Source organism: Euwallacea fornicatus, chromosome 28 (assembly GCF_040115645.1).
Source record: "Euwallacea fornicatus isolate EFF26 chromosome 28, ASM4011564v1, whole genome shotgun sequence".
NCBI lineage: Eukaryota > Metazoa > Arthropoda > Insecta > Coleoptera > Curculionidae > Euwallacea > Euwallacea fornicatus.
This window is the reverse complement of record NC_089568.1, coordinates 398379-470467: the sequence shown is the minus strand read 5'-3', so window position 1 is coordinate 470467 and position 72089 is coordinate 398379. Positions and strand designations below refer to the sequence as shown.

Genomic DNA, 72089 nt, shown 5'->3' with positions numbered 1-72089 from the left:
TTAAAGTTACACGACTTAAGAGTTTTCCACAAATTTTCAATTGGGTTCATGTCCGGGGACTGAGATGGCCAAGGTAAAATGTCAATATTTTGGAAATTCAACCACGCTTTAACAACTTTGGCGGTACGTTTAGGGTCGTTGTCATGTTGGTAGATCCATTTCAAAGGCAGATTTTCTTCGGCATAAGATAACAACATTTTGCAAATTATCCAAGTAAATTTCTTTTGTCATGTTTTTTCTTTCATTAAATAAATCGGACCAACTGCTTCATACGGCAACGAGCCCCAAACTTCAATATTGCCTCCACCATGTTTAATAGTGCAAATTGTATTTTTTAGGTTTAGTTGTTCATTTATCCGACGTCTCACAGTTACTCCCCCATCATTTCTGAACAAATTAATTTTGGTTTCGTCCGAAAAAAGAATGTTTTTCCAATGCATACTATTTCAATTATTTTCTGCAAATTCAATGCGACGTTTCAGATGTATTTTATTCAAATAGGGCACTTTTCTCGCAATTCTACCGTTATAACCGAACTGCTGCATTCGTCTTCGGATAATTCTAGCACTTGTCGGGATTTCAAGGGTTTGCGTATACCGATCGGATATGGGGGTAATGCAACGCGCAGTCGGTGCCAACGGAGTAATATATGATTCCGTTACTGAGTGAATGCGTAGGGAAGGGCCAGTATTCAAACCCGACAAGGAAACTGGCCTTAGGTACTGAGTACAAGATGATACTGTTTAACTGATTTATTTGTATTGCTGTTCTGTGGTTGCACAGCCTGTACTCTCCCATCGCGAGCCACCAACCTCCTTTTATCGTGAACCCCAGTCGTAAATCTCTTAGGGTTCCTCTTTTTCTTTTCCAAGCTAACGGCTTTTTGATATTTCCACCCCCGTCAATTGCCACACGTGTGTCACTTGTCGGTGCGGATTCTCGGAGTGGACGGCTCTCGAGCGTGTCGGGGTCTGATGCGCGTGGGGCTTTCACTACCCGACTTGAGGTTGTTTACAGAGTGTAGAGGGTTATCGGTTTTATGAACATATATTACGCACTACACAATAAACTTATATCTAATTGTATACAATTCCTTTGTTCACCGAGTCGAGACGAAGAAGTGTCGCAGATGTAAGAGGGTGCGTTGTTGCGCAACCCTGCCTTTTATACCCCTCCCGGCCGAACCTTCTGGAACGTCCCGCCGGCTATTTGAATCGACTCGGGAATCGACAGGTTGCTCTGGTGCAAGATAAAACTGTCATAGTCTGACAGTTGACAGCTTGACGTTCAGCTGGCACCGCCACAATACTCCCCTCCCAGATACGGAGTACAAAACTTATTTTAACATGGTACCTGTGCTAAAAATTGTTACCAGACGATCTAAAGCTACTAAAAGTTACAATTAGAATTATGCCATACGCTTTAGCATCGATCTCTGGCGCTAAGCAAACCGTACCCGCTTCTTGCCTGTGTCGTGAAGGGGTTTTGGATTGGTATAGGTGTGATCATGGATGGTAGGATCTTGGGCTAGGATAAAAGCCGGTTTGAGACGATCCTTCGAGATGTTGACTTCTCTGTGATTGATCAGGATGGTGAAGTATTTATCAGCCCGGCTTTTTACAGGGAAGGGACCTTCGTAAAGAGGTTGGAGTGGTTTCCTCACTGCGTCGTTGCGTACGAAGACGTGCGTACAGGTATCCATTTCCAGCGCAATGAAGATCTTCCTTGTACTGTGGTTGCTTGGGGGGACAGGTTGCAGGAGTTGTATCTTTTGTCTCAATTGAGCGACAAAAGAGATGGGGTTCACATTGGATTGTACAGATTCGAAGAATTCTCCGGGCAGACGTAAGGGAGCTCCGTAAAGCATCTCTGCTGATGAGACACCAATTTCATCTCTCAATGTAGCGGGTAAGCCCAGCAAGATCGTAGGCAAAACCTTCGTCCAACGCTCTGTTGCATAGGCTATTATTGCTGTCTTGAGAGTTCGGTGCCACCTTTCCACTTTGCCGTTAGTCATGGGGTGGTATGGGGTGGAACGTGCTCGTGCACAGCCCAGTAGTACTGCTAGAGATGCGAAAAGGGAGCTTTCAAACTGTGGCCCTTGGTCTGTGACGATTTTTTGGGGAGGACCGAATCTGCAAATCCAATTGCTATAGAAGGTCTTGGAAACTTTGTCAGTCGTCATGTCCTTCATGGGGAATGCCTCAGCCCAGCACGAAAATCGATCAATACATGTTAGACAATATACAAACCCATTAGAAGAGGGCAGTGGACCAACTATGTCTATATTTACGACTTGAAACCTAGCGTCTGGAATTTGGAACTGCTTGAATGGAGTTAAGGTGTGTTGGTGGACTTTAGCCTTCTGGAAATTAATGCAGGCTTTAGTCCAGTTGCGTATATTTCTATTCATAGCAGGCCCAAACAAAGCGAGAAGAAATTAGTTTGGTTGTGCTCCTAATGCCTGGGTGCGAGAGATTGTGAAATTTGTTGAAGATCATTCTTCTGAGATTCTGTGTGATGAAGGGTCTGATCTTGGGGCCGTTGTCATCACAGAAGATCAGAATGTCAGAACCTGGTATGTTACACTGTTTGAAGTGTAGGGACGTTCCTTGTTGATTTTTGAGTACTTCTTGCAACTCAGGTTCAGAAGACTGGTATCGACTTAGAGCTTCGTAATCATTTGATTGGGGAGTTGAAATGGAGCTAATTCTGGTTCTCAGCCACAACATTGTTTTTTCCACTGATGTGAATGATATCCTTGGAAAATTGGGAGATGAAGTCTAGGTGTCGAATTTGCCTTGGAGAAGCTTTGTCGGACTTCCGTGAAAAGGTGAAGATGAACGACTTATGGTCTGTGAAAATGCTGAAGGATCTGTCTTCTAGAAGATATCGGAAATATTTGATTGCCGAATAAATGGCAAGTAATTCTCGATCATAAGTACTGTAGTTCCTTTGAGCGTCTAATAATTTTCGAGAGAAAAAACTTAGAGGTTTCCAAGAATTATCTTTGAATTGCTTAATGACGGCTCCCATTGCATAGTCTGTTGCATTGACTGTGAGGGAAATTGGAGCTGTGGAACTAAGGTGTACCAAAGACGTGGCGTTGGCTAGATCCAGCTTGCATTGTTTGAATACATCCATTGCTTCCTCAGTTCAGACTAATGGGGTTTTGTCACTCTTTTTGCAGTTGTTATGCATATTGTGGAGAATGCCTTGATGATGAGCGTCTGTCATCCCCTGACAAATGACAGCTCATCGCGCTGCTAGCTCCGCCACATATTCTTTCAATGTCTTATGGCTTCGTTCTAGAGCTCGATTGGTTTGTGGGTGGTATAGGCTAGACAGTATGTGTTTAATTTTGAGAAATGAGCTAAGTTCTTTAAAAATGGTTGAGCAAAAATCGGGTCCTTGATCAGTTAAAATGGTTTTTGGTATGCCAAAAATCATTATAAGTTCTAGAAGAGTGTTGGCGATCGTTGTGGCTTCATGATTTGGAATGGCTTTGGCTTGGGAGAATTTAGTCACATCATCCTGTGTGGTTAGTATAAATCGATTTCCATTTTCACTGAGTGGTAATGGACCAACGATGTGTAAGACGAGTCTTTGAAATGGGCGACTACTCGTTGTAGTTATTTCCATGGGGGTTTTACTTATTTTGTGGTGTCTGTCTTGTTTATTTCACAAAACTGACATTTTTTTATGAAGTTTTTGATATTATTCTTCATCCCTGTCCATCTATATTTTTACTTTACACGTTTATACGTGCGAATATACCCGGAATGCCCTGCAATGGGTGATGTGTGGTTATCTTCTAGTATTCGCTGAATTTCTTTCTTTGACGATAGAACAGATTTTGCTTTGTTTACGGGAATTACCTTTGTTTTCTTAAATAAGGAGTGAATCATCTCGTTTACAATGTGTTGTTTTATTTTATCGTTCGACTTGGCAGAATTTTTGACAAAAATCTTGACAATTTTAATATAATAATAATAATAACAATCTTTATTTCCTAGGAAATAGGCTATCGACCGCTAGGTCTTTCTGCCCAAGTTTACACTATTATATGTATCTATACCAACGTTTCCCTCAAGAAGAAAAAAGAAACAAAGAAACAAAAAAAGAAAAAAAGAAAAAAAGAAAAAAGAAAAAAGAAAAAAAAACTCTCAGTTTGTGTTTTGTTAGTAAGGAGTCTTGTTGATGGTCAGGTTTGTCTTAAGATTTCATATAGCGTATGGGACGGGAATAGGAATTGGAAAGTTGTTTTTTGTCTCGTCAGGCATAGTGCGTCTGGTATTGCCCTATTATTGGGGTTGTTTGCCCATTTGGGTTGTAGTTGTAGGAGTCTGTCTGTGATTTTAGTTAAGTTCGTTCGTTCGTATAGAAGTTGATTGGGCGGATTGTGCAGTGGGTTTACCGGATGTCGTATTTTTGTAATTGTCCTTATTGCGATTTGTTCCGTTATTAGTATGTGTTGTTTGGTTTTGGTCGTTGCGTTGGCTCTTAGGATGTGTCCGTATTCTAGCAGGGGTCGGGAAATGGATTTGTATATTATGGTTGCTGTTTTTGAGCTAATTCCCTTGTTTTTGTATGTCAGTGACCTAAAGTGTTTTGCTCTTCTTTTAACCTCTGTTCTAGTATTGTTCAGGTGTTTTGTAAACTTCGTCTTGTCTATAGTAATTCCTAGATATTTAATGTCGTTTGTGAGTTTTATTATTTGACCGTCCGCCATGATCTTCGGTGAGTTGGTTTTAATTTTGTGATTTGATAGTAGAAGTTGGTTTTTGTTGGCGTTCAGTGTTAGCCGCCATTTGTAGAACCACTTCATTGTGGAGTCTGTCAGAAGTTGTAGTCTATCTGTCGCTTTTTTTGTGTTTTTGTCATGTACAATGATTGCTGTGTCGTCTGCGTATTGTAGTATGTAGGCCGTTTTGTCTATTTCTTCTTTGTTTTGTAAATTGTGGTTGTATATGTCGTGGTAATATACATTATACAGTAGCGGGGAGAGTGGAGAGCCCTGTGGAAGACCTTGTTCCTGAGAAAAAAGGGAGGAGCAAGTCTGGTTTATTTTCACTTGTAATTGTCTGTTTTCTAGTAGTGTTTTGATTATGTGTAGTAGATAGTCGGGAGTTTGTATCTGGTGAAGTTTGTGTAATAGTCCCCTGCGCCAGCCACTGTCCAAGGCTTTGTTGATGTCCATGAATAGACTGGCAGTTTTCCCGCCGTCTAGATGAGTCGATTGAATGTTGTTGGTCAGTACGAAGAGTGGATGTATCGTAGAGTGTTTGGGTTTGAAGCCAAACTGGTATTTTGGTATGTGATGTCCAATTTCTTCTTGGAACCTTTTTCTTGATGATTAGTTCAAAGAGTTTTGATATCACTGGTAATAACGTAATTGGTCTGTAGTTTTTTGGTGTGTTGTGGTCCGCGCCAGTTTTTGGGATAGGTATTCAATATATTATAAAATGTCGTTATTTATTATTCAAAAAGTGGATATGCAAAGCAAATTACCTCTTTTTTTTTTTTGTACGAGGAAAATCTAAAGACACCCATGCCTGATGACGGATTGGCGGGGTAGTGTGGGATTCACTGTGTTACACTAAGTAGCGCCTACCCACTAAAAACCTCGGTTACGACGGGGGTTTCGGTATGTCTGTCTTCTTGCGCGTCGCAATATTTTTAAATTCGAATGTGGAATAAGTAGAGAAGCGTTTTTTTCCCAATTTATAAATTTTTTTTTATTATTTTTTTTTGTGAGAATCTGTAGAAAGAATTTACCCGTTTGGAAGTGGCTTTATGGATTTTCTAATTTAGTCACAGCCAACATTGCAATAACTGTTGCGCTCTCTATTTCTTAAGATTTCAGCTTTTTTTGAAATTTCAAAATTTTAAGAATCATGCCGTACGAAAGGTTCGTTCTTGACTTTCTTTCTCTCTCATCATATTGGAAATGGCTCTGCTGCATCGATCCCAATTTTCTGAATTTTTCATCATTTCCTTTATTAGATTTGCGGGAGTTAGAACGTTCACGCATGTTTTTAATTCGTCCCTTTGAGATTGAAAAATCGGGCAATGGAAAATGCAGTGCTCTGCCGAGTCTAAGATTCCGCAGTGTCTGCAGTTCGGTTCCGTCTTTCCAATTCGGTGCGTGAAAGCTCTGAAAAGCAAATGACCTCTAATGACCGCTGTTTCACGATAAGTATATTATTGTAGATAACAACGAAATACTGTATTATCTATGCCATCTCTTGTAAAACGCTACGAATTAATTCCATCTCCTAATAGTTTAGTATAATATATTATTATTTCACATCCCAGGGAATAGTTTTTTATGTAGCTTTTATTTGCTATTAGACTTATATCATAAAAAATAAATTATCATAACAAAATTGGAAAATTTAAGCATCAACCATTTTGACTGTGAGCCACTGTATACATTACTATTCTTTCTGACAAATTTGTAGTGTAAAAATATTTCCAGATATCGTTGATATGTGACTTATGCCGTATGTGATCTTTTGGACCAGGTAAAAATGGAATTAGAATTATATTTTGAAAACGCGTTCGAATATTTTTTTTTATTTGGACGAATGGTTTCTCCATTTTATTCTATCCTTTCCAAATAAAAACGACACACGGATTTTTTAATGTAGTGGAATGTTTTCTTCATTATCTTCTTCTACTGGAAAATCCTGTTCAGTATTTGTGTCATATTCTAATAATTCAGTGTGTTCGTCTGCTAAATTTGTGTCATCATCTGGTTCAGGTTTCGAATCCGTAGATAAATCATTAATGAGGCGCTGAAATCTTTTATGATCTGCTTCACAGTACATTTAAAAAAGTAATTTCTAAATATAAAGTTTAAAATTTTAAAAATATTAAAATAAAAACCAAGTTATACAAGGTGTCCCAGTTGTAAAGGTAGTAAATTCAACCACGTTTTCTACATTGAAAAATATGTGTAGTTTGTTATATAAATTATGTACCAAAAATGCTTCGTTACGAAAGTACAGGATGTTAAAGTTTGATTAAAAAATCACAAATTCTTGAATATGTCCGAAACCATTTGAGATATTTTAATGAAGTTTTGTAGAATTTGACAGTTAATAGTAACGCGTATTTGACGATAAAAATATTATTTTTAGTTCTATTAGTGACGTGCGTACAGCCAGGCCGTTTGGTATTTTTAAAGAAAAAAAATGGTACGCCACTGGTTTTTCTTAAGTTATAAATTATTTTGGAATTTCTTGTTCAATAAGAAAGGAAAAAGATCTCTTTGTACGACGTTTTCAAAACAAGAAAATAAAAGCCATTTCAATTTTTTTTTCTGCCCTCTGTGTTCTTACCTTTTCAATGTTTTAACTTTTTTTTTCATTTTTTTTTTTTTTTGGGAGGAAGTGAAAATCTTCCCAAAGACACCCGACCTGTTGTTTGGCGACCGGGTAGTGTGGGATTCGAGTTGTCACTGCAACCCGCCTACCCACTAAAACCACCTCTCCTCTCCCGCCTCCGGGACCGCCATTCAGCATAACTTCGGGAAGTCAATGTTTTAACTAGAGAACAAGGGACATTATTACAAAAGTTGTTCAATCTTGCCATCATTCTGTTCAATAGTTAAATTCAAATTGTGTCCATCACATATGTACTTAGTGAGGTTTTGAGAGTTCCGTAATAAAAACGAATAATTTTTTTCAATGAAGAACACGCAGATATTTTCATTTACAGTTATTGTAATGGTATTGCTGTAGAGGCTGTTAGAGAGTGGACTAGCGCGAATGGACTAACGCGGATATAACACACATGAGGTTTTAACAAGTCATATTTATCATTTTGTAAACTTCTGAGTTTCGGTTATAACGAATCGTTGAGACGCTCTGCTGTGAACGAGCTGTGATGATTTAAGTGAATGAGTCAAAAACAAGCACTGATTTTGAAGAAATTAATTTAATTAATGAACAAGTGGAAGTTGCTGAATTTTCTGATGATATTGACATTGTTCAAACAACTGCCAATGATCAATTTGAAAACGATGATGAGGTGGAAATTGACAGGAATGATGAAGTTTTAATCTCCACAGCTCAATAGGTCCTTTCTACTTTGAAGGTCATAGCATATAATGTACAACTGACACATTCAGAAAATGAAAACCTTCTAAATGCGATAGATCTTTTGTAAAATAAAATAACTAGTCATATCTTCGTGGAACTGAAACGGCTTAAAGAAAACCTAATCGACACTAAGATTTGAATTTTATTTAAACTTAAGGACTAACTTTACAACTTTAATATCAAGCTTCCAATCTACTTTACATACGTGCGAAAAACTATTATGATTTCTTGTGAAGTCAGCATTATGGTAATGGCGCCGCAGATTTATGGTATTGGGAGTACAAATTAATTCGGTCCGTTTTTTGGTGTTAAAAAATGCATTTATTTGTAAACAAAATTAATGAACAAATTAATTAAAGTATTGGCCATCGCTGGTTATTACTTTTTCCCATCTCTTCGGCAATTTTCAAATTCTATCTCGAAAAAAAGATTCATCTTTTCAGGCGATCCAAGTTTGAAGCCAAGTTTCGATTTCTGCGAGAGAAGTAAACCGGTAACCTGCCAAATCATGCTGCATTCTTCGAAACAACCAATAATCCGAAGGAGCAATAACCGGAGAATATGGCGGGTGCGGTAAAACATGCCATTTTAACGTTTCCAAATAATTTTTGACAACTTTAGCGACATGAGGTCGAGCGTTGTCATGAAGAAAAATAACTTTATCATGTCTTTCTTCATATTCCGGCCTTTTTTCTCGCAATGCACGGCTCAAACGAATTAATTGAAGTCGATACCGATCGCCCGTAACGGAATCGCCAGGTTGCAGTAGCTCATACTTTGATCCCACCAGATACACAGCATGATCTTCGAACCGTGGATGTTTGGTGTTGGTGTTGATGTTGAGATGGATGGCAACGATTGTCCGGGCTTCGCATAGTATTTTTTCTTTTTGGGGTTGTCTTTGGGGTTTTCTTTTGGGTGTGGAATATCCACTTTTCGTCCCCCGTTACTATCCTATGCAAGAAACCTTTTGTTCGTTGCCTTTGAAGAAGTTGTTCACAACTGAATGATCGTCTTTCAATGTCTCTCGGTTTGAGTTCATAAGGCACCCAATTCCCTTGTTTGTGAATCATGCCCATGGCCTTTAATCGTACAGAAACGGCTTGTTGGGTTACTCCCAATGATTCTGAAAGCTTCTCTTGCGTTTGACTTTGATCTTCATCAAGTAATGTCTCTAAATCTGTGTCTTCGAATTTCTTTGTCTGTCCGAAAGGGGCCTGTCTTCAACTCTAAAATCACCATCCTTGAAACGTCGAAACCATTCCCTACATGATTCATCGGTTGTAGCAGTGTCACCAAAAACTTGCACAAGCATTCGATGGGCTTCAGCTGCGCTTTTCTTCCAATTATAGCAGAAAAGTAAAACTTCCCGCAAATGCTGCTTCCTTACCATAAAATTCGACATTTTTAACACAGTAAGAATCACGGTTTTTGTATACACTTGTCGGGGGTTTGCTGTCGTGGTGCTTTCACTACCCGACTTGAGATTATGGACGGAGTATAGAAAATTTTTAGACTTATTTAACATATATTACGAACACACAATAAACTTATATTAAATCGAATGCAATGCCTTTGTTCCCCGAGTCGAGACAAAGAAGTGTCGCAGATGAAAGAGGGTGCGTTGTTGCGCAACCCTGCCTTTTATACCTCTCCCGGCCGAACCTTCTGGAACGTCCCACCGGAAGTCCTGGGAACCGTTTTCCCGCCGACTGTTTGAATCGACTCGGGAATCGAGAGGTTGCTCTGGTGCGCGTCAAACTGTCATGGTCTGACAGTTGACAGCTTGACGTTCAGCTGGCACCGCCACAATACTCCCCTCCCAGATACGGAGTACAAAACGTATTTTAACATGGTACCTGTGCTAAAAATTGTTACCAGACGATCTAAAGCTACTAAAAGTTACAATTAGAATTATGCCATACGCTTTAGCATCGATCTCTGGCGCTAAGCAAACCGTACCCGTTTCTTGCCTGTGTCGTGAAGGGGTTTTGGATTGGTATAGGTGTGGTCATGGGTGGTAGGATCTTGGGCTAGGATAAAAGCCGGTTTGAGACGATTCTTCGAGATGTTGACTTCTCTGTGATTGATCAGGATGGTGAAGTATTTATCAGCCCGGCTTTTTACAGGGAAGGGACCTTCGTAAAGAGGTTGGAGTGGTTTCCTCACTGCGTCGTTGCGTACAAAGACGTGCGTACAGGTATCCATTTCCGGCGCAATGAAGATCTTCCTTGTACTGTGGTTGCTTGGGGGGACAGGTTGCAGGAGTTGTATCTTTTGTCTCAATTGAGCGACAAAAGAGATGGGGTTCACATTGGATTGTACAGATTCGAAGAATTCTCCGGGCAGACGTAAGGGAGCTCCGTAAAGCATCTCTGCTGATGAGACACCAATTTCATCTCTCAATGTAGCGGGTAAGCCCAGCAAGATCGTAGGCAAAACCTTCGTCCAACGCTCTGTTGCATAGGCTATTATTGCTGTCTTGAGAGTTCGGTGCCACCTTTCCACTTTGCCGTTAGTCATGGGGTGGTATGGGGTGGAACGTGCTCGTGCACTACCCAGTAATACTGCTAGAGATGCAAAAAGTGAGCTCTCAAACTGTCGCCCTTGGTCTGTGACGATTTTTTGGGGAGAACCGAATCTGCAAATCCAATTGCTGTAGAAGGTCTTGGCAACTGTGTCAGTTGTCATGTCCTTCATGGGGAATGCTTCAGCCCAACACGAGAATCGATCGATGCATGTTAGACAATACACAAACCCGTTAGAAGAGGGTAGTGGACCAACTATGTCTACATTCACGACCTGAAACCTAGCATCTGGAATTTGGAACTGCTTGAAAAGAGTTAGAGTGTGCCGGTGGACTTTAGCCTTCTGGAAACTAATGCAGGCCTTAGTCCAGTTGCGGATGTCCTTGTTCATAGCAGGCCAAACGAACCGAGAAGAGATGAGTTTGGTTGTGTTCCTGATGCCTGGGTGCGAGAGATTGTGGAACTTATTGAAAATCAATCTTCTGAGATTCTGTGTAATGAAGGGTCTGATCTTGGGACCATTGTCATCACAGAAGATCAGAATGTCAGAACCTGGTACGTTACACTGTTTGAGGTGTAGGGACGTTCCTTGTTGGTTCCTGAGCATTTCTTGCAGTTCAGAATCAGAAGACTGATATCGGCCTAGAGCTTCGTAATCAATTACTTGTGGAGTGGAAATAGAAGTAATCCTTGAGAGAGTGTCAGCCACAATATTGTTTTTGCCACTGATATGTATGATATCTGTGGAAAACTGTGAGATGAAGTCTAGGTGTCGAATTTGCCTTGGGGAAGCTTTGTCGGACTTCTGTGAAAATGCGAAGGTAAGTGGCTTATGATCTGTGAAAATGTTGAAGGGTCTGCCCTCAAGAAGATATCGAAAATATTTGATTGCCGAATAAATGGCGAGTAATTCTCGATCATAAGTACTGTAGCTTTTCTGGGCGTCCGACAATTTTCGAGAGAAAAAACTTAGAGGTTTCCAAGAATTATCTTCGAATTGCTCAATGACGGCTCCCATTGCATAGTCTGATGCATCGACTGTGAGGGAAATTGGAGCTGTGGAACTAGGGTGTACCAAAGAAGCGGTGTTGGCTAAGTCCCACTTGCATTGTTTGAATGCATCCAGTGCTTCCTCAGTCCAGACCAATGGTGTCTTGTCATTCCTCTTGCAGTTATTGTGCATGTTATGAAGAATGCCTTGATGATGAGCGGCCTTGGGAATGCATTTCCTGTAGAAGTTGAGCATGCCGAGGAAAGGTCTCAACTCTGAAACTGTCTGAGGAACGGGAAAATCAGCAATAGTGGCTACCTTCTCCGGAAGAGGGGTGGAACCCTGTGCGGAAACTAGGTACCCTAAGAATTTCATTTGTTGTTCCCCCAAAACGCATTTGTCAAGGTTGATGGTTAATCCGAATTCTTGCAGACGAGCGAAAACGGACTTGAGGTGTTCCTGGTGTTGTGCCTCGTCTGTTGATGCGATGAGAATATCATCAATGTACGGGAAGCAAAAATCCAGGTTTGCAAGTACCTCGTGGATGAATCTTTGGAAGGACTGGGCTGCGTTCCTCAACCCGAATTGCATCCTCGTGAATTCGAATAGGCCGAAGGGAGTTATGATGGCCGTCTTGGGGATTGACTCTTCTGAGACCGGGATCTGATGATAAGAGCGCACCAGATCTAAGGTGGAGAAGATCGTCTTCCCGTCTAGAAAATGAGTGAAATCGTGGAGATTGGGGATTGGGTATTTATCTGGAACTGTGGCTGCATTTAGACGACGATAATCGCCCACAGGTCTCCACTCACCTGGGGTCTTTTTGGGAACCAGATGCAAGGGGCTGGCCCAAGGGCTCTTAGAAGGGCGGCAGATACCCATATCACATAGATATTGGAATTCCTGTTTGGCTATTTGGAGCTTATCAGGAGCTAGACGTCTGCCTTTAGAAGAGATGGGGGGGCCGTTAGTGTGGATCTGATGTGTTGAACTATGTTTGGTGTTAATCGGGATAGGAGAGAGTGTGGTGATTTTGGGGAATTGTTTGAGGATGTCGTAATATTTGCTGGATGAGGACAGGCTACGGATCGAGAGGACACTAAAGGCTTTAGTTGTTCCGTCTTTATGCAGGTCGGTGGTGCTGTCAATGATTCTGCTGTTACCCAGATCGACCAGGATGTTGAAACGATGTAGGAAATCAGCTCCTATTATTGCGTGATCGGTTTTTGCTATGATGAAATTCCATGTGAATTTCCTTCGCAGACCGAGACTCACAGACAACCGTTTGGTACCAAAGGTTCTGTGTGTTGTTGGCCGCGTACAAAACGCGTGATATTTCAATATATTGGTCTTTGATTGTTCTAGGCACCAGCGAGACATCAGAACTAGAGTCGATAAGAAAGCTTATGCCTGTCATATCATCCTTAACTACTACCCTACGACTGATTAAACTTACTGAAGTTGGGAGTGGCTGTATCTGGACTTTATGGCGATCTGGCGTCCCCGCGTCTCCAATCGCCGAAGACGGCGCGGGAGCTAGTTTTCCTGCTGGAAGTTGCAAGGTTTGACGCATCGCTTGGCATTGTCCTTGAATTTTTGATGATACCAGCACACTCCGGGGTTTGGCGGTGTCGGTCCGACTTCGGTCTTCCGGGGTCGCGTTCTGGACTTACTCCGACTTCTCATCTCCTTTGTCAGCTGCTCAATTGTCCTCTCCAGCCTGTTGATTTTCTCGACAATTCGAGGAGATGGTGTGTCTGGGGAGGGTACTTGGACGGTGCAGGCTTGTGGCTGTACGATCTCGGAGATCTTGTCAGCCAGGGTCGCCATTTTGTCCAAGGGATCGCTGCAGCCGGCCAGAATGGACTGTATGGATGTAGGTAGTTGTTGCATCCATAGGGTCTTCAAGACTTCTGGGGAGACCGCTAATCCCCCTAGGCTCCTCATCTCGTTCAACAAGTGTGAGGGTTTCTTATCGCCGGGCTCCATCCGCGAGAGGAGTTTCCTGAGTCTTTTCTTGTCGGACTCGGCGAACAGTGAGATTAACCTACTCTTGAGCCCTTCATACTTGTTGTCGGTAGGTGGGTTGTCTAGAAAATCCGAGACCTGATCTAGGATTTCTGGGTCCACCGCAGCGACTATGTAGTGGTACTTCGTCTGGTCGACTGTAATGTGAGCCAGCGCGAATTGAGCCTCCAGGGTCCTGAACTATATTTTGGGGTTTGCCTTCCAAAATGGTGGGGCCCGTACGGACAGTCTGCTTACCTGGGACGGTCCGCTTGTCGCCTCATCTGAGTCGGGGGATGTGGCTGGTTGGGGCATCGCCATGGCGTCTGGGTTGGACTCTGTTTTTTGTTCTTCTTTTATGGGTCACCAATTGTCGGGGGTTTGCTGTCGTGGTGCTTTCACTACCCGACTTGAGATTATGGACGGAGTATAGAAAATTTTTAGACTTATTTAACATATATTACGAACACACAATAAATTTATATTAAATCGAATGCAATGCCTTTGTTCCCCGAGTCGAGACAAAGAAGTGTCGCAGATGGAAGAGGGTGCGTTGTTGCGCAACCCTGCCTTCTATACCTCTCCCGGCCGAACCTTCTGGAACGTCCCGCCGGCTGTTTGAATCGACTCGGGAATCGAGAGGTTGCTCTGGTGCGCGTCAAACTGTCATGGTCTGACAGTTGACAGCTTGACGTTCAGCTGGCACCGCCACACACTCTTAGGCGATATAACCTGATATTATTAGCACGTGTCTAACCTTTCTAAAACCACCAAAATCACTGTGAACCATTCATAATATTTGTAGTATGTTCCATTATATAACTAATTCGATAGGTTTGAAGAACAGCAAGATACAAAGTCAAATTATGCACCTTTTTTCTACATAAATTTTGATTTTATTTAAAATGTTTAATATTTTTTTTCTCCTTTAATATGGTATAACTCTTTATTAAAATCCAAAATTGTATAATTTAACATTTGGTTAAAACAAATTTTGAATCGACAAGCTTTTTTTCTCGGTCGCCTATAGCGAACGTCCACATGTAAGGAACGACAGGCCAAGTCCTTTGAAGGTTCGTTATAGTCGAGATCTACAGAATTTAAATAGTTGTTGGGAAATTGTTACCCGGTTAGACTCTACTTAGAATGATTGTTTATTTATCGCCTAATTATGTATTTGAAGAAAATAATTGAACTCCAGTGAATAATTTATTTAAAATTAATCGAACCATCGTTACTATTATAACATAGGTATTTGGATTAGGTAGTAAAAAATACGTAATAATAATTTCTAATTCCAATGGAAATGGCAAGCCAGGTATTTAAATGTAAAAGTTAGAAAATCGTCAACTCAGAGCAGGTGAGCTCAGTGAAAACTTTGTAATATGAATTATCAAACATTTTATATTTGTTCAATTTATAAGATAGTTAACATTTTTCAGGGACCTGTGATTGTAGCCATTAAAAAATAATCCACCTGACAATAGTTTAACACTACAAAATTGTAAAAATTCACACATGTGTCGACATAGGGTTATTTTCAAGATTTATTTAGAAATCTGATCTCGCCACCTGGACGGTTGGCTCGGCGTCCCGTTGCTTGGACATTAGCTCGGGAGATCGAAGCTGTCCAGGTCTCAAGAAGCCCAAGTAATTGTGTTCGATAGTCGTTCGAGAAAGCGTTCAAAGTGAAAAGGTGGACGCCCCGGAGGTAGTCATTCCCCAGAGCGCTCGCCTGAATCACGCTGACGAGAAGTTAGTCCACCTATCTGAAGGGGGGCTCGGTTACTGTTGTGCCGACATCCTCTATGGTCCGGTTTTCTTGAAGGCCGACCACGTGGGGTGCTCCGCCTCGAGAGGACCGTCCAGTTCGTTCTTCTGGTGCAGCGGTGGTGCCAGCAACACTCGCCGGATCGTCTTCCGCCGATAGCCCGCCGGTCCTGACGATCGATCTTTGATCGTCCCTTAAGGTACCTTTACAAGTATAATCGGCCGGCCGTCCATGATCGGCTAATACACACGAACAGTTTCACTTAAGAATTATGGCCTTTAGTTCTATGCCGTTTACGATACATAACTGTTACCATTATAAAATTTGCCATACACGATCGATTTAGAACGACAGTTTTCATTCTACAAAATGTCACAAGAAGGATGTGCAGCTGCAGTAATTGTACTATTAGAAGAAAGATAAAAAAGATAAAGAAAGAAAATTTGGGTTCAGGACTAGCTATAAAAACGTAGTATCTTGTCACATATGGAATTGATACGGGAGTTTCGTTACTCAAGTGCTGCTTACTTGAAAAATTATCTTTGAGTGAGTGAGGAATGTTTTGAATTTTTATTAAATCTCGTCAAACTATACAGGGTTCGCCATTACTCCGGCCTTGGTTCCTGGTGTCTTTGGATAAATATCAATATGAAATGTTTAGTACAGTACTCATTTACTTTGGAAAGCTGCATGTTTTAATAATAGTTTTGTTTATACAGAGTGTTCCGTTTTCGCTGGGCAGCATAAAGTCATAATTTTTTAAATAGCAACCCATAATTTTTTTATGCCATTTGATGAAACCTTAATTTAGAAGGAAAATGCATTAAACATTTTTTAAATTGGTTGCGGCGTTGCCATATTAGAGAAATTTCTTTAAAAATGCAGCGTCAGAAAAAAATGATCACATAACTAGTGTTTTTTGAAATTTTGAAATTTGTTTTTGTAAAGTAGTAAATGAAAGTCAGAGGTACGTAAAAACTTTAAAACATTTTTTTAATGCACCATACTTTTTTTGTATAAGAGCGCTAATTTGCAACTTTGTCTGATTCTCAGCAAAATGGAAAATATGAAATCGATTAAATTCATGACCTTCTTTAAACATTGGTTTAAGAAGGAGCGATTCTTTTCTCTGGCGAACGCATCGAACACGTGCCTTATATTTGTAGTTGAACTATCTTGTTTTATCACTGGCCTGTGGGGCAGATAGTGGGCCTCCCTTTGGAGTTGCTGCTCTGAGACCTCTTCAATAATTTGCTCCTTCACGCACTCTCCAATCACCTGATCAGAAGACTGAAAATACTCCTCCTTGCGTGTTTTTTACACAGTATTTTCTAATCTGTTCTTAGCCAGGTTGTGATTACTGGGTAATGCCAGATAACCTTCGAGTCATGGCAGTCTGACCTCATACCTCCGAATCTACGGTGACAGTTTGCAGGAACAGCTCCTTAGCAACTAGTGCTGACTCCTCTTGCGATTTCTTATCGGTGGGATCGGTTATCCCCAAGGTATCAAATTCCCACAATTTACTGATCGTGGCATTTGTGACGAAGAGGGAAATGGATGTCATAGCTAGACAACTACCGACTTGGTTAGTAAGTATTTTACCCATTATGGTCAAGCTCAGCAAGGTTTCTATGATTATTAGCCCACAAAATAAAACATACCTTTTCCCCGTGTAGAGTTTGCCCGCGATATTTGAGTCGATTAGAATTTCGATAGGATCCGTACCGCATGAATCAGAGTTCTATGTTTAGCTCATCCAGTTCTGCCATCCAAGGCCCATCAACACGGACGCAATGTCCGTACAAATAACAGCCTGATCTAGAGCTTCAAAGACGCAACTATAATACCCGTGATGTAACTTGACGTCATAACAACTATGCCGTTGCGTCCCCCCCCCCCTAAAGAACCCGTGTATAATATTCGTTTGCGTTTAGGTACGCATCCCAAAACCTCAATTGTCGGCCCCAAAAGATAGGATTTCTGGAAACTCGTGTCTATCAGGGCGCGTGCCAATCGTGAACCCCGAGGGCCTTCTATTTTGACTCGCAAAATTTGTAAAAACACTTGGGTACTCATGTTATTACCAAGGGCGTGGTTGACGCCCAGCGGGGTATCATTTGTTTCCCTGGGTTCCGCTTGCCTCTTTGCATGCTTATTGGCGGACAGTTCAGGACACATTAAAGCTACGTGAGGTTTGGTACATACTACACATTTTAGTCGGCCTCGACACTGATGTGATTGATGTCCGGGTTTTAGGCAGCGAAAACAGGCGCCTTTATTGGCTAAAATGCTCCTTTTTTCATCGAAATTTAAAATCAGAACTTTGAGACAAATGACACTGTCATGGGAATTCTGACAAAGGATGCAATTAACACAATTGTTAACCAAACCTTGTGTCGTGGGAATGCCCTTATGAGATAGCTTAGGTTGCCGTTTCTGTATATTTCTGTCAGATCACGAACCTGTTTTCGCTGTTGTCGAGCGGAACCCAAAAGCGTCGACAGCTAGGAAAACATATTGCTCGCTATCAACCTCATTTTTCAAAAATGATATAAGGCTCCTAAGGTGAATTTTCAACAATGTGCTTCCGGTAGGGTCCAGGGGATCATTTGGCCTATTGGTTGATGCAGGTAACCGTTGCCAAATCCGTAACAGATCAGGTGAAAAGCACGATTCTATGAGCGGGAATAGCATCGCCGAGTACTTATTTGACGTAATGTTCAGGGTCTCTAATGCCCGTAATTGCGTCTCTATTTTGTCATACAAGAGAGAGAGTTCCATTTTATCATCAGACGTCGCATTAACTATGATCAATTTAAGTAACTTGCGTACGTAAGCGCTCGCGAAGAGTGTCTATCATATTGTCCTAGTTGTTACCGATTTCCGGGAAACTATCGACTAGCTGCCTAGCTCTAGTACCCGGTACAGTTGCTTGAATCAAATATTCGACCTTATAACTTGGATCTATGTCGGGGTCGTCATGCAACTTCTTAAACTGAGACCAGAAAGGCAACTAATTGCGAATGTTCCCGTCAAATTTTTTGAATTCTAAAGTAGGGAACTTAAATTTTCGCCTACCTTGTCTGCTGCCACCACTAGTATGCATCGAGTTTACCTCATCCTCTGCTTCTGACTTCGTTGAGACCATATATGTCGGTTCAAGACGTTCCTCACAGCGTATGTTTCCGTCATTGAATTTCCTGTCGTAGCCGTTGCTCTTTTTCATCTCAGCTACAAGGTCTTCTTCACTGGCGTCTTCTTCAAGCATAAAGACATAAATTTTGTCGTCAACTAGTTTCATTTCGTCGTGTTTTTGCTGCAACATCTTCAGCGATAATTTCATCAGGCGCCCTTTAGTTCCTGACCGTGCCAAGAGGTTCTATCCTCTGTTTCTTTGAATACCCTGGTAAAAGCCGTACGCAGCACTTTACGTTGTTTCTTCAGCTGTTCCATCTTCTTAGACCACTAAGAAACTTTGTTTAAAACCACTCACGTCCCGATACTAAAACGGAGTAAAAGTTTATCCAAGACCGTCCACCTTCTTCTGTGATACACCTGTTATATTCTCCCGCGTCACGGTAAAATTCTTGTACGATATCCCGGGTTCTGTCACGGTCGTTAAATTTCTTGCCCCCGAATACAACTACCTATTTATACTGGATGACAGGTCTTGACCTGCCGTCTGACCGATCGTGTGTAGTCGATAGCGATCGGCCGGCTCTAATCTCTCCGGCAACAATCGTCCGGCAAAATATACGTGTTTAGGTACCTTTAGACTAGCCAGGAACTGGCGGTGGGGTTCGCTTGACCGACGGTACTTAATTTGATCGACGATCTGATGTGTGAAGGTCTTCTTCAGGTGCACGTTAGGGTATCAACCCGAGTAAAGGACCTCCGTTTTCGCCATCCTCCACGACTCTTTCTCATCGTTGGTCGCGCCGTCTCCAGTAACTTTCCCACTTCGCTGCGCGGGCTGGTAACGTTCTTCACGTTCCTTATTCAGCTCAGTGGAGTGTGCGTGCCTCTTGTGCTGACACATTCCAATATACGTTTGAAACTGCGCCGCACAATGGGGATACTTCGTGTCCTGTTCATTAGGCGGTCTCTTGCATCAGAGCCGCCTTTTGTGTGTTCGCAGATCCTGATTGGTGTCAAAGGTCTTGCCGTATTCATACGGCGGCATCACGAAGTTTGAGATTCTGGTTGCTGGTGGTATTTGAGGGTTAGGGTACCCAGACACCTCAAGCCTTAAAATGCCATGTAGAAGCGAATACTTATCCACCAGCGTTTAACACGCCCTACTCGAAAAGCAAATATAACCTACTGCGATTAACCCCAAGAAACAAAAGCTCCTGAGTTACCGGGGTGGACCACGAGGAGGTTCACAGTAAGCAGTCCAGAGACGTTGTTGTGAAAACGACAGGTGCGAAAAACCCTTAAAACACACGAGACACAGAGTACTCAAGAGATTTTCCACTCGACAGTTTTGCCTGCCACCACTCTACATTATCGGATCGAAGTTGCATACTACGCCCTAGGGACATCTTCCACCCCTTGTTGACCCTGTTCACCTCATCAATGTTTAGTTGCGAATTGTATGGGCCAGGAGGCGCATCCGAGATATATTGCCTAACTGCTTCAGCGAGAACGCCTAAGCAGGGAATCTCTTAATAGAAATTGTGTATGAATCATCAACATCAGGTGCTGGCAACTCAATGAGTCCGTAGTAGCCAGGGATACTCCCAATGACTTGGGTGGGGAGGGGAAAGAACTCTGGGTAGAGATGTTGCTTGGTAATAGTAGTACCCGACGTTTTGCTTTTTTTTTGCGAAGAGGTGGGAATCTTCTTAAGACACCTGCCTGCGACGTGCAGCCAGGTAGTATGGGATTCGACCGACCGTTATGTCGCCCGCCTACCCACTAAAACCACCTCCCCTCTTCGTCCCGGTATCGTCTTTCGGTATTCCTTCAGAGCCCTTTCCTCTTTCCTCGCGAACTATGCGTCGCCGAGGTTGCTCGCTACTCCCGCACTCTTCCCGTTTTCCGTTCTCTCTCTCTCTCACACTCTTATCCCACATGATCTTTTCCACCATCTTTTCAAATGCCATCCACTTCCCCTCTGTCTCCATCAATTCACGCCCGATCATGTTTTGGTCCAGGTTGAGTCCCCTCTCCCTGGCCACCACACGAAACTGCAGACACTCCCACAGCGTGTGCTCCGGGGTGTCCATCACGCACTCTATTTAGTCTCCACAGAACCAGCAGTGGTCACTTCTATCCACTCAGATTCTTCGCAGGTATTTACCGAACACACCGTGCCCAGTAAACACCTGTGACAACGCATACCCCGGTCTCGTCCACTTACATTCAAACCACCACCTTACGCTGGGTACGAACACTTTCATCCTGCCATCGTATTTGGTCCACTCTTTTTCCTATTCGCTAATCACCCACTCGTTCGCTTCGCTCCTTGATTTCTTACTTCGCTCCCACACCCTTCTTCTCTCTTCCACTCGCAGTCTCACCGGCGGTATTTTAGCCAACACCAACACCGCCACGCCCGGGGCCGTCCTGTATGCACTTGCCACCCTGATTGCGAGGGATCTGTTTGCTCGTTCCAAGATTGCGTTGTATTATAAGTTCTTGTTGACTATACTTCATTTTGATTGCTCCGTCTGGGAATCCTTTCTTTAGCTCCTCTTGGGAACTACTACCCCATAATCTTGCACATGGTTCACCAGTTGTGGTACCACAGTAAAAGAATTATTAGGAAAATTTACAATTTGTTTTGGCATCCAAAAAGAAAAGGCGGTGAAGATTTAATTGTTCTACATTCGGCCAACCTGACAATGTTACGTCCTCGTAACATTAAGTCTGTTCAGCAGATAAAGGCACTTCGTCTCCATCACTGTCACTTGAGGTACTATCCGAATTTTGTCTTTTCCTCAGCCAGGGTTTCATTCGGTCGGTTGAGACATTATCGAATTTTCGTGTCAAACTACGAGTAGATGATGATAGGTCCTTTACCCGGTATATATCGTTGGGTAGTACTTCCGCCACTACCAAGGGTCACGCATATTTTACACGTAGTTTGCTGTCCCGTCCCTCGGTGTTCCGGTTCATTAATATAAGGCCCTGATCTCCGACCTTGTGGATCGTGTCCACCTTTCTTTTCCGATCAAACACCTCCTTTTGTTTCTTTTGATTCCTCTCTCAATTTTTTTGGAGACATCCCTTCGTAACGCTTCAAAGCCCCTTTCAACGATTGCCAAGCTTAATTCTAGGGACACCAGATCATTTTTTTCTTTTGGAACATATCCCATCAACAGCGGATTGGGAGATTTGCCTGTGATTTGGTGTGTGGTGTTATTGATAGCGAGTTGAACATTGTCAACACATTGATCCCATTTATCTTGGGTCTTGGTGCTTGTAGCTAGCGCACTCAAGATGATATGGTTTATTCGTTCAACTTGTCCTTTTGCTCGAGGAGTGGCGACAGCATTCTGAATGAGTTGAATATTCTGCTTCCTGCAGTAGTCCTTAAATGCTCCGGATATGAAATCCGTCCCTCTATTGGTGATGATGCGTGATGGTAAGCCAAAACTCTTTCACATCTCTTCTAATAATTTGATCACGAATCGAGTTTGAGTTGATCTGGTCGGCTTTAACGTAACGTATTTCGTGAAGGTATCAACCACCACAATTAAATGAACGTTTCCAGCGGTGATCTTATGAAAAGGTCCGAGATGATCTATGTGAACGGTATGGAACGAGATAGGTTCCTTGGCAAGGTGTAGGTACCTCTCACGACGTCCAGATGGCATCTTGTTATATAGACAAGGAATGCAATTGGAAATGTTTTTTTCTACATACTTCCTCATACGAGGAAACCAGTATTTCTCACAGTTTTTTAACCGTTTTTTCGGCAGCAAAATGTCCTGCGTTGTCGTGAGCCAATCGAACTACTTGATTCCCAAATCCATGAGGAACAATCCATTGAATCTCTAGTGCAGTAATTCTGTATACTCTGTTATTTCTTAAAGCGTAATTTCTGTAGATGTTCTGTTCATATTTTGTTTCTGGCGGCTTTGATAGTATCTCTTGAATTAATTTGACGTTTTCGTCACAGAGTTGCGCCGAAAATATCCAATCGACCTCTTCAATGTGCAGAACAAAGTTCTTCTGTGGCGGTGCTGTAGACGAACAGGGATTCCAGCTTAAGGAATCTACATGACTCATGCGATTTCCCGGACGATACTCAACAGTGGACGTATATTCTTGTAGTTGAAGCCACCAGCGAACTATCCTAGGCACTAGGTCTCGCTTGGAACACGCCGTTTTTAGAGCGTCACAGTCCGTCACAACCTTAATACACTCTAAATTTTAATAGCGACTCCACAACGGTTAGGGTCTCTATTTCATACGAGTGGTATTTACTCTCAGATTTGTTAGTGTGGCGACTGCAGTAGGTCACTGGTTTAAGTTGGGTTTCATGTTTCTTAAGTAAAATCCCTGCAACGCCATCTTGGCTGGCATCTGTGTAAACCTCGGTCTGCAACTTGGGGTCACGTAAAGGAAGAACTGATCGTTCGACTAAGGCAGTCTTCATTTCCTCAAACGCTTCTTGCTTTTTGTTTCCATGTGCAAATCATATTTCTTCTTGTTAGAGCTGTAAGGCGTTTGGCTATTGAGGCATAATCTTGCACAAATTTCTTGAAAAATTCGGTTAATCCCAGAAATTGGCGAATCTGCTTGACGTTCCTGGGTACGGGGAAATGACGTACCGCGTCAACTTTCGTTGCCCCAGGACGCACCTCTAAATGGTCGATTTTGGGGTAATTAATCGAGGGCTAAGAAATACGCATTTCTTCAGATTTAGGATTAAGCTGTCTTGTCTGAACGTTCCCAATATTTGGCGTGAGCTGTCTAAATTCTCTTTAAGATTCGCTCGGTATAATCACATCATCCAGATATACAACTGCGAGATTCCGATATGGGCCTAAAATTTTGTTCATTAACCGCTGAAAAAGAGCAGGTGCGTTGCATAGACGGAATTGCATCCTGTTGTATTGTCCATCTGAGGTCATAAAGGCAGTAAGATGTGTCGTAATAAGTACGAACAAGAAAATCTTTTATATTAAAAGATGTTGAAGACGAGAGAGTTTATTGATAACTACCTATTGTTTTTGTTCAAAAACTTAATATATCTAAATCTATGACATACACTAACTATTTTAAATATTTTAAAAATACAATAATAAATGGTGGTTTGCTAAAGCTTGATATAAAACCATCTTAGCAACTAAAGACCTATAAACAAAGTACCTGTTGACATTATTATAGATGAACCGTTTACTAGTACGGGAGAAATAGGTAATTGAATTCCATCACTGACCTTAACAAGGTATGCCACAATACTCCCCTGCTAGTAACGGAGGTTAACAAGGTAATAGTACTAGTTGATACAATTTAGAAACTATTGAAGGAGTGTACAAAGAAAAAATTATTTACACAGTAAAACGTACAGTTTTATTTTGGTCCTGTTTAGGTATAATATGCGACTGGTTGTCTAAGTTGTTATTCGGAAGAATAAAGAATGCTGGTTTAAGTCTATATTTGGAAATAATTACTTCCCTATTTCTAATAAGGATTAAAAAAAAATGTCTTCACGATTTATAACAAGAAAAGGACCTTCAAAAGGAGGTTGAAGAGGTTTTTTATAGAATCATTTCGAACAAAAACGTGCGTACAGGTGTTTAGTTCGGGAGCTATAAAAACTTTCTTGTTAGAGTGATGTTTAGAAGGGACTGGCTGAAGAGCCATCTCTTTATCAAATTTGTAAAACTTGGTTTTTCTTTCTGCATCCACCGGAAGTGAATCATTCTGCTTTGGGAATTGATCAGTTATAGAATCTAGGATCGCTCGAGCTTCTGCTTGAAAATGAGATTCCTCACTGTCATCATCAAATTGGATGTCTTCATCCCCCAGAGGATCTACAGATTCATCACCGTCTGAGTTCACATTTTGTTGTGTGGATTGATGCGGTGTGAACATTAGCTCCCTGAATTCATGTTTTTCTGACAGCAATATAGAGTTTCTGCTGGTTGTGGGTATAGAGTCAGAGTTCTCGGAATCCATAGCATCTTGTTTGAGTTTAGAGCCTAATTGCTTCAGATCCATTCTAGCAACTCTCTCATATGTATCATTTGAAAGTTTGGATAGAGACATTATTATCCGTTGAACCGTTTACTAGTACGGGAGAAATAGGTAATTGAATTCCATCACTGACCTTAACAAGGTATGCCACAGATGCTTACTGTTTTCAGCGACCGGGATTTGATGGTAACCTGAGCTTTAGTCCAGACTGGCAAATTTGATCAATTCGCGGCAACGGATATTTGTGCTTGATTGTTCTTTGGTTCAATTTTCTAGTCCACGTGCATTCTGCCCTGTTCATTCTTCTTTTTCACCAAAAGTATTGTGGATGAATAAGAAGATTCAAAGTCCCGAATAATGCCTGCTTCCAATAATTCGGCGACAATTTTCTTCACTTTTTCCTTTTCAGTTTCCGCCATCCTGTAGAGTCGATATGCAAACGGAGTGTTCCTTGTGAGTTTAGTTTCGATTTGTGTTGATTTTGCTTTACCCAAATCTTCAGATTTATCTCCAAACAGGTTTCGGAAATTGTTCAGCAAGTTCATAAGGTCAGCTCTCACTAACTTGTCCGTAGTTTCAATATTGATGTCGCTTTCTTTCAGTAAACGTATTTTTATCGAGTTCAATATTCAATATTTAGGTTCAGTCACTTGCAAATCTAATTCACATGGTAAAGCGCGTACTATCGGGTGTTTGTCGTTTAACACAAGCTGCCTCCCAGGGAGATTGATGATTGGTATGAGATGAGTGGCTTGGGGTGATAAGTTGATTATCGCTCTTGGAATTGCGTATTCTCGGCCAGGTTGTTGTCGATCATATGCCTCAATCAAAAGATCGTCTTCAAATGGCTGCTTGCAGAATATCGAAAGATTTCCAAGGTGATTTGGTGAGAAGATTATGAACTCTTTCAGAGTTCTACTTTTAACCGTTCAGAAAGCGTTCCAAGTTCACCGAATTCCAACTTCTGGCTATCCTTGTTTACTAATTCAGTCGACTCAGTAAATGGTTGTCCTATCAAAATAGGGATCTCCTGCAACTGATCGGGTCCTTTCTACGTTATCGATTTTAATTTTTATCCGAGTCTTCCCAAGTGCCTGTACGAAGTTGAAGCCATATCCTCTGATTATAATATCCGAATTTTGTTCTACTGGGACATTAAGTTTTTTGCAGTCGGAGAGGCGGATTAGATTACGACTAAATCCAAAATCTACGAAGCCTCGAAGAGTCTTCCCCTTGATGTCAATGTCCTTGAAGTATTTGGCATTAGTCTGAGTCTCTAATCATAAGACTTTTTCTTTTGTGCTCTGATCCTGCAGCCCGGTGCTCTGTGCGCTGGCACTTAAAGCATTTCTGGGCCCTGCAGTCACTGGATTTATGCCCCTTCTTGCAATTGAAATATGTAATTTTATTCTTAGTCTTAAAGGTGGTACGGTTTAGAAGACGTTTTCCTTTCGTCATCTTGTGTGTTTTAAGTGACATCGATGTGCGAAAACTTGGAGAACTAGTTTCCGAATCACAGTACGAGGAGAGGTTAAATTACGATATTGAAAATATGAGGAATATATATCTGAAGGTAATTATGCAAATAAAAAAAACCATAATTCTGTATTCTGTATTTTTTATTAAAATTTTTTTACTTAAAATTTTAATTTATGAAACAGAAAATAATTTGTATCAAAATTTAACACAAATGAGAAAACGACAATGCAGAAAATAAGTCTTAAAACTTAGGGAATAGAATAAGTGTAAAATACTGAATTGGCTTATAAATAGGGTAATTTTGAAATTATTCTTTTGCGTAATTTACACATACAGTAGCGGACAAAAGTTTAGAAATTTTTATTTATAAATGAATTAGTAATACAGGAAAAAAGAATATTAATATTTGATGCCATATCCTTTCGAATTAATCACTGCCTGACATCTCCTGGGCATCGAATCAACCAGCTTCCAACATATTTCCTCAGGAATTTTTTTCCACTCGTCCATTATTGTTTCTAAAAGTTCAACCCTATTACGAATATTTTTAAGCGAATGCGTCGATCTAGAATTTCCCACATCTGTTCTATTGGGTTTAAATCCGGAGATTGTGAAGGCCACTCAATTAAACTGATCCCATTTGAAGAAAACTACTCTTTCACTAGCTTTGAAGTGTGTTTGGGGTCGTTATCCTGTTGGAATTTCCAACGAAGGGGAACTTCATATTCCTCATATGGCAACATATTATTCGCTAATATATCCCGTTATTGAAACTTGTTCATTCTTCCCTGTACCTCAACAACTGGTCCAAGACCAAACCGACTAAAACAACCCCATACCATCACACTGCCACCTCCGTGCATAACCGTTGGTATTTGGTACTTGACTTCGTATATTTTGCCTGCTGGTCGTCTCACGTAGCGTCTACCGTCTGATCCGAATATTTTAAATTGACTTTCGTCACTCCAAAGAACCGTACGCCATTTGTCACAGGTCCAGTGTAACTTCTCCTGTGCAAAATGTAGACGGGCCTTCACATTTTTCTTTGATAAGAGTGGTTTCTTCACAGCAACCCTTCCGTACAATCTCACAGCATTCAACCGACGTCTCACAGTCCTTTCGCTCAACTGGTGATAAAATTCTTCCGCAATTTCTTGATTAATTTCGCGTGCTGTCTTACGAGGATCTTTTTCTGAGATTCTTTTTATTACTTTATCAATTGTAGAAGTCGTTTTTCGTGGAAGTCCTGTACTTTTTAGTCTTAATAGACTTTTATCGGCAACACGAGAAGCAGCTATAATTCTTGAAATAGAACTTTTACTAATTTTAAGATTTTTAGCAATATTAATTTGTTTTCGACCACTCTCATACAGTTGAATAATTTTTTCCCTTAAATCGCTTGAAATACACTTTGCTTTACCCATAACATATAATATTAATAGTAATAAATGATCCAAAAAGGTTTAAAGTTTGAACAAATTGAAGATAAACGAAAAGATTCTACATTTTTGTCTGAGCAAAAAAAGTATTTTGTCCAAATGATAAAATTATAAAAAACTTATAACATAAACAAGCCTATATGAGGTTCATACGATTTGTAAAGACACATTTTATGCATAGGAGGAGTCTATAAATTCATATACTGCGTGACAAAGAAAGGTAAACACCCATTAAAGATAAGTTTATTTTGATAATTTTTTTTGTACGTGTTCAATACCACATACTTATTCAATTATTACATTTTCAGCAAGATCAGAGGAAGAACTTCATTTTTTTTTCAATAGTGTGTTGAGCATCCACGGTTCCTTATAAACTCATTGATACGCCTGGGCTCGGATCTAATAAGATTGTCAATGTCTTTTTGAGGTATCTCATTTCAAGCAATCTGAACTTCACGAGTAAGGGCTGCTAAAGTCTGTGGAGGATGCTGTAAATTCAACAGTCTGCGGCCAATCATGTCCCAAACATGTTCAATAGGAGACAGATCCGGCGATCAAGGTGGCCAGAGTAAACGGTTGATTTGATGTTGATCTATGAACGTTATTGTTTGCCTAGCAACATGAGGTCTAGCATTCTCTTGCTGGAAAATAACGTTGTGGATAGTAGTTCGGGCTGCCTCGTTCTTTTCGAGGATAATGATGACATTACCCTCCTTGTTACTTTTTATGGACTTGATCTTGTCCTTATTGTCATTTGTGCCCAGGGTGGTGTTGAGCTTCTTAATAATGTCTGGTACACTATTGTTTTGTTTGTTTACGACAATCGCGTATGTCGTAAACCCTTTCTTTTTAGGGGGGAGGACGGGAGCTTGCTTCCCTTCAGCTTTTTCGGCGAGGGTCGTAAAGATCCGCACCCCTTTGCAGTTCCGGAAAATGAACTACACCATTTTCTGGATCTTGTCCAAGGTAAGCTCCTTCACGTGATGGAGCGCCATTTTTTCTTGGCCATATTCGACCCTCAAGACTACGAGTTTGTCGTAGATTTCCCTTTCCTCGCGGGGGAGGGAGATTTTGTCTACCTTGTAGCCCGCGGATTCCCTTCCGTTCATTTTCCGGGAACTGATTTTAACAACCTGTTCCAGGGCGTCTAAATCTTCCATTTGCGTCAGTTCCGGATGACGCTTTTTGAACTGAGATTGGATGCTAGCACCCATCTCTTTGTCATCGTACTCTACCAGGACAACCTTCGTTTCCCCCCTGAGGGAGTCCTCTAAGGCGTATCCGACGATCGTCCTGGTGTTTGTGAAGACACTAGGGGCCCAGGCCCTATTCGCGATTGTTTTCTATGCCTGGAACGTGGTGTTCTTCGGCAGGGAAGCAAGCTCGGTTTCCATCCCCGTTTGCGTAGAAACGCTTTCTGAAACAGCCTTTGAAGCGGCCGCTCGGACGAGGATTTTTTTATTAATATATAGCTTGTCGGCACAAGCTTTCATAGCCTTGACCGATTCTTTTATTTCCCGCTTCGTGTTATTATTTGCCCTAATGAAAGCCATTAATTTCCTGGCCTCCAGGAAGTTTCTTTTAATGAGGAGTTTTAGCTCCTCAATTGGGCCCTTCTCAGAGGCCTTCGGGGGGGTACCACTAACTACCCTACTAAGTGACAGCTCGTCCTCCGAGCTCTGGCTTTCGGGCGAGCTGCAACATTTGGGAGACCTCCTCTTGGGATGCCTCACTGGCCTGCGGGAGCTCCTGCTCACCGTACTTTCTGGAGATGACAAATCCTCCACAATGGGGTCCATTGTGGAGGATGAAAATTCCTTAACTTGCCCCCAAGTGAGATCTTTTCCCGCGCAATTAAGCGACTAAAAACTGTACCAAGAAGAACCGGTGGTCCCCAGATGTTTTTAGGAACCGAGCTAAAATTGACCCCAATGTCCGTAGACAATGGCGAATGGCCCAGATGTCTAAAAAAGGGTTTGTCCCTTTTTTTTTATTCACAAAAACGGTCTTTCTTGGTACCTACTTTGGTGATAAAGTGTGCACTTACCCAGACTAAATTGGCCAAATTAATCCAAGAGATATGCACAATTCACTCACAACACTTCACTCGCCGCACTGAGTTCTTGTCCTAGGCAGCTTCAGCGTCCACAGATGCCCCCAAATCGCCCTAAAAGGAAGATAAGAGGCAGTTAAGTTCAGATACACCTGGTAAATAACGGAGAAAACCCTAGCACGTCTTATCCCAGCGGTGGTTCTCATCGAACTGTGTAGGGACAGACCTGCCTCCCATCTTTCCCGAAAAACCTCCATCAGCTCCCCAGAACGACGCTGCAGATCCTTTCTCGCTGCTCCTCCGTGCGTCTTTCCTCTGGAGTGTCCGTCTGAGTGGCGCAGGTGGCTGTCTCCAGCCCTCCCTTGCGACCCCCTTGGACCTTCTCTAACTGCTTTTGCAGCCCCCTCACCTCTTTGCGGAGCTTCTCCCGCTCCTTTTCCTGTTCCTCATCCCTCTTCTTCCTACGTCTAATCGTACGCAGCGCACTCTTGACCGCCATTACAGCGTCCAAGAACTCCTGCTTCGGTTTACGTATTGTCTTAACGACCCAGTCTAGGTCTTCCACCTTCTCCTCCAGGACCCTATACTCGGCTATAGAAGAGCAGCTTTCCTCTACCCTCCCCCGTTTTCCCGCCTGGGGGATACTCGCGAGATGGAACACCTCTTCTTGGGAGGTGTCGGAGAGCTCGTCCTCTATCGTCCCCTCATCCCCATCACTCACCCGCTTCACCATTTTAAGAGGCGTCCGCAGGAGCTTCTCGCTCGCGAACCCGCCCCTCCCTGTCCCCTCCTCCATCTGAATGGACGTCTCCCTACGTCCGAATTGGCTCTGGCCCTCCCCAGAATCCTCTGAGCTAGCGTTGGTCACTGGGGCTTTCACCCGGTCGGAACCAACGGCGGGGGTACCACCCGCCTGGCGTAACTCGTTTCTTAAGTCGCTCATCTTCATTTTTTTCCTTTTTGTCTTCTCATCATCGATTCCATCCAGGTTAGTCTTTGGGTAAGTACAGGATATTAGGATGAGTTCTTTCAGGATGCTGGATAATTTCAAGGACACTCCGTGGAGTCGGAATTCATCAAGGACAGGGTGACTGGACAAATTGCTCTTGGAACTTAGTACAATTCCAGCTTAGGTATCCATAGGCTCGCCACAACTATGTTCACTGAATGATGTTGAACCCTAACGGGGCCGTTAGGAATTTGATTCCCATCCAGCCATGCATCCCTTCGCCGGGCACTCCACCTTAGGATTTGGAAGGTATTTAAAGTGGCTTCACCACCCGACCCCCAGGGGGGCACCCTCTCTCCCAACTCGCCCCGATGATGACCATATCCCTGCAGCCCCCATTAGAGCCAGTCGGATGTCTACGGTATGATCTTTGGATAGAACAATTAAGGATTCTCTGAAGAGAGGGAGTTGCCAGGATCAAAGGTAAATTGGAAGAAACTGCACTAGGTTGGTAAGTAAAACTCCAGCAAAAGTTCCGCAGACTCGCCATGTCTGTATTCACAGTGTGAACCTTTACGGGGCCGCTCGGAACTGAGCCTCTCTCCAGCCTTGCATCTCTTAGGTGCGCGCGACTCCACGAGAATTGGAAGGTGTTTATAGTGGTCTCACCACACGATCCTACGGATCCCCGCTCATCTAATCCGCCCCAGTTACCCAGGACATTCTTGCCACCAGTTCCAAGGTTCACCAGAAGATTACGGTATGATAAGCTGGTCTACGGCAAAGGTTTTTAATCCGGACTTGCAAGTTTTAAATAGCGGCCATCTGTTATCACCCCTACTAACCAATGCCCCTAGAGGACATTGGCCGATTCCCTATCCGCCACCCGGGGGACTCGCCTGATAGGTTGCTAAACCCACAGGACGTTCTTGGCATCTGTACCTTCTCAATTTCACCTTATACTCTCCTTCGTCGTCCACCTGCCTCAACATGTCCGCCTCTGCCAGGTGGTCTTAATTCAGGCTCCCCAGATTACTGGTCACAATCCTGTAACCGAGGCCCTAGACGTTCGACTCCCGGTCATTGTACAATTTGTGCCATGCCTTCCTCTTGGCGCTTTTTATTGACTCCTAGAGGGTCTTCTTCTCTCTTCCATACTCCTGTTCAGCCGCTCTTCTGTTCTCATTCGACTCTCTATTTTCCTCGATCCTTGTCCTTTTTCGCCTAGCCTGCAGACATTCCTTGCTATTCGTATTTACCTTAGCATTCCACTAATATACCGCTCTCCCGTTCCTTGCCTTTCCATTCTTCTTAAGCAAGCACGCGTCGCAAGCTTCACCAATTTCCTTTACCATTAGGTCGTGTAGTATGAAATGACTGGAATTGAAACTTTAGTCATTTTTTTTCCATATGAAATGTTTTTATTGTCAATCGAAATATGCACCACCATTATCACAATACACTTCTGCCATTTAACGGGAAGTTCATTGATTCCCCTGCTGTAAAAGGCTGCAGGGCGGGAGTCGATAAACTCGTGGAAGGCAGCTTTGACAGCCTCGTCGGAGTTTAATGTTCTCCCTACCAAGAAGTTATCCACATTTTGAAAGAAGTAGTAATCAGTGGGTGCTAAGTTGGGTGAATACAGTGGATGACGAAGAGTTTCCAATTCCAATTCCTGTAGCTTGGCCAAGGTGACTTGTGCGGTGTGTGGCCGAGCGTTGTCGTGCAACAATAGCGGTGCGCTTCGATTGACTAGTCTTGGCTGCTTAACCGTCAGTTGCCTCATCATTTCGGTCAGATGTCGACAGTAGACATCAGCCGTAATCGATTCACCAGGTTTCATGAAGCTGTGATGGATGACACCTGCGTTGGACCACCAAACGGACACTATAAGCTTCTTTTGATGAAGATTTTTTTTCGCACAATGTTTTGGTGGTTCATCTTGATCTAACCACTGCGACGAACGTCTGGTATTGTCATATAGGATCCATTTCTCATCACAAGTAACAATACGATTCAAAAATGGATCGTTATTATACCGGCACAACAAAGAAACACAATCTTCGAGACATCGTTCTTCCTGTATGTCGCTCAACTCATGCGGTACCCACTTGTCCAGATTCTTCACCTCACCAATTTCACCCAAATGAGTCAATATTGTTTTTTTGGTTACACTGAATATTAACGAAAATTCGAACGCACTTTGACGCGGATTCGCTTCCACCACGGTTTTCAGATGATCGTTATCCACTTGAGTTTCAGGTCGTCCACGTGGTTCATTTGTTAGGTCAAAATTGCCATAACGAAATTTCATGAAACAACGAGATACTGTTTGCTGTGAAGTGACTTCAGTACCAAACACATCATTAATATTGCGAGCCGTCTGAGCTGTTGTGGTTCCACGGTGGAACTCATATTTCATTAACACACGAATTTCACTATTTTGCATGGCCGTACAAAAATTTTTATAAAAATTAAAGGTTTCAATAATTTTTAACACTTTAAACTCTGATCGAAAGAGGAAGAATGTGCCTTTTCCACATAAAAACGTCAAGTCCAAATATAGATTTAGAGTGAAATTATTCGCAGTTGAATGTGGCATTTCGAGAATCTACTCATTTCATACTACACGACCTAATATTTAATCCGGTTCGGTTCCACCTGAAATTATTTCATTTACGTATCTACTGATTTTACTCATTCCTCTCTCTGTTACGATCACCCCTTAGATCCTGTGACATTCCTTCTTGCTAGTGTCTCGCGTCCATCCCCCATGATGCTGTATGTCCACTCCCGCTCTAGGTGTTCCGCTCGACCTGCTACTTATCTACCATATGCGCTACAACAGCACAGGCCATAGTCACATCTTTGACCGATCTTCCGTTCTTGTTTCCGAATGTCTACTTCCCCCGTTATTGAGTAGCGTTAACTCCCTCACCCCCGCAAACACCTCCAACACTCTTCCATAAGCGTTCACGACGTCAGATCCAAACATTGTACACTTAGCATTCAGGTGCTCAGCTATGTGGACCCTCCTGCCGTTTCGGCCAGCAACAAAGCTGTCTAACCTATTTATCATGAAAAGTGTAGCGAGACCAGCGAATTATAGTTTTTGTATTAGAAGATATGTATAAAAATGAAACACAAATTAAAAATTAAGGAAACACTTGTTTATTTGACCGACTTATTGGCTAACTTACTAATTGACATTAACTGACTCCCTAAACAGCTATCAACATTAGTATACTGCGTGACAAAAAAAGGTAAACACCCATTAAAGATAAGTTTATTTTGATAATTTTTTTTGTACGTGTTCAATACCACATACTTATTCAATTATTACATTTTCAGCAAGATCAGAGGAAGAACTTCATTTTTTTTTCAATAGTGTGTTGAGCATCCACGGTTCCTTATAAACTCATTGATACGCCTGGGCTCGGATCTAATAAGATTGTCAATGTCTTTTTGAGGTATCTCATTTCAAGCAATCTGAACTTCACGAGTAAGGGCTGCTAAAGTCTGTGGAGGATGCTGTAAATTCAACAGTCTGCGGCCAATCATGTCCCAAACATGTTCAATAGGAGACAGATCCGGCGATCGAGGTGGCCAGAGTAAACGGTTGACTTGATGTTGATCTATGAACGTTATTGTTTGCCTAGCAACATGAGGTCTAGCATTGTCTTGCTGGAAAATAGCGTTCGGGATAGTTCGATAATATGGAATTACATGTCTCCAATATTTCTTGGGTATAGTGTTGGGCAGTCATGTTGCCTCTAATGAAGACTAGGGGTGACCTGCTACCATATGCGATAACACCCCATACCATAACGCCTACAGTACGGTGAACATGACGCTCTCTGTCAAATTGTGGATCTCGCCTTTCACCCCGTCGCCTTCTCACTATTGCCCGACCGTCGTTCATCCCCAGGCAGAAGCAGGATTCATCACTAAAGATCACCTGAGTCCATTCTTGGTCCCACTGAATCTTCTCTCTACACCATTGTAAGCGGTTAAATCGATGTTCGCGAGTGAGAGGCAGCACCAAATGCGGACGATGGGACAAAAGGCCCAAACTTTATATTCAGCGATATACTGTATGCATATCAACCCTATTCCCATGTTCTTCAAACCACTGATGTGCAATAGCTCGATTGCTACTAAATCGGTCTCTAAGAGCCAAAAGTCGCAATCGGCGATCTTCGTGCTCTGTGGTTCCTCTGAGTCGCCCAGTGCCTCTGGTTCTGTGCCCACGGCCTTCCTGAGTCCACGCCTGCTAACACCGCACTATGGTTCCTAAGGATCTGGTAGTTCTTCTAGACACTTCTCTGACCGACAGACCTGCTTCGCGCAACTCAACAATCCGCCCCTTCTCAAAGTCACTAAGCTGATGGATCTGTTCAATTCTACGCACTCTAGGCATAATAAGTAAAAATTATGACCGATTGCAACATACTTCAAAAAAGTTGCGATACAAATGTGAACAAAAATGTTTAAACAAAATTTAATTTTTTTAAGGAACGACCTATGGAAACTAAAGAAAAAATTAACAGATAAACTAGAAATTTTGATAATTTATTTTTTTTTAAGATAAGTCAACATGTAAAAAAATATCAAAATAAAATGGTTTTTAATGGGTGTTTACCTTTCTTTGTCACGTAGTATATTTAGACAAAAATTTAAAAACAAGAAAGTTTCTAATCTTTTTTCCGCCACTGTATGTGTTTTACATATGGTAAACAAATAAGTTTTTGTTTACACTTTACATATTAATTATATTTAAGGCCATTAGAACTCTTTAAATAAAATATTATTTATTCAAGAATTCAAGTTACAAAATTTATTACAATGACTGACATGAACGATCTTCTTAATAGTAATCCCTGCCTATGGATTAGCTAGTGTTTTTATAATTAAAAAATGCTGAAGATGCTGAATCTGGCGCGTGTTATGGTTTACACGCGTCACTCGTGTTAGTATCCTTAACAAAATGGCCATATAATTCATTTTTAATTTGTTTTTCTGTTATTTTGGTAACTGCAGATAAAGCATCGCTTCCTCCTGTAAGGCTCGGTCTCATCTCATTTCGGTAAAGGAATAGGCTTGTCTAAAATTTTTGAAAATCCATTTCGTATTTCACGAGGAAGCCTCATATTGATCAGTCTTCTATTTAAATGAGATAACACCAATTCGTAAGCTAGCTGTTTGACAAATAGGAATGTGGAAACATCTTCATTTTGGGGGTATGACTGAAATGTGACGAATTAATTTACTGATGTTATATTTAGAGAGCAAAACTGTCATAGGCCACCTCCTTGCTCATCTTTTAGTGTAATACCATATACTGCAAAGTTTTGATCCAATGGATTCATGCTTCTCTTCGTGACTTCAAGTTGTAAAATATAGTGATCTTCGGTTTTCCAGTTTTTGGATAAGTACATCGTTGATGGTGTTTGTGACGAAATAATTATAGAGGCTTTATTTTCTTAGGGACCTATGATAACAGCGTTATTTCTCTGGCGAAACCGCATACTGATGATCTAACCTCCCTCTTATTTGATGGAAGAAATTTTTGAGGAATTTCTCTTTTGCTCCTTTTCATTGTTCCTACGTAAATTAGGCCTCTTTTCTTCAGTTCCTGAACTATTTCGATGAAGAAAAGCAATTATCAACTGTAACATTGTGGTTCTTATTTACAATAGGACGGCAAAGATGTTTAACAGACTGATTGGGTAGAAACAATTTTTTTTCATTCTAGGAAAGAGTAATTCCATCGCTGCTTCTACCAGTGTATATGTATCCAGTTAAAAAGTAGCTAGTACCTGCATTTGTAAAAATTTGAATTTTTGCACCGTATTTTCCAGTTTACTTCCAATATACACCCTAAATATGCAACTTCGTCTGAATTCCACTAGCACTTCATCAATACCTGCTAGTTCACCTATGTAATAGACTTCTGGACATTTTTTAGCAAATTGGTCAAAAATTGATGAAATTGCAGCTGCTGGATTCCTGTTTCTTCTCTGTAGTCCAGTACTTATATCATCAAATCTCAGACAAGCTAGAATGATTTGCAACCGGTTTAATGACATGGTGTATCTAAACATATCGGGGCCAGTACCGTGTGTTGCAAATAGATATGCTAAATTTTTATGATTCGATTTGAAGATACGGTGGCGGACAAAAGTATGGAAAGATCTTACTTTTTTGTAATAATTTTTATTTTGCTCTACTGAAAAAAAGTGAAACCAAAAAATAAAACGCCATTGAGCTACTTAATATTTGTTGCATAAATATTCCCCAAACAATTAATTATTATGTTTTGTCAATGGAAATGAAAAATAAACCTGATCAAAAATATGGAAAGAAAAGTTTATTGTTATTTTTCAATACTTTTGCAGAAAAATTCTAATATTTACTAGAATATCCTTTTGCCTCAAACAGCTTTACCTCTTCAAGGCATTGAGTCCACAAGATTTTGACAGATTTCAAAAGGAATGTTCTGCCATTCATCTGGAAGTACTTCCCATAAGTCGCCTTCATTATGAATAGTTCTTAACCGAATCTTCCGGTCTAAGTGTTCCCAAGAAATGTTCTATAGAATTTAAGTCTGGTGATTGGAAAGGCCATTCCAAAACATTTACTCTGTTTTCCAAAAATCAATTTTTTATCAGTTTTGAAGAGTTCTTAGGATCATTATCCTGTTGAAATGTTAATTTTAGAGGCATCCTCCTTCTCAGCAAAGGACGGCATCTTGCATTTTAAAATATCCCGATACATGAATCGGTCCATTTTTCCAGCTATTTTAATTATTGGGATGGTTCCAGATCTAGAAAAGCAACGCCAAATCATTATATTGTCACTTCCGTGTTTCACGGTAGGTTTCTGATATTTAATGTCAAATCTTTTGCCCACTAATCTTCTGACAAATGATCTACCATCAGATCCAAATATTTGGAATTTGCTCTTATTGCTCTATAACACTGTGTTTCACTTTTGAGAGCTCCACAGTAAATGCTTCTGAGCAAATTAAATTCTGCTCTTTCGGTTCTTTTTTGAAATTAAAGGTTTTTAACTGCAACTCTTCTGAAAAGATCAGCTTCACACAAGCGTCATCTCACAGTGCAATCAGTCACATTAACGTTGTAATGTTGAGAAATTTCTTGTTTTATCTGCCAGGATGATTTATGGGGGTCTGCTATAAAGATCTTTTTAGTACACTTTTCTATGTAAGGAGTCGTTTTTCTAGGACGGCCGGAGTTTGGACGATTTGTTGTTCTACCTGGTACTTTAAAATTTTTTAATATTTTGGAGACCGCACTTGCTGACACTCTCAGCGATTTTGCTAACTCACATTGCTTGTTATTCACCTCCATAACTCCATTCCGCACATTATTTGATACATATTTGTCGTGTCCAAGTCGGCGTGGTAGTGTTTACGCTTTTCGAACTTAGACTATGCTCGGGATGAGGAGTAAATTTACGTCACTTGTAAATATGTATATTACGGTACCCAATAAACTTATAAACCTTATGACTAAATTTATGATTGTCGAGTATGTTTACCGAGTGATTATGGGGAGCCGAAGATTCGTTTTCACCGTGTTGGCCAGTAGAGTCGAGAATGTAAGAGGGTACGTCGTTGCGCAACTCTGCCTTTTATACCCTCCCCGCTGAATGTTCCGGAACGTCCCGCTGAAAGTTCTGGAGGCCATTTTCCCGCCGGCTGTTTAAATCGTCTAGGGAACCGACAGGTTGCTCTGATGCACGTCAAACTGTCATAGACTGACAGTTGACAGCTTGACGCGCTGCTGGCTCCGCCACAGTCTTTTCCCATTTTTAATTCTTCTTGTACCTTCTGGTAGGAACTAAACTCAATAAGTATGATCAAAATTTAAAAATTTACATTCTTTTGACTAGGATGTCAAGAAAAAAATACTAATAAAAACGAAATGGATGGAGATTCAAATATAAAATCTTTGGAATATTTATTATTGAACAAATTGTTAATAGTAAATAAATGACCGTTGCCGTTTTTTTAAGATTGTTTATAATGAAATGCCAAATAAGAATTTTTCCATTCTCTTGTGCGCCACTGTACTTGTATAGTATAGCAGTCCTGTAAAATCCTTAAGTTCTTCGAGATCGAGGTCTTTCAATTCTGGTCTGTTCTCTCTAATTGCATTGGATCTTTATACTATGCAGTTTTATAATAGCATTCGTAACTATCTCTAACAGCATTTTATCAGAAAAAAAGATGTCTCCATATTTCATATCAGGACATCAGACATAACAGTTATCAGAAGACCGATGACCCCAGGTAGATGAGATATTATGTTGTGTGCAGGTATTCATTGAGATGCAAGGGCTAAAAGCGAAACGCCTTAAATAAACGGCGTTACAGTCATAACTTTAAAGTTTATTTCTCATTGACCATTTTTCCTCGTAATATACTCTACAATTATCTTCATCGTATTGTTCACCTTCGCTTCCAGCAGTAGGAGCAGCAACATCACTTTCGTTACTAGCGTTATATTTTAATTCCGAAGTTGCATCATGGTCACTGCAGTAATATGGATCTTGTACCTCGTCATCTCGGTCACTAAATTCACTTTCTAGGTTACCATTTTAGAATAGTATCATTCTAAAATAGTTCTTTCAAAATCTGCGTTTTTTGGATGCACAGTTGTTCGAAAAACAGCCATTTCGAAATTCTATATATTTAATGGCAATGGGTCTCATTGATCCTGTTCCACAGCAAAAAATTCACGAAAAATTGTTTTAAGACACTTATAGACACAAATCGTCTGTCAATCCATTTAACAGTGAATAGGAGGAGGGTGCATTGCTGGAGGGGTGTCCTTCAGTTCATATCTGAAAACGGTGGCGATTTTAACTTTGCTCTGGGTTGCACAGATTCATATTCACCAGTTAAGGGTTAACTAACTAACCTTGCGTATATTTGTGCCGAATGAACTCGATGCTCTGGATAACGTATAATATATGTCGGAGCATCAACAGGAAGGTTTTCCATGATGATGCAATATATTTAGTTTTATTTCAATAGCAAGAATAGAAAAAGGGCAAAGCCAACGAATTCGCTACCACACAAGAGCTTCTCATCACTTGCCAATCTAATCTGCCCGTCCCTTTTCGGTTTCTGGTTTTCCAGATCTCGCCAGTCCTTCAAATTCGAGGGATAAGGTACCTGCTAGTCCCTGTTTCCCACGAAGGCTCGCACACATGGCCCCTCGATTTCGCCCTTGGTGGTAGCGACCTCGTTCGACAGTACTTTATCTCCACGATAAACCTGTCAGCCTGCTCTTCAACCTTATTGCTAACTCAAATTTTACATTTCTAAACTTAAGGACTAATAAATCTCCGACATATATTATATTTGTGTTGCGGGTAGGCTTTTTTGGTTGAGCATGTATATAGTAAGTACATCATTCATTTCTGGAAACCGTATCATTTTGCTCAAATTTTACAGTTGAAGATACTGTTACATCATAGCGGGAAATAAAAAAAAGTAAATGTCACACTAAACTATCAAAGATATCAAACGTTAAACAAAAAGAACTGTAACCATTGGAACATAAATAACCACCAGTTTGCTTGATACGCGTAATCTGGTTATTGTTCATATCTTCAGTGGTACTTCAATTCAAACAGAATAAAGTTAATATCTTTGCAGTTATTGTTTGTTATTATGTTTATTCGTTTTTATTGTTATTTTTACTTTTACTACATTAATTAATTATTAGATATGTATTTGACCCTTAACTGGTATCGTGATTTCCCATTAAGTAATTGGTATTTCGGGGTCGAACGTGACAGGCTTAAACCAGACTTCACAAAAAACAAAAATCTAATATTAACAAAACCTGATGATAGTTTATCGATATACAGGGTCATTCACGGTGAACGTCCTATTAAAAGTTTACGGGGTTCTAATATAGCTAGAGATCTGAAATTTTGGATACTGATGTAATGGAGTTTGTTCTGTTGAATTAAAATATTGGTATCGTTGCGCCGTTGACAGATCTATGTATTACCGACAACAACTTTGTTATTTTAAATGGCACACCCTGTATTTTATTACATTTTCGAATTTCCCGGAAGATTTAAACCCCAGTTTATCTATCGTATGCCATAACTATGATAAATCGTTTTCGAAATAAATGATTTTCTTCGACTGATTTGGCAACAAACAATTCTAAATTGAAAAGTGCATATTTTTTCAGCTATCACAGCTAGAGAGTTGAAATTTGAGCTAAAGACTCTTAGTAGTTATCTGTATCTTTTAATGTTATACATTTTTTGAATTTACATACAGGGCGTGGAAAAATTAGTGCGATATCAGAAGGATATAAAGATGAGCATTCAATGAGAATCTTAAATAGAACACCCTGTATTTTTGGATGGCATCTGAAAGATCAATAAATTCTCTTTCGAAAAGTATTATATATACAAGGTTCGCCATTACTCTGGCCTTGGTTCCTGATGTCTTTGTATAAATATCAATATGAAATGTTTAGTACGGTACTCATTTATATTGGAAAGCTGCATGATTTAATAATAGTTTAGTTTATACAGAGTGTTCCGTTTTCGCTGAGCAGCATAAAGTCATAATTTTTTAAATAGTAACCCATAATTTTTTTTATACCATTTGATGAAACTTTAATTTAGAAGGAAAATGCATTAAACATTTTTTAAATTGGTTGCGGCGTTGCCATATTAGAGAAATTTCTTTAAAAATGCGGCGTCAGAAAAAAATGATCACAAAACTGGTGTTTTTTGAAATTTTGAAATTTGTTTTTGTAAAGTAGTAAATCAAAGTCAGAGGTACGTAAAAACTTTAAAACATTTTTTTAATGTACCGTACTTTTTTGTATAATAATTAATGAACGTTACTTTAAATTTTGTTGACAGATGCCATATAACTGCTTACTAATTTCAAAGCTACACTCTAAAGCCGAATGATAAAATGTTTCCATACTTATGAAAAGGACCAAACGACTTATTCGAAAAATTCAATTTTGGCGAAAGTGGATAAGGGTCCCAATATTTATAATCAAAATTCTTAAGGCATTTGAGAATACACTACAACTTTATTTGATTGTTCATATACAGTGTGTTAGTAAATATTTTGGATTAAGGAAATGTTTCCATACTTATGTTCACCACTATACAGGGTGTCCCGAAATTAAAGCACCATATTTAAACAACGTAAATTAGGTCAAAAAATAACACCAAAACTTTAAATAAAACAATGTCGGAAAATGCTTCCTTAATGAGGTATGCCTCTTTAAAGACGTAACTCTGATGATGGTAATTTTGAAATATTTCCAAAACGGTGCAAGATAACTTTATGAAATTTGGTACGATTTTATACCTTATAAGCCTCAATTGACTGATGTGGCTGAATGGAAATTATTTCGTCAGAGGCGTGCTGCACGGGTAGTGTCGGGGTTAAAAAATGCTAGATTTTTTTTATGTGCCCCATTTTTTAGTTGCTGATGCAAAATTATGAAACCATATACGCTTCCAGAAAAAAAAGACACTCTTGGTTCACGATGCTAGGACGCTTCGTTTTCGAATAAAATGAATTTAAACATTACAATGCATGACAAATACAAATGATGCTTAAAGCGATATTTTATTAAACACATCAAAACGATTAAACAATAATAAAAAACGAACAAGAAATTTAAATGACGCACTTTCAAAGTAAGTTTTCAAATAAGTTTCCGTTTTGTTGGATACACAGTCTAGATCGTTTTTTTATGCTCTGGGAGGCACGGGAAATTTGAAACGTATTTTCTTTTATTTGATTAGCAGCTAAGTTGATTCTATCCAACAGTTCTTCCCTCGTGTTTATTTCTGTGGCATAGATTATGCTACACATAAAGCCCCAAAAAAAATAATCCAGGGGATTAAGGTCAGGTGATCGAGGGGGCCAGGTTATTGGACTACCTCTTCCTATCCACCTGCCTGGAAACTTTTCATCAAGCCAATTTTTCACGTTATTTCCAAAGTGAGCTGGTGCCCCATCTTGTTGATAATACATTTGCAATCGGGTATGCAATGGTATATCTTCTAATAGGCCTGCCAGCTCATTTTGAAGAAAATGTAAATAGTGTTGTGCTGTTAACCGGTTTGGAAATACAACTGGTCCTATTAATCTATTTCCTATGATACCTGCCCAAATATTGACAGAAAACCTATGCTGAAAATGTGTTCTCCTTACGACTTTTGGATTTTCATACTCCCAATAATGTGTGTTATGGATGTTAAATGCTTTGTCTCTCGTAAAACTAGCCTCATCAGACCACAAGATATTATGTAAAACATTTTGGTGATTCAAAACCCACTGGCAAAAATTCATCCTAACTGTAAAATCTTCCTCTCGTAAGTCTTGAACCCTTTTATAGTGAAAGGGATGCAATCCCTGCATCCGAGTCATTCTTCCTATCTAAAAATTAATATTCGAAATAACTGTTTATCTGTTGTTATTTTAACGACTGTATTTACGATCGATTTTGGTATGTTTGTAATGTTTTCAAGCGTTCTTAGAGAAATTTGAGGATTTTCTTCTATTCGATTAAGCACATCCTCGAAATCGTAATCTACTGTAGGTCTTCCTTGGCCTCGAGAACGTTGAAAAGAACCACATTCGATTAAATTTCTATGTACTCGACTAAAAACAGATCGAAAAGGTATTCTTCTTCTCGGGTACCTCCTTCTGTACTCTTCTACGGCGGCTCGCGAATTACCATTACAGAACCCATAAATAAAATGAATATCGGCAAGCTCCCTACTTGAAAATTTCTCCATTTTTCACTAACAGCTTAATAATGACACAAAGAAACTCCCCAACAGAATAAATATAAACATCAAATTGACAGTCAACATTGTTTAATATTTCGTAGCCTACTATTAAGTTTTCAAAGAAAGTAAATCATTTGTATTTGTCATGCATTGTAATGTTTAAATTCATTTTATTCGAAAACGAAGCGTCCTAGCAATAGATTAATAGGACCAGTTGTATTTCCAAACCGGTTAACAGCACAACACTATTTACATTTTCTTCAAAATGAGCTGGCAGGCCTATTAGAAGATATACCATTGCATACCCGATTGCAAATGTATTATCAACAAGATGGGGCACCAGCTCACTTTGGAAATAACGTGAAAAATTGGCTTGATGAAAAGTTTCCAGGCAGGTGGATAGGAAGAGGTAGTCCAATAACCTGGCCCCCTCGATCACCTGACCTTAATCCCCTGGATTATTTTTTTTGGGGCTTTATGTGTAGCATAATCTATGCCACAGAAATAAACACGAGGGAAGAACTGTTGGATAGAATCAACTTAGCTGCTAATCAAATAAAAGAAAATACGTTTCAAATTTCCCGTGCCTCCCAGAGCATAAAAAAACGATCTAGACTGTGTATCCAACAAAACGGAAACTTATTTGAAAACTTACTTTGAAAGTGCGTCATTTAAATTTCTTGTTCGTTTTTTATTATTGTTTAATCGTTTTGATGTGTTTAATAAAATATCGCTTTAAGCATCATTTGTATTTGTCATGCATTGTAATGTTTAAATTCATTTTATTCGAAAACGAAGCGTCCTAGCATCGTGAACCAAGAGTGTCTTTTTTTTCTGGAAGCGTATATGGTTTCATAATTTTGCATCAGCAACTAAAAAATGGGGCACATAAAAAAAATCTAGCATTTTTTAACCCCGACACTACCCGTGCAGCACGCCTCTGACGAAATAATTTCCATTCAGCCACATCAGTCAATTGAGGCTTATAAGGTATAAAATCGTACCAAATTTCATAAAGTTATCTTGCACCGTTTTGGAAATATTTCAAAATTACCATCATCAGAGTTACGTCTTTAAAGAGGCATACCTCATTAAGGAAGCATTTTCCGACATTGTTTTATTTAAAGTTTTGGTGTTATTTTTTGACCTAATTTACGTTGTTTAAATATGGTGCTTTAATTTCGGGACACCCTGTATATTGATCCGTCGGTGTGTAACAAAAAAGTTAAAATTATTCAGCATATACATTTGGTCTACGCTGCTGATCGTGTTAGGAAGGTGTCAGAAATTTTTGATCGTCTACAGGAAAATTAATTAAAACGTTATCGCACATGCATGGATTCAAATGGTGGACATTTTGAATATTTAATGTCGTAAAAATAATAGCAAATTTGTATTTTTAATTGTGATGTGAGTGGGGTAAAATCTGTAACGTAACATAGCATGCTAATTAGAGATGACTACAATAGTTTAAAGATACGCGACTTTAATATAATAAAATAAGGATGGCATAATGTTTACATGTTCCCCAAAAAACCCGTGTAAACGCACCATATTTAGTTTATGCGACTACGTAAGGAGAATTTCATTTTTAAATGCAGAACTCGAATTTTCAAAATAATTTTATTCCTTAAAAATTGTTATAAGATTTTTATAAGTTTGTAAAATAACATATAAATCAACTTATTAATTACATATCAGAGATTCCCGGTTTTTATAATAATCTTCAGCTGATTCGACGTCTGGATTGACATTTTGTTATTGTCACGTACAATACGTAAGTGATGAATTTCTTGGATACGATCCAGATGCCGCTGGTTAGGAAAAACACACCCTTTTATCCCTTTTCCTGACGAGTTCTTCAAGACGAGTCTCGACGAGGTGTGCGCACAGTTTGGCCGGAGCATCGATTAGACAAACAGGTCTGCATGATCCCAGCCGTTCGCTGACCTTGTTCGGTTTAAGGAGCAAGATTAGCTTCGCTACTTTCCAGGAATCCGGGAATTCCTGGTTTTCCGGCAATTTGTTGAAGATTCGAAGCCATACGTCCGAGTATGCTTCGCAGCTGTACTTGAGCGTTTCCACTCTCAGATTGCTGAGTCCGGGAGCTGCTGCGTTCTTTAATTTGCAAGCGGCCGCCTTTAATTCTTCTCGGGAGAAGGAATTAAAAGCTACAGGCATTTTTTTGCCGGTACGTAGCCGAGGCCTCTCGGGAAAAAGTGCTCAGCGACTTCTAATTCTCTTTTTTCCTTTAATTCGAAGGGATTTTCGGGTTTGAGTTGCCTCATGACGATTTTGTAACCGTCACCCCAGATGTCCTCGACGAGTTTCGTGCACAACTCCGTCTACCTTTCTTTTTACGTAAGCATATCTTCTTGTGAAGATTGTCTTCTTCTTTCATCCTTGTATCGCTGCCATAACGTCTCTATTTCAGCATTCACGACCTTCGGATTTCCGCAAGTTCATACTGCACGTCTTCTGGCATTTATACAGTTCAACCTAATCCGTTCGATTTACTCGGTCGGGCCATAACGTTTTTTAGTTTTTATATTGTTTACCGGGTCTGTAAATATGAAACCGGAATCTTTTAATAAAAAGTATAACTTAGCTGCGCAATAATTATAAAAAATATTTTATTCGAAATATTTCCCATCGTTCCATATACATTTTTCCCATCTCTCTGGCAATTTGTGGATGCCACGCCAAAAGAACTGTTGTTCTTCTGAGGCAAACCATCCATCGAGCCATTTTTGAACTGCATCGTAAGAGGTGTGAAGTGCTGTTCTGCAAGAGCGTGTCCCATCGATGCAAATAAGTGATAATCGGATAGTTACACTGTTAACGCACATTCACAATAGTGTATCTAGGAATTGTACAACACTCAGTGTTAATTCGCTGTCATAACTTTTTAATTGTTTCTGGTTAGGTTTTAAACAACACAGAGTTTTAGTGTCCAAATTCAATGTCGTAAGATCGGGAGACCTTGAAGACCATTTCATTGCTTCTCTTCCAATCCATTTTCCTAAGTAATTGTTATCAAATCACTACGTAATGGGAAACAAAATGTGGCGGTGCTCCATCCTGTCGAAATCTTAGTAAATTTTTGTTTAGTTGAAATTCGCCATTTTTATCTAGCTGATTCTCTAGCTCATGGTTTGTCAATGGTTCAATAGCATTTTTTAAAAGGTCACGATTAATTTCACCATTCAAATTATTATCAGTAAACAAAGATCTTATGATAGCATCTCCAAGAATCCCGGCCCAAACATTCAGTTTTTGTGGATATTGAGTGCACTTCCTTCTTCCATACCGTGAAGATTTGCATCACTCCAGATCCTAGAATTGTGCCTATTGAGAGTGCCATTCAAGTAAAAGGTGAACTCATCACTAAAGCAAACATTGAGCAGCAGTCGGTGCTGGTTGATAATTAAGGGTTATATGGCTTCGCAATATTCAATTCATGAATCTGGTTCATCTTCATTCAAGTCCTTATGAAGTTGAATTGTGTACGGATGAATTTTATATAATTTTAAAACTTTTCAGACCCATGGCGTTCGTAATCCAGTTAAACTCGATGCTTGACTGATAGCTAATGATGGATTTTGGACGGATTGTTCAAGCTCATCTAATATCCTAGGTTAATTCTTTTTTTTTATTTGCTACACAATCAGTTTCTTCAAATTTCTATATTAACTTTTTAACGTAGGAAGGATTCATTTTCATTCCAGAATGTCTCTGGCGCAATATTTATGCAGTCCATAAAATCATAAATCACAAATTTTATTTCAAATTTTTAAGAACACTTATGGTACAAGCACGAAAAGTTGCTTCTTGACATACGTGCATTACATAAAGGGAAATTTTAAAGAGACGTAGTCGAATCATGAGGCTGTGAAAAAGTGACTGTTGATTGCAGGAAGTCCCATATGGGAATAAGAATTCGGGTAAAGGAGAGATTTTCTTAATCGGCCTAGTACGCTAATTTTTTTGAGTTCTAAGCTTGATTACTCGGATGACTCTGTTGGACCCCGGCATAAATTTAGTTACCTTGGCTAGAGGCTAATACAGGGGAGGGCATCATCTTTTCTGATATGAACGAGATCGCCCATTTGGATGTTTTTGGAGGGTTTGGTCTACTTTGGACAATTTCGAAGTCGATTTAGATAATTAACTGACCAGCGCTTTCAGGAAACTTGTTGGATTTGAATATATCTTTGCCAAAGAGAAATGCTATGTTCATTGATGTGGGTTACATCTTTCTACGTAGGATGTGAAATTTGTGCCATTCGGAAAGTTACCGGGAGTAAGGGCTGAAAAATCGGATGGGTCATTTGAGAGAGCTCAAAGCGGCCTGGAGTTTAGTATCACTTCTGCACAGCACCATGGACAATTTTTCATAAGTAAATTGTGCTCTGCCAACAAGTCGTTTTAGATGATACTTAGCGCTTTTGATGGCAGATTCCCACAAATCTCCTCAGTGAAGAAACCGCAGAGGGATAAATTTTCATTCAATTTCGTGTTCAGACATCGCGGTTTGAACAACACTTTGTATTTTGTCTCTTCTGGATGCTTGATACAACGGTTTTAATTCGTTGCGAGATGCTGCGAAGTTAGAGCCATTGTCATTAAAAATGACAGAATGGTTTCCTCGACGAGAGATAAATCGTTTGGAGGTCATAAGGAAGCTTTCAGTGAAGAAGCTTGAGATTAGCTCAATGTGTACTGTCTTGGTGGCCATGCATACGAAGACTGCTATGTAGGCCTTTGTTGCTGGAGCTTTGCGCAATTTTGAAGTCTTCAAGAGGAATGGCCCGCTGAAGTCTACACCTAAATTTTGAAGGGGCCTCGAAATAATTACGCGTTTTTTAGGTAGATTCGCTATTAATTGTTCACATGTTCGAGCATTGAACCTGTGACAAGTGATACAATTCCTAATGATGCGTTTTACTTCGGACAACCCATTGGGCGGCCAGAATCTAGTTGTAACATTGTTCAATACACTTTGAGCATACCCCAGGCGAATATGTTCGTGAGTGAGCAGCAGGGTGACTATGGGATCACGAGAGGGAAGGAGAATAGGGTGCTGCTGGTCAAATCATATTTCGGCGTTGACTAATCTACCGTCCATTCTAAGAAATCCACACGAATCAATATCGGGAGCCAGTGAAAGCAATTTCTTGTTTGATAATGGTTTCTTTGATGTGATCTCGGAAAGTTCTTTTCGAAATCTTCCTTTTTGGATGTTGTTTTATGATGAGATCTTGTGCAGTTTCGATGGTATCAACCGAGAGAGCACCTGCCAGCCTTTTTAGTTTGGCCTGACGAGGATTATCAATAAAGCGCAGTGCATATGTGTTGGGAATAGGCTATATGAAATAATACTATGTAGGACTTTTAAAATAATATATTTTGCTAAGGACCACTCAGAAAGCGAGCCAGTAACACACTACTATACCATTTTCATCATCCCTAACGGTAACCCATGTGGCTCCACAAAAGGGCATCTTGAAGCCTTCAAGAGTATGTTAAATTTCACAGAAGTGTCCCTTCTCCACTTTAAACCGAAATCTAATAAATCTAAAGCTTTATTTTTAGTTCGACCATTGAATAAGTTTTTGACGACGTTAATGACTTAAAAGTCCATAAATCAACAATATGCTACTGTTCTTGGTGTACGAAAAATTTATGTTTTAAACATTTTTTCGATTAATATCATTAATGCAACACATATAATCCATAGATACCAATGGAAAGTTCCCTTGTATATTATTCCTATATGGAAAAGTGCCCTGCGCTAATGCACCACGCATAATGCGATACTTATCATCTACAGGGAGAATTTCAACATAATTTTTAATTGAAAATTTAATTTTGGTGATACTGTTCTTTAATACTTATTAAATCAAGCAATATTTATTATGAGAAATTTTCTTCTACTATCTGAGGTTCTGAAGTTATAAGTGGTGGAACGTGACATGCACATTTTTATATAAATAATTATAATTGTTGTTAGAAACATGGTGTCGTGTATACTTTATACCATTTTATTGAGAAATATGTTGTCTATAAAATGATAAAAAATTAATCGAGATAGGTGGACGCGTATAAAAATGGGGCCAAACCACGATGAAATTTTTGAGAAAAAAAATCAAATGAGACCTTTTTCGGGCCTTGACAGGTTGATGGCGAATTGAAAGAGGAACATTTTACTCTGCTTTTCGTTGTTTTAACTCATCTGGATCAAAAAATATTGTCAAAATACGAAAAATTGGCGAAATTTTAGGGGTAGTTTTCACCCTTTAAATTTTGAAGATCGCACGTAAAATATACGTCACTATTATTAAGTAGGTCTAAACTACTTCTTTGCAAAATTTCATTAGAATCGTGGGGGGGGGGGGGGGGGGGCACTTGGGCCCTTTTTCTTGCGAGTGGAGTCCCTTTTAACAAAATAAAATATAGATTTCTGGTAAGCTTATTTCAGTTTATGGCTTGGGACTATTGGGAGCTGGAGCTTCCATACGCAAATTGGACAGCGAACGCCGAACTGATTGATTTTCCGAAATTCGCTCGATGTATGTCTCGATTTACGCTAAAATGTAGAGAAACTTGTCTTCCCACTCAAACCTATCTTCCGTATCAACAATAATACTATCTTGAACCGTAAAATCCTCAATTGTGTCCTGAACCGTTGTACATCGCTCAAACGCGTCTTTGATTCTGTCCCTGCGGACCTGGAAGGGAGCAACATCGCTTTTGGAATGTTTGTGTTCTTCAACTCTATTGAGGATCCGTGTTATTGATGTCTTGGCAGTTGTACACTGCCTTTTTGGTGTTGGGTAAGACATCGTCGTGAAATGCAAATAAAATACATTTAAAGAGTTCCTAAATGAATTGAGCTCACTAGACATGTTCTATTTGTACTGCTATGTCTGAGAGAGTGGCGACGTCGTTTTCTACACTCTACACGACTACACTTGAGGGGCACTGTCCTAGGAAGCACTAATACACTAAGCACTGCACTAGTACATGTACTGGGACGGTGTGGAATCGATCAGCGTCCGACTATAGACGGATATTCTATACACTCCTGGTCAAATTTAAGTGTACAGCTGATTTCTTTACAAAAAGAAATAGAAAAATGAGACGATTACTGCTGTATAATTTCTATATTAAGGACGGAAACAAAAATTTGATTCGTTAATTATTTTATTTCTTTATTAACAAAACAGTCATACATTTTAATTACATAGAAAGTGATAGTTGGCCAAAGTAAAGTGTACAGCAACAAAATATGCATTTTTTTCAAATTAAAAAATATCCAATTTCATGAATTTTTAAAACAAATCAGTAATTAATTGAGTCTCCTTTAGATTCAATAACTTTCAACAATCTACGGTTCATAGAAAAACAGAAAGTTTTCAAAAGGTTGGGCGCTGCTTTTAAAATTTCTTCCCATAGTTTCGAGTCAGAGTTGTATGCTCCTTTTTTGTACACTTCCCCAGAGAGTGCTTGCCAATAATTTTTTAATGGGTTCAAGTCTGGAGAGCGCGCCGGCCAATCAAAAACCTTCAATCCTATTTGTGATAATCCTTCTTTTGTGACTGTGGAAGAGTGAACGGGTGCGTTGTCCTGTAAAAAGTAAAAATCTCCATCCGGAAACAATGATGCCATCCACGGATAAACTTTCTCCCGTAAAAGAGTTAAATAACCTTGGCTATTGATTCTTCCAGAGATTCTTTCCAGCAAAAAATGTCCTGAAGCAGTTATTGCTCCCCAAATCATCACCCCTCCCCTCTCATTTGGCATTTTGGGCGATAAAACGATGTTGTTGATCTATCTTCCATGTAACTATACTCATTATCAGGACCATCCTTTGAGAATTTTTTTTCATCGGTGAATACTGTCTTTGTCCAGATAAAGTCCCCTAAAAATAATCACTCTCGAGCTTTTGCCACTCGAAACTCACGGTGGGCTTTGGTGAGAGGAATTTGTTTGTGAACTTTTTTCCATTTAACACCAATTTGAGGAAGAGTTCTCCTTATGGTTCTTGCAGATGCGACCAATTGCAAGTTTTCTTTTAATTTCCGAGAAGTCACCAACTCACCTTCTCCTGCTAACCGGCGAATTTCTCTTTTAATACGCGCTTGGCTGCGCATATTTAACTTTGATTTGGGTCCTCTCTTCTTTTTCACTCGATTGTAATCCGTTTTATACATTTTTACAACTGTAGAATGAGACAGATTAAATTTTTCAGCAACAGCACGATAACTTATACCACGCTCAACATCTTTTTTAACTCTAGTGATTAAATCGAAAGAATACATTTTTAATTTGTTCTTTTCACATTAAAGGAAAGAACTAGACTGATTTAAAAAATAATCTCATGTTTACGTATAAAATATGCGATGTACACTTTAATTTGGCCAGGAATCTGTTATTGTTTATTTATTAATCTAATTCTCGTTTGAATTGTCAAATATTAATACACAAATAAGTGATGGACATTATACAGGGTGTTTGGTTCACCGATACATATCCGAAAGAGGGTGGTAGGTGCGATGATTTGGAATGTATTGAACCATATATACTATTATACAAAGTGTTACGCATTTCGAGATATCGTCATTTTTCCAAATTTTACCATTTTCGCTGTTTACTTCCATATAAGTTAAAATAAAAATTTAGCTGAATGTTCGATCTGGCTCTACCTTTTTTCACATAAACTTGAATATGTATTTTATTGATATCAAACATCTAATGAAGTCTACATATTAAAAAAAAAATAATGTAGCCTTTTAAAGTTCGAAAAAGAAATTTCTTAAATATCAAACCTTGACTTTGTAAGCGAATACAAGAAAAGGTGCAAATGAAAGAGACGTTCAAATATCTCTAAAAACTTATTGAACTAATGCTCTTTCGAATGATATATTGAAAGACTCAGATTTAATGTCGCATAAGATATTTAATTAAAAAAAAATTAAAAATGCGGATATGGCGATTTAACAATATGAATAAAAATTAATTAGTAATTATTATTTATACATTAATTATACTATTTATTTAAGATTAATTATTATGCTCGAAATGAGATCCACCATTTCTGATACAACATCGGCATCTTCGTCGCATCTCTGTGGTGGTTACTCCTAGCTTCATTTCAACCTTCATGACTTTTGCTGCCCTATTAATTTTTTGAATGAGATGGTCTCGATCGTGAATTTCTTCATTGTATACCAGTTCCTTCATTCTTCCCCAGATATGATAATCTACTGGGGTCAGATCCGGAGATCTAGCAGGCCATAATATTGGTCCGTTTCGCCCTATCCATCTTTCGGGAAACTGATTATTTAAAAACTCCCTTATTGTTTTCCGATAATGGGCAGGACATCCATCGTTTTGAAATATGATTTCCGTTCTTACATCTAAAGGTATATCGTCCAAAATATCTGGTAAATGATTTCTTAAAAATTCTAGGTAATTTTCGCCATTTAAATTGTCTGGCAAAAAATATGGGCCAATCAAAAGCCTGCCTATTATACCAGCCCATACGTTCACACTAAATTTATGTTGAAACGAAGTTTCTTTTTTCATATGCGGATTTTCTTCAGCCCAATAATGCAAATTATGAAAGTTGGTAACTCCTTCACGGGAAAATTTAGATTCATCCGTCCATAAAATCCTGCGAAGAAATCTTCCATCTTCAATATCCGCATGTAAGATAAATCGACAAAAATGTGTTCTTCGGATTGGATCTCCCTCCTCAAGTCCTTGCACGGGTGTGTAATGAAAAGGGTGCAATTTCTCAGAGTGTAGAACTGACCACACCTTCCACGTAGATACGTTGAGTTGTTCAGCTACTTTCCTAACGCTTGTAGTGGGCTCTGCTTCAAACGTATTAAAAATTTGTACGTCCACCTCAGCGTGATATTTTTGGTTATTCGGTCTAGGATCTTGATGATATAAATTCCCAGTTTCACTCATTCTACGATATGTATTAGCGAATACTTTTACGTTAGGTACTCTTCTTTGAGGAAATCTTTCACGATATAAACGCTGAGCGGCAGCTGCGTTACCGTCAGCTCTGCCATACATAAAAAGTATATCAGCATATTCAACATTTGAATATGCAGCCATTAATCTAAATCGTTAAAAATGAAATATCACAGTATTATACGAAATAAAATACATCGATTGACCACTAAAAAAATTTTGAATAAAACACTGTCTGTCATATCTCGTTACTAAGCAACCCAGTATCATGGCTTACCAGATATTTTATTTTATTTTTATATTATTTTTTTTACGGACCAATATTATGGCCTGCTAGATCTCCGGATCTGACCCCAGTAGATTATCATATCTGGGGAAGAATGAAGGAACTGGTATACAATGAAGAAATTCACGATCGAGACCATCTCATTCAAAAAATTAATAGGGCAGCAAAAGTCATGAAGGTTGAAATGAAGCTAGGAGTAACCACCACAGAGATGCGACGAAGATGCCGATGTTGTATCAGAAATGGTGGATCTCATTTCGAGCATAATAATTAATCTTAAATAAATAGTATAATTAATGTATAAATAATAATTACTAATTAATTTTTATTCATATTGTTAAATCGCCATATCCGCATTTTTAATTTTTTTTTAATTAAATATCTTATGCGACATTAAATCTGAGTCTTTCAATATATCATTCGAAAGAGCATTAGTTCAATAAGTTTTTAGAGATATTTGAACGTCTCTTTCATTTGCACCTTTTCTTGTATTCGCTTACAAAGTCAAGGTTTGATATTTAAGAAATTTCTTTTTCGAACTTTAAAAGGCTACATTATTTTTTTTTTAATATGTAGACTTCATTAGATGTTTGATATCAATAAAATACATATTCAAGTTTATGTGAAAAAAGGTAGAGCCAGATCGAACATTCAGCTAAATTTTTATTTTAACTTATATGGAAGTAAACAGCGAAAATGGTAAAATTTGGAAAAATGACGATATCTCGAAATGCGTAACACTTTGTATAATAGTATATATGGTTCAATACATTCCAAATCATCGCACCTACCACCCCCTTTCGGATATGTATCGGTGAACCAAACACCCTGTATATGTCGGATGGGGAGAACACGTATCCTGTTCGACATCCATGTCCACGAAATGAAACACACACGAATAATGTAAAAGGTGTTATTCAGAAAATAAAAGTAGGTTAAATGCTAATTAGCACAAAGCAACTTATATAATTTTTAATACAAGCAAAAAGCAAAAAAAGGGATTAAGAACTGGTGATCCGGGGCCAGTCCTACTTAATTCCTTCTTCGCTCAAAACTGCTCAACGCTCCTTCTTTCTCCTCCCTCCTGGCCCCGTTTCACCCGACCTGGTGCAATTTCCCACGCCAGGTCTGTTCTTTGTCCTAACAAACTACACAAATCAGTCAGCCGCCCATAATTTAAGGACCGACAAACTCCCTTAAAAACTCATCACCCGAAATTTAACTATTTCAAGGATCCCTTTTCCTTATCACTAATTGTAAATAATTTCGAAGGCGCTGACATATATTTTTCTTAAAAGTGTGTAAACGAAGTATTAAACCGAAAAAACTTGAATAACATATTAAAATTACTAAATTTTGCAAATATTTTAATTCTACACTAAAATTTGGCCAGGGGTGTATTGCTTTATTTTTGTCATAAATCCATCGTTGTTCTGTGTCCCATTAGTTAAGACTCAACCTGTATATTGAATAAATTTTTCAGTTATTGTTCGGTCTATACCGGCCTACGCATTCTCTAATTTTTCAAAAAGTTTTTAATGGTTTTTGATTAGGTTTGATCTTACTTTCCTATCTCCATCCAGTATGTTCCATAAGTTCTCGATGGGGTTGAGATCGGGGCTTTCTAACGGCCACTTCAACACATCAATTTCTTTTTCAAGTAAATTTGGCTGCACTAATTATGACGTATATGTTGGGTCCTTATCCTGTTGGAACTTCTGCTTTAAGGACATCGTATTACATAAATATGGTTCTAATTTGTTTTTTAAAATGTTCAAATACACAAATCTGTCCATTTTTCCTATTATGGGATATAGTGGACCCATGCCGTATCATGAATGACAACCCCAGAGCATTATAGAACCGCCACCACGGTTTACTGTAGGCTCAATGAATTTCTTTCTCCAACCGTTTGCCTTTTGGATCCCTGGCACATCCAGCACTATCATTTTCAATCTTCTTCGGTACGATTAATATGAGTTTCAGTAAAATGTAATCTTGCTTTTATGTTCTTACTCAGAATAAGTTTTTTGGCGGGTTTGAAATTGTGAAGATCTATCTCTGTCAAACGTCGTCGAACTATATGATTCGTGACTCCAAAAGGAATAGTTTGCTTGATGGCACTCAAAATGTTTGAAGAAGAACCAAACGAACTGTTTTGTGATTATCGTATTTTTTTTTTGCTTAACTTACTTGAGCTTTTTCATAGTCACCTTAAACATTGTTGGGTTTTACAGTTTCTCCACGTTTACAATGTTTTATAATTCATGAAATTGTCTTTTTTTTCAATAGTAATTAACTTGCAATAAAGTTTTGCTTGGCATCCTCATTAAGTAGCTGTAGTATTCTCTCTCGCAAATTACTAAAAACAGCAACATTTTGGGACATACTAATACATATTTCAATTGCAAACAAATTGCAATTCTTTCAAGAAATATTCTCAGTGACATTAGAAGTGTTACGCCCAGTAGGAATGATTTTTTGGACTTAAGTTTTTGCCAATGAGGTAGTCTTACATCCAGAATGAATTGATTCACTTTGCAAGAACTCTTATTAACATATAACCCGAAAAAAAAAAATTAAATAATGTGTTTGGCGACCTGGCAGATGAGTACACTCCTATACAAGCCTGGACATCGATAAAATTAGATGATCGATGTCTGCTTGCGGCACGTCGTTTCAGGTAACTTGAACTTCGTGAATTAACTCTGCCAGAGTCTGTGGAGCATGGGGCAAAGTGGATAGTCTTTTCCAGGGGTCGGAAACGCACGCTCGGGAGCTACTCGCTCATTGAGAAACGTACACGCTCATACGTCTGTTGATTGCTACTCGTGAACAGGTCAAGTGCGCACGCTCCTGCACATGGAAAAATCTGCTCATGTCCTGAGCAAGTGCACTTGTGAGTCAAGAATTAGTACTCATGTGTGCTTTTAAGGTTTAATTTGATTTAATTTGCGAGTAAAATTCGGATTTTCAAAAAACAAATATTATACAGGGTGTCTCTAAAAGGCCTTTACAACGTTCTATCACAGGTATGTAGCTGAGATCAAAATATAACAATTTAACCATATTTGCCTGTCCGAAGGAACGCCGATCTGGCGATACCGGGGCTATAAGAAGTGAGGGGGCGGTTTTAGTGGGTAGGCGGGTGCAAGTCCAAATCCCACACTACCTGGCTTTGTTAGGCCGGGTGTCTTTTGCAGATTTCCACCTCCTCGGACACAAACAAAAAAAAATCATATTTGCTTTAGTCCAAAAATTGATAACCAAACTACAGGGTGGCAAAGTTGAAATGTGAAATTTAATTTTTAGTCATAATTATTAAACGGCAGGACGAAAATTCATGAAATTTTCTACAAGAGGATTTTTCGGCATGAGGAATTCATATTTGCAAACAATTTATGTAAATTGTAGAGGGCGCCACATACCCATTAGGTATCTGTTTAGATCCTTAAAACTTTTTTGTTTGTAACGATAAACCACTTTTATGTCGTGGCGCGTCGACCAATTTTCTGTAGTGACGTAACCACTCGCTTAAACAGATTCGCTAGGTGTCTTGGCACCAAGTTATATAAAGAAAAGAATGAATTGCTTATCCACATTTATTAATGATATATCAAAAATTATTTTTTTTTTGACATTTTACACACACACACCATGCCCTTCTTTTTTAAATGAACAGCCTCCCCACCAATCAACTTGCTGGTATCACCAACAGTGCAACCACCGCTTAAGGTGACAGAGAACATAAAAACAATAATACCAAATGTACGATAGATAGTCCTGAACATACTCCCCGCCTTGAATGCCCTAGGCTTCAACATTGGGCTCCGAATCATTATCCAAGAGAACGCACAATTTCACTGTCGGTCTCTTCAGAAATCCTCCAGCAACTCTAATCAACGCTGTCCTAACTATTCCGTCCGAACCAGGGTAGACTTCCTCCACGACACCCATGATCCACTTCATTGGCGGTAGATTGTCCTCCTTGATCAGCACAACCATACCAGATCTGAGCATTCTAGAACAGTTCTTCATCCATTTGGATCGCTCCTGAAGCTCCGATATATATTCCTTTGACCATCTTCGCCAGAAATGCTGCGTAATGAATTGTAGCCGTTGGAAATGCTCAAGTCGTTCGTACTTCACTTCCTTGAGATTAGGCTCTGGTAATGCCACCAAACTTTCACCAATGAGAAAGTGAGCAGGAGTCAAAGGTTTAGGATCCAAAGGAGAATGACTCAGATAAGAAATAGGACGTGAATTTAAACATGCTTCAATCTGACATGCTATGGTATTGAAATCTTCAAAACTTAAAATTAAATTATGTAAAACTCGTTTAAGATGATGCTTGACAGATTTAACACCTGCTTCCCATAAACCCCCGAAATGCGGCCCTCTAGGCGGTATGAAACTTCAAGCAATATTATTTGTTGCTAGATGGGCCTTAATTTGGTTTTCATTATCACGTAATAACCGATAAATCTCATTTTTAGCTCCTATAAAATTTGCAGCATTATCAGTGTAAAAGTGACGACTAATGCCTCGCCTGGCAAAAAATCGCTTTAAAGTAGCTAAAAATGTCTCAGTTGACAAATCGCTAATTACCTCCAAATACAATGCTTTAGTTGAAAAACAAACAAACAAAGCAATATAACATTTTATCTTCTTGTAATTTCTAGTCATTCTATCTTTAATCAAAAACGGACCGCAAAAATCTACCCCAACGAAGAGAAACGGTCTACTCGGAGTCACTCGAGACTCAGGTAAATTTCCCATAATATGACCACTCATATTTGCATTGTACCGCGAACAAATAACGCACTTGTTAATATTCAATCTAACCACGCAGAACCAGTTACGGTCTCCGCGCATTGGGTCAGTGTCAGAAGAGTCTTCAATCAACCGCGCAGAGCCATTCAATAAGTCATTATTCACCTATTTGGGCAAGTGAGCACAATCATTCACTATTCATTCTTTGATATTGCTTTAGTATTCTTTCGCTATGGATTTGAAATCTATTAAAAATAAATTGAAGGCCACAAAGTGCCAACTAACTCGTTTTAAAACATATGTCGAACGCATTTCTCTTCAAGAGATCGATTTTAACGAGCTAGAAGCTCGATTGCAGGACATTCTTCCCATAATCGATAGGTTTAACCATTCTCAATCTGATTTGGAACTGGTAGACTCGGACACTTCCGAAGAATCGCATAATATCGGTCGACAGGAATTTGAAGACAACTATTATGCTATAATCGCGCAAGCAAAGTCTCTTTTGGCCAAAAACGGGTCAGCCAGTCGAGCCAATTCAAATCACATACAACATGATTTTGGAAAGCAAATCAGTGTAAAATTGCCGAGCATATCCCTTCCTACATTCGATGGAAATTACGAGCAATGGCTTTATTTTAAAGACACTTTTCAAGCTTTAATATATAATGAGCATTCCATTTCAACGATAAGCAAATTTCACTATCTGCGTTTGTCGTTAAAGGGCCAAGCAGCTGATCTGTTGAAAAATCTCGAATGTACAGCTGATAATTTCAATATAGCTTGGGACTTGTTGGTGAATCGATATGAAAATAAGCTCATGTTGATTAAAAATCATATCAAGTCATTGTTTGATCTTGGATCAGTGCAGCGCGAGAATCTGACCGCGCTACGTTCTTTAGTGGATGGTGCAGGACGTCATTTGCGAGCATTAGAAGTGCTGGGGCAGCCAGTTGATAGTTGGGATTCACTTCTAATTCATTTAATAGTTTCTAAACTTGATCATAATTCAAAACGTGAATGGGAATGTGAATCATACAAGTCTAGAACAGTCACTTTCGCTTGTCTAATAGATTTTCTGGAGACCAAGTGCAGAGTCCTAGAAAGTATTCATTCTAATACAACTATATCAAATATAAAGCCTATAAAATGTTTTCAAGTAAGCGAAAAGGGCAATTTTTCGTGTTTTTATTGTAATTCTCAACATTCAATTTATAATTGTAACGAGTTTATTCAATTATTACCGAAACATAGATTGGCCGAGGCTAAAAGGCTCAAACTGTGCGTCAATTGTTTAAACAAAGGGCATTTATCAGACAAATGTCGCTCGGGTGTTTGCCGAAAGTGCCAAAAGAGGCATAACACATTATTACATGCTTCTTTTTCAAAGCAACCACATGATGCTACTCAAACTTCAGGTGGTTTTGTTAATACAAGGCATACCATTGAACCAGTAGAAGCAGCGCAAGTTAATACATTATTAGCAAATAAACAGGGAAATGTCTTATTATCAACAGCTATGGTCGATGTTCTTGATCGATTTCAAAATGTTATCACATGCCGAGCATTGCTAGATAGTGGCAGTGAGTGTAGTTTTATCACAGAAAGTCTTTCTAAACAACTGCAGTTGAGTCTGGAAGATATCAATTTAGCGATTACGGGTATTGGTCAGACCACGTCAAAATCTTTAAAACAAGGTTCCATTTTGATGGAGTCTAGACATAGCGCTTTTAAATTGAAAATGACTTGCGTGGTGCTACCGATAATAGTCAAGCGGTTACCTACCATTCACATCGATATATCACATTTGAAGCTTCCTTCGCATTTATTGTTAGCCGACCCTGCATTTTACGAGCCAGGTCCAGTTGACATTCTTATTGGGGCTGACTATTTTTGGAATTTGTTGAGCGTCGGGCAAGTTAAATTTGGACCTTAGCTTCCCATCACTCAAAAAACTCTATTAGGTTGGGTCATTTCAAGCAAATTACAGCAAGTTCCTATCAATTCTTTGCGTGAGAAACGTGTATCATGCAATTTGGTTACGAAAGAGGAACCTCTTGAAGTTCTAGTAAAACGTTTTTGGGAGATGGAAGAAGTTAGTTCTGAACGTGTATTATTACAAGCGGATAAATTTTGTAAAGATTTATTCAAAAATACTATTAGGCGTGATGAAAGCGGTAGATTTATCGTCACTCTTCCTTTTAAGCATGATCCATATGTAATAGGTAGATCATATGAAGTTGCTGAAAAACGATTATTTCGTTTAGAAAGGAAGTTTTCTAGAAGTTTCGAGTTGAAGGAGCGTTATTCCAGCGGTCTCAGAGAATACGAATCTCTTGGTCATATGACCAAATTATCATCGATAAATTTTGATGAACCTCATTTTTTCTTGCCGCATCATTGCGTAATCAAAGACAGTAGTACCACTACTAAACTACGAGTAGTTTTCGATGCTTCTGCTAAAGATTCGAATGGTATCTCATTAAATGATATTCTTCACGTAGGTCCCACGATACAGCAGGATTTATTTTCAATTTTAGTTAGGATGAGGAAGCATAGGATAATGTTATCGGGAGACATTGCCAAAATGTATAGACAAGTACTGGTAAATCCAGATCAAAGAGTCATGCAGCTTATTCTTTGGCGTGATCAGCCTTCAGATCCAGTAAGCATTTTTCAATTAAATACTCTCACGTTTGGAACTGCACCGGCTGCCTTTCTTGCTATTAGATGTTTATTTCAGTTATCTCAAGATGTGGCAAAATCAGATCCAATCATTAGTAGAATCATATCACATGATTTTTACGTAGATGATCTTTGTACTGGGGGAGAGTCTTTAGAGGAAGTGCGTATGATTAAAGCAAGGATCATTAGCATTTTGCGCTCGGCAGGTTTCGAGCTTTGTAAGTTCCGATCGATCGACCCTGATGTGCTTGAATTTAAATCGGAGATTGCTGGTGGCAATTTAGAACTTGGAGATGGTCAGGTTATTAAGACACTTGGATTGTTCTGGAATCCTGATAGTGACATTTTTCATTATCGCATTTCTCCAATATCTAATGAAAAATGGACTAAGCGAAAAATACTATCCATCGTGTCGAGAATATTTGATCCATTGGGTTTGCTTGCACCGGTAATAATCAGATCAAAAATTTTGATACAGCGTTTATGGCAATCAGGTGTCGTTTGGGACGAATCCATTCCACTGGAGTTATCTAGTATGTGGATGAGATTTAAAAATCAGTTAGATGATATAAACTTTATAAAGGTTCCAAGACGAGTTATAATAGATGCACATCATGACTTGCAAATTCATTGTTTTTCTGATGCTAGCGAAAGGGCATACGGTGCTTGTATATATTTGAGATCGCGCGATTCCAGTGATAAGGTACAGTTGAGCTTAGTATGCGCTAAGACGCGGGTGGCACCTTTAAAAGGAGTGACCATGCCTCGGTTGGAATTATCCGCGGCCCTAGTCGCGGCACAATTGTGTAAAATAGTGGTAAAGGCGCTGGAAATTGACTCTATTGCGACTTATTTTTGGTCAGATTCTACTATAGCCCTTGCGTGGATTAGGTCATCATCCAGTGAATGGAAGCCTTTCGTTTCAAATCGCGTCGCTGAAATTCAAGATATCACTGATCTTGCATCTTGGGGTTATGTTAACACAAGCGATAACCCTGCTGATATTTTATCTCGTGGTTTGAGTCCCGGGGAGTTGGTAAATAACAAACTTTGGTGGCATGGGCCTCATTGGCTGAGTAGCAATCAAAGTCTTTGGCCAAAGCAGGTAATTGAGAGGCATGCTTTGGGCTCGGATGCAGCGGTCGTAGGAAAAGAGAAAAGGACCAAATCAGTCGTTTCTTTTGTTATAAACACTACAAGCTATTTTCACTTGTTTTACAAATTTTCGAATTTTATTAAATTACAGCGAGTAACTGCAATCTGTAGGCGGTTCTTCAACAATTTGAAGTTGCCTAAGGCGGTCAGAGTCTGTGGTTCATTAACTGTCAATGAATTAATGGAGGCACTGGATGCTCTTACGAAAGCTGTTCAAAAAAGCGCCTTTCAGCAGGAATTACGTGATCTCCGTAAATATAATTCTGTAAAATCCAGTAGTAGGTTACTGCGATTAAATCCATTTCTTGATAACGATGGGATTATCAGAGTGGGTGGGCGATTGAAGCATTTCCATTTCACTTTCAATAAGAAGTTCCCTGCAATACTCCCGACTAAACATCCTTTCGTGGATTTGTTAATAAACCATGAGCATTTAAGATTGTTGCACGCTGGTCCTCAACTTGTATTATCAACAATCAGAGAGCGTTTTTGGCTGGTTTCAGGTCTTTTGGGTGAAAAAACGTATTTGCGCGGTATTTTTGCTTAAAAATGGTATTACCTTAATCAAGTCGCTAACTACAACCATTTTCAAGAGAAATGCTTCTAAAGTAAATACAAAATAACGTATTTTTAATGAATATTTTATATTTCTAAATTTTAATGTGTTAATGTTAAAAAAATGCATTAAAAAATTACTTAAGTAACTGTTAAAAATGCCCACCATTTACACGCGTACAAAGATTAATGTGACGAATAAAATTAAAGGGTATTCTGTGCATTACTTCGTCATTGCCCCGAAGATCATTTATTGTATTTTGAATTCATTGCCAATGTTCTTCTTGAGTACTAATAGGTGTTCGGTACCCCACGGACTTAAGTTGTCCCCACAAAAAAAATCTAATGGATTTAAATCCGGTGAACGTGGTGGCCCATTTACGGGAGCGTCATTAACCTCTACCATTTCATTTATTTGGATACTGCTGATTCAAATGATTCTTGACGACTAATGCGAAATGAGGTGAAGCGCCATCATGCACTTAACCACATTTTTTCTCTTTATTGCAGAGGAATATCTTCCAGCAAACCTGGTAGGTGTATTTTGTAAATGTTGTAAATAAATTTCTCCGGTTAATCGCTGAGGAGGAATAACTGGACCAATGATAACATTTTCGAGCATTCCAGCCCAAACGTTAATTCTAAATTTCTTTTGGAAATGGACAGTTCTGATGGCGTGTGGGTTTTCGTCCGTTCGTTGTGGCTGTTGGTAATTCCTTCCCTTGTGAAACCACCTTTGTCAGAAAACAAAACATTTCTTCCAAAATTAACATCAACTTCCCTTTGAAACATGACAAACTGGCAGAAATGTAAGCGAGATTCCAGATCTTGTGGTAGAAGATCTTGTACTGGTGTTTTGTGGTATGAGTATAGATATCGTTGTGTAAGTATTCGATGAACAATATCTTTAGAAAGTGCTAGTTTCCTCCCGATTTGCCTAGTACTGAGTTTTGGGTCTTCTCCCACACGTTCTAAGATTTGTTCTTCGACTTCAGGAGCTCTTACACAACGTTGTCGTCCATTATCTGCAGTTTGAAATGCAAAGCGGCCAGTCTCCCTAAGACGTTTCTCTACTGCAGCAAAAGTTGGATGACTTTGTACTCTACGATGAGGTGATCTTTCAGAATAAATCCGAAGGCATTCTCGACCGTTTCCTTGACAGAATTCAAATACCAATACCATATCGGTGTATGTTGCATTGGTATAGTGCACCGTCATAATGTAAATAAAAATAAAAAATAATTTTTACCACTAAACTTAAAGGCACAAAACGAAAAAACTTACAAAAATACTTTATCACTTTAGGGAAGATCAATTCGACTGCAACAATAATAATTCTTCTTTAGAAAATAAAAATAAACTTGAAGAAATAGAGGCTGGGAAAAGTATGCATTTTTTGCATTTACTTTAGAAGCGTTCCTCTCGAAAATGGTTGTAATTTGCGATTTAATTAATTTATATCTTTTTTTTATGTAAAACCACCGCACAAATACGTTTTTTCATCCTTGTTCATTAGCAAAAATTTCCGATTTCATCCAGGCCTTACCGTTGAACTTAAATTTTACGGGTAATTGTTTGTTTTTAAAATATCTAGATCTAGCGGATTTACCAATAATCAATAATTTCCTTTTTTCGGTTCCAGACATATTTGCGGCTATTAGAATGGTAATTCGATCTTTGGATAATTTTCAACCAGAACATGATTCACCCATAAACCTCAAGGTTTTATCTGGGGTTAATATGAAAAAGAGGCCTGTTTCATCGACATTAAATATATCATCTGATTCATGGCCTGGTTGAATGTTTGGCCACACATCAGTTAACCATGCACTAGCTATATTCATGTTAACTGCAGCAGATTCTCCAACAATTTTACCAACGGTAGTACCATGACGTTTCTTAAATCGTTCTATCCACCTTTTGGAACATGAAAAATTACTAGTTTTGATTTGCTGTCCCATTTTATTGGCTTTCTCCTGAAGAACATGACCTGTTATGGTCACATTTTCATGTCTTTTTTGATTAAACCACAATAGCAGGCACTTAACCACTTCCCCTTGATTAGATTTTTTTTGTTTTTTGAGTTTAGTCTCCATTTTGGTGATGGACAATGTAATCATATCACGCTACTTAACAAACACGACCAATGAAAGGCCTTTTTAAAAAGAATTTTTTATTTACTGAGATTACGATTTACTGCAGCACTTTACAACGTTTAACTTAAACTAACTTAACTTGGATTCTAACTAGCCGCGTCCGACTCAGTCTTGACTCTGTCTGCTCGCGACCACTATGGTTCTCCTCTTATGCTCCAATATTGCTGCGTTAGCGTCTGCTTCATGTGGGAACTGTGGCTGGCGATGTATTCTGTATAGTCAGCGGTTTGCGTATATGGGAACAGTATATGGCGTGATATACAGCTGAGGTCGTATAAATAGCACACTTTTAATATTCCAGATAAGTTTTAATAAACGTATACGATCTAATCAATTTCCATGTTTAAATATTTAATATATCTAGACAATCAAAAAAGCATATAAGTTTTCTAAGATGTATGAAAAAATTACAACAAAAAATATATTTCAAAAAATTATGGGACAAATAAATAGCACACTTCTAATTTCGTTCATAAAAATCAAATTTTTTTAATATTTAGTGGGATATCCATTTTTGTGGATAACTGCTGTCAATCTGGCAGGCATAGACTCTACCAATCTTTGGCAAAAGTCGTTAGCAATTCCATTCCACGCTTCTTCAATGAACTCCCACAATTCATTCATGTTTTTGGCATTTTTGCCACTTAAATCATTTTTAATTCTTTGCCACAGATGTTCTATTGGGTTCAGATCTGGGCTCTGGGCTGGCCAATCTAAAACATCTACCGAATTGTCTTTAAGCCAATTCTTTACCAGTCTAGATGAATGTTTAGGGTTATTGTCTAGGATAAACTTAAAAGTAACTGGCATAAATTCCTCCACGTAAGGTTCCATAATGATTTCCAGGATGTTTTTGTAGACAAATCGATCCATAATTCCATCTATCCTATGAATCGGCCCAACACTTTTCCAAGACATAGCACCCCAAACCATGAGAGATCCTCCACCAAACTTCACAGTCTTAATTGTGTAGCGTTCATTAACACTCTGGTTAGGAGGTCGACGAACATGGATTTTTCCATCCATTCCCAGACGATTAATCTTAGTTTCATCACTAAATAAACAATTTTTCCAAAAAGTAATGTTTTCTGTTAAATATTTTTTAGCAAAAGCAACCCGGCGAAGCCTATTTCGTCGAGAGACAAGCGGTTTTTTTCTGGTGCGGCAACCATGAAGATTTGCTTCATTCAATCTTCATTTTACTGACTTCAGCGACCATTGGATACCATGATGTTCAATTATTTGTCTCCTACCTTCGCTTGCACTCCAAAAAGGATTTGCTTTGCTCATTCTTACTATAATTTTATCTTCTCGTTCGGTAGTTTTTCGTTCCTTAGAAGCCCTTACCGTGTTTTCATAACTTTGTGTACTATTATACAGGCGAATAGCATTGTAAACTAGCTTTCGAGAACATCTTAAATCTTGGGCTATTTGAGAAATATTCTTTCCCTCGTTTTTGAGTTGCATGATCAGTTGTCGCCTTTCAGGTTCACAATGTCGCTTCCTTCCCACTTGGAAACCTAGCTTGATTCCCCAACCTAGATTGATGAAGATGTAAGAAAAATACATTTACTTACTGTTTTATACAATCTAAGAAGATAGGAACCGCTTTTTAAATATTTAACTTTAAATTTAAGCCACACGTGCTATTTAAATGCCGAATGTAAAATAATAAATTTTAATTTAAAAAACGGAGAAATGTGCAAAAAGGCATATCTATAGACGATTGTTTTTTAGGGTTTATCAGAAGAATATTCTATAGCAAAAATTCCTATTTGTTTATTTACAATTTAAAAAAAAATATATGAATTTAGTACTTGTGCTATTTATACGACCTTAGCTGTAACTTGCTGTTTCGAAATAGAACCAACTGTTGATTTTGAAAATTCCATATTTTTACAAATATCGTTTGTTTCACACCATGTGTAATTTTATGTATTATTTTATATTTTTCTTTTAAAAATATGCTTTTATGATTTAGTTTGTCCATTTTCAACACACCGGCACTGACGAAATGCAACTCGTATAATCAGAAATATGGTATGAAAGATTAAATGTGGGCTAAGTGATATAATGCATATGTCGGAGCATTACCGAAACGTGCCTGTGGCTATTTGTAATGAACAAGACAAGTACAATACAAATAAAGTTCTAATTCTCTTCTCTAGATGTCGATACAGCGTCTACTGTTTTATGAATGCTGTTAAAAAGTTCGTTATAAGGGAGAAATGTTTACATTTTTGTGGGCACTATGAGTTCACTTTATCCAGAAGTTCATTATAAACGGGTTCGTTATAACCGGTGTAAACTTACATTGGTCTTATTGAAAAATATCCGTTGTGTGAAATTGAGTTCTCTATAAACGAGAGTTCGCTATACCCGAGTTCGTTATAACCAGAATCTACTGTATTTCCTTTCGCTGGTATGTCGTGTGGATTAAATGGTCTTTCATTGTCACTGTCACTATCTTCATCTATATTCATCTTACGGATAAGATTATAATATCTTTTAATATTTGAAGGACGTTTTCCTGATAATTTTTATTACAGCCTTCGACCAAACAAATCGACTTGTTTGAAGCATTGACGTACTTACAAACTTTTCTGTACACCACTTTCTTTTTATGATTTTATTATTCATTTTTAATTTATCAGAAATAATTAAATGCACTCGCCCAGTCTAACTATCCAAACGCACACGAGCAACTAAACGGTCCTGAGCTGTTCGTAACTATTACATACTTTCCTAAAAGTGTACCCCTGCGCACGTCGTGAGCCAGGGAGGCGGCGCCCGCGCGTGAGAGTAAAAAACGACTCACGAATATCAGAATGTGCGCACGCGAGCGTGCATTTCTTCCCCCTTGCCTTTTCACTATCATATCCCGCACATGTTCGATGGGATTTAAGTCTGGTGAACGGGATGGTCGCGCAAAACATTAACGCCAGTCTCTTGGAGAAACTCCATTGTTCGGCGAGCAATAACGGGACGTGCGTTGTCTTGCTGAAAAAGGATGTGTGGATGACTATCTAGATAAGGCAGTAAAGCGGGTTGTAGGACATTATTTACATAACGTGCAGCGGTCAAGCTGCCTTGAATAAATACAAGAATTGATCGGCTACCATAGGCAATATTTCTCCAAACCATTACTCCGACAGACATGTGTATAAGCCTCTCAACAACGTATTCAACATCACGACGCTCTCCACGACGGCGTCTTACCCTTACACGGCCATCATGGATGCCTAAACAGAATCGCGATTGGTCGCTGATTACGACATTATGCCATTCTGCCTCCTAGTGCTGCCGTTCTCTGCACCAGCCCAAACGTTGACAATGGTGTGCTGCTGTTAAAGGTTAACAATAATGGAGGACGGCATGAAAAAATTCCAAAGGCTCGAATGCAACGATATAGAGTTCGCATACTAACAGGTCTACGTTCTTAAAACCATTGGTTACCAAGTTAGCGTATAGTAGCGAAACGGTCTAACAGAACTAGTTGTCTGAAGGGCCGATCTTGACACTTCGTAGTACGCCTAGGTTGACCATTTGGTCTTCTACATGTTCCTCTACTTTTTTTTGCCCACACCTGACACACGCATTACCGTCATTACAGTGGTGTTAACACGGCGAGCAATTTCGTTCGCGACAGGACAAACCAACATCTCGATAGGCAACAATTCTACCACTGTCAAAATCGCTAAGATGGTGATATTGTTGATGTGTTCGGACTCAGAGCATTTTGCACAAGTGGACACAAACATGAGAACTAAAAATATCTGTATCAAGCAGGTCGCATGAACCGTTGTCTTCACAAAAAAACTAAGAAATGAAACTTTTTTTTTGGAAAAGCTGTTAAAGATAAAATGTTGAGCATGACATCGTGGCCTGCTTTCTATATAGTAATTTTGTTGTCAAAACATTAATAAAAAAAAAAATTCTTACTGGGTGTAACACTTCTATGTCATTGAACATACTTTTAAGCCAATTAGGTATACTACTAACCAATTTTTTTTGGGAAAGCTGATTTAACATTGTGGCAAATATCCAAAAGTTTTAGTTTTAATGTGCTTTTACTATCAATTTTTTGTTTTAATCTGCTTTTCATTTCTAAAAATAAATATTCTATTTGATTTATATCGGGACTTTGGGGTGGTATTGCCAAGGTACGTGGCGTGTTATATAAGATCCATTCTTTTACAATATGAGTCGTATGTTTTGGGTCATTAACTTGCTGAATAGAGTATACAGGGTGGGATTTTTAACAGTATAAATGCTAATATGTCGAAAAGTACGTCAGCAATAAAAAGATCTAAAAACACGTCTACTATAATATGATGGGGAAAGGTAATTGAGGGCATGATCAATTCACTACCCCCTACCAAATGCATCCTAGCCACCCCAACTCATTTTTTTAATAATACAGTCGAGTCTCGATATAGTGAACTAATTAAAGAACGATCTTGTCATTCCACCGAGGTTGTTCTCTATTTAGAGTTCAGGTAAAAGCATACAACAGTGATATTCACGAAGTGTTTATTGTGTTAATAACTCAGTTTCAGGTTTTAATATAATATAAAAACATGTATATTTTAGTTATAAAACAAAACGAAATACATTTTCTAATAACAAATAGTAGGAGAGATACATATGGTATTACATATTTAATTAAAAAAATAAAATCAGTTTGTAGAATGAAAAAAGTGTGTTAGTTTACTTTGCTTTGTTGGCTTATTGTACATTGTTTTCACTAAATTACCTCTGATATCTTGAAGAACAACTACAGTGGAATGTTCTATTTGATCGGAGTTTTCTTCAGTCCATTGAATAACCTTGTTTAAACATTTCAATGCCTCGCATGTAGAAATCAATTTTTCAGAGATAAATGAATCCGGAACCTTATTACTGTCCTCATCTTCAACTTCAATTATGTCGCTTTGCTCATTTTCTGGCTCATCTTGATAATTTTCTGGTTGCTGATCCTCGTTCCAAACCGCAACATCATTTTGATCACATGCGTTGGGGTCCAAGACACTTAGGATTTTCATGATTTCAGATTGTGCATATTCTGGATCTTCATTCCGTATCCGTAATTTCAAAACATTTAAAGGAATGTTTTCTTCTTCTTCTTCTTGAAAATGAATGTTTAGTCTTAAAATTTTATGCCAATATTTTTTAATAACTATTGGTTTTAATTTCTTCCAGGCCAAATTTAGCTTTGAAACAGCATCTCTTAAAGTTACAGCTTTTAACGTTACACCGACATCACCTTTTGCAACTACTTGAGATAACACATTTTTGCGATAAAACAGTTTCGTAAGACGTATGCATTCTGATTCATGGGTTGGATGAGTGGAGTAACGTTTGGCGGCATGCACATGACGGTAACACATTTATTCATTCTGTTAAGTTCTTCTGCTGGTGGTTGGTTTGGAGCATTATCTAGCAGTAATAATGCTCCTATTGGTAGACCCTGAATTTCTAGAAAATCCTTTACCTCTGGAATAAAATTCTTTTTGAACCAATTTTTGAAAATTTCCGCTATGATCCATGCTGTCTTAGAATGGTCATAATTCACAGGGCAATTAAATTTTTTGAACGTCCGAGGATTTTTAGCTTTTCCTACCACTAGCAACTTGACTTTATGATTTCCAGAAGCATTCGCACACGCTAAAAATGTGATTCTTTGTTTTTCTGTCTTCCTTCCAGGGGCTGTCTTTTCCATTGAAGAGACGTACGTTTTATCGGGTAGAAGCTTCCAATGTAAACCTGACTCATCTGCATTGTAGATTTGTTCAAGACCTAGTTGAAGCTTCGCTATTTTTTCTGATAATTTTTGTTTAAATGGAGCTATTAGCTCGGGCTGTGATGACAGTTTTTCTCCGGAAATTTTTAAAAACTTTATGCCGTAACGTTTTTTAAAATTCTGTAATCAACCGTAACTTGCCTGAAAAGATCCTCTGTAAAACTTGGAATTTAGAGCTTTGTCTTCTCTTTGATCATGTCCCCATTAATGGGAGAATGTTGTTCCCCTTGCTTTAAAAACCACTTATACAGATGTTTTTCCATTTCTGCATAAACTGACATTTTTAAGGTTTTTCTTTTCCCAGGCCCAGTAAATGTACTACCAACACTTTGCAAAATTTAACGTTTCTTGTTTTTAATTGAGGTGATTGTAGATTTAGCAACTCCATATTTTCTGGACAATTGTATAGGTGCTACCCCACGTTGCAGTAATTCTAAGATTTCTGTTTTTTGTTGCAGTTTTAAATCTGTTCTTTTAGATAGAGACATCTAAAAAACAATTACAATATGTATTACTTGCTTCAAAAATTCTGTATACAACACCTTTATTTTTAATTTAGCAGCACAACATTATACTATCATCATATATCTTAGCTAACAAAGAGACTCCGTTCGGAGCCGTAGCAAAAAATTAATTGTGAAATAAACACGCTTGGGGGAAGTACCGACGTATATGTATGGACTTCCCCCGCATATGTACAGTATCGGACAAAATTAGAGCAACTTTAGAAATTTAATTTTAAATTGACATTGTTTCTTTAAAAATGATATTTGTCATTATCAGTAATATGTTTACAGCCTATTATAATTTACACCTAAGACTCAATGTTTAAAAAGCACATTTTAGAGGAGAAGGAAAAAGAAAACCTTTTACCACCACAATTTGAGCGACAAAATTAAAGCAACTTAAAAATTATTTGAGTGAATATTATATTTAGAACAATTTTTTGTGTATTACCATTAATATTTAGTCCAAGACCCCTTGTTTTGAAGAACTAGCTCACACCTTTTTGGCATTGAAGAAATTAAATTTGAAATGATGTCAGGATCAATAGACTTCCAGGCGTTCTCTATTTCTTCAAATAAATTATCCTGATTGGTAATATTTTTTCCTCGGATTTTGTTATCTGTGATCTCCCAAAGGTTCTCAATGGGATTTAAGTCCGGAGATTGGGCTGGCCATTTCATTACCTCGACTTTCTTCTCCACGAACCAAGCTTTTACTATTTTCGCAGTATGCTTAGGATCGTTGTCGTGCTGGTAGACAAACTTAAGGGGCATTTCCCATTCGGCATATGGGTACATAACATTCTCTAGTATATAATAATACTTAAATCTATCCATTTTGTCCTTAATCCTATAAAGTGGACCAGTT

General features: G+C 39.0%; 4 protein-coding genes, 1 long non-coding RNA gene and 1 pseudogene across 5 annotated transcripts; 2 read left to right on the top strand and 4 right to left on the bottom strand.

Moving 5' to 3' along the window:
- Positions 1–1409: 1409 nt before the first annotated feature.
- LOC136347337 (uncharacterized) lies at positions 1410–2717 on the top strand. The gene is made up of 3 exons (XR_010733477.1): positions 1410–1514; positions 1624–2578; positions 2645–2717. It is a non-coding gene; the product is annotated as an uncharacterized lncRNA (long non-coding RNA).
- A 28897-nt stretch (positions 2718–31614) lies between these two features.
- LOC136347301 (histone-lysine N-methyltransferase SETMAR-like) lies at positions 31615–32933 on the bottom strand. The gene is made up of 2 exons (XM_066297182.1): positions 31932–32933; positions 31615–31713 (listed from the first exon to the last, which is right to left on the bottom strand). The coding sequence occupies exons 1-2, from the start codon at positions 32931–32933 to the stop codon at positions 31615–31617; spliced, it is 1101 nt and encodes a 366-aa protein (XP_066153279.1).
- An 18930-nt stretch (positions 32934–51863) lies between these two features.
- Positions 51864–54380, bottom strand: LOC136347389 (uncharacterized). The gene has a single exon (XM_066297314.1). It carries the CDS (start codon positions 53444–53446, stop codon positions 52379–52381), a length of 1068 nt encoding a protein of 355 aa, XP_066153411.1. The 5' UTR covers positions 53447–54380; the 3' UTR covers positions 51864–52378.
- A 4213-nt stretch (positions 54381–58593) lies between these two features.
- Positions 58594–63152, top strand: LOC136347300 (uncharacterized). The gene is made up of 6 exons (XM_066297181.1): positions 58594–59520; positions 59752–60275; positions 60342–61026; positions 61105–62151; positions 62293–62452; positions 63055–63152. The coding sequence occupies exons 1-6, from the start codon at positions 58594–58596 to the stop codon at positions 63150–63152; spliced, it is 3441 nt and encodes a 1146-aa protein (XP_066153278.1).
- A 1292-nt stretch (positions 63153–64444) lies between these two features.
- On the bottom strand, positions 64445–64876 carry LOC136347298 (tigger transposable element-derived protein 4-like). Its single transcript, XM_066297180.1, has one exon. It carries the CDS (start codon positions 64874–64876, stop codon positions 64445–64447), a length of 432 nt encoding a protein of 143 aa, XP_066153277.1.
- Positions 64877–65401: 525 nt separating this feature from the next.
- Positions 65402–71408, bottom strand: LOC136347297 (jerky protein homolog-like; annotated as a pseudogene).
- Positions 71409–72089: the final 681 nt, after the last annotated feature.

Excerpts from the sequence above, each read along its gene's own strand:
- LOC136347301 (XM_066297182.1), bottom strand. The coding sequence starts at position 32,933 with ATGCAAAATAGTGAAATTCGTGTGTTAATGAAATATGAGTTCCACCGT. Across the intron at positions 31,714-31,931 it reads AGAAGTGTATTGTGATAATG|GCTAGGCGAAAAAGGACAAG; the intron begins GTGGTGCATATT and ends GAATGTCTGCAG.
- LOC136347300 (XM_066297181.1), top strand. The coding sequence starts at position 58,594 with ATGGATTTGAAATCTATTAAAAATAAATTGAAGGCCACAAAGTGCCAA. Across the intron at positions 61,027-61,104 it reads GTGATCAGCCTTCAGATCCA|TTATCTCAAGATGTGGCAAA; the intron begins GTAAGCATTTTT and ends TGTTTATTTCAG. Across the intron at positions 62,453-63,054 it reads GCAGGAATTACGTGATCTCC|GTGTTCGGTACCCCACGGAC; the intron begins GTAAATATAATT and ends GAGTACTAATAG.
- LOC136347389 (XM_066297314.1), bottom strand. The coding sequence starts at position 53,446 with ATGGCTGCATATTCAAATGTTGAATATGCTGATATACTTTTTATGTAT.
- LOC136347298 (XM_066297180.1), bottom strand. The coding sequence starts at position 64,876 with ATGATTACATTGTCCATCACCAAAATGGAGACTAAACTCAAAAAACAA.